The 72089-nt window shown below is 39.6% G+C and overlaps 1 pseudogene across 1 annotated transcript; it reads right to left on the reverse strand.

Annotated features, from left to right (window-relative positions):
* Positions 1 to 47577: 47577 nt before the first annotated feature.
* LOC112615009 lies at positions 47578 to 48304 on the reverse strand (annotated as a pseudogene). Its single transcript, XR_003117247.1, has one exon. The product of XR_003117247.1 is annotated as a 40S ribosomal protein S5 pseudogene (transcript).
* Between the last annotated feature and the right edge of the window lie 23785 nt (positions 48305 to 72089).

Raw genomic sequence — 72089 nt, forward strand, 5'->3', positions numbered from 1 at the left:
CAGTTTCAGCCACAATTTTATTTGAAGACTCATGATCCATGCAGCTTCCTCATTTCACATTATGTAGAAAAGCCACACGGCTCATCTGAGGTTACTGAATTGGCGAAGAGGCACTAACTAAAATCCAGGTGTCGCAGTTTGCTGCACAACCATCCCCTTTACACTTGTGTGCAGGATTACCCTGCTATATGAGGGTAAAACGAACACACTCTTCCTCCAGGTAAATAACTTTAGGGTGCATTATCCTTAGCAGAGAATGTTCTTCTCATAATACAAATGTGACACTCATTGTTTCTCTTTAATATAAATAATTAGACAAGAAGTCTTGAAATAAGAAAAGGTAAAAACACATGGGAAAAATACATATTCTTTAATGATGTTGTTTTGTAGATGTTTCATGTCTTACTTCAAGTGTGCCTAACAAAGCCTTTTCTATTAAATAAGGATAAAACCAGGATGACCCTTTAAGAAGGTAACCAATATTAAAAGCATCTTACCTCATTGTTCTGGATTGAGCACATTCGACTATTATTGGAAACAACTGCCCCATAACCACCAAAATCACCGTTATCCTGTTGCACAGACATTTCAGGCTATGTTTCCAAAGTACTTTTAAATCATTTTTATTAGTTATTACCCTGTGCTCTAGTTTTTTAATTGGCAGACATTGCGTCTCAGTGCCATGTTCCTAATTAAATCCCCAGACTAAACTGTGAAAACTGCCCCCATATTTTTACACGACGTGGACGCCATTTGAAAAGGGAATACATGAATTTTAATTATGTTGTTCATCTTTATGCAATGGAGCCAATCACTAGATTTTAGAAAAATATATTCCACCCAAGTTTGTCTAAAATGTTCCTACATTGGGGTTATTGTATTCTACAATTCTATGCCTTGTGAAACAAGCTTTTTTTTTTTTTTTTTTTTAAATTCCCTTTATTAACCTTGAGAACATCAAGCTATGTGAAATAAACTTATCACAAGAGAAGAAATATGTGATCCCATTGATAGGAGGCTTCTAAAGTCATCAGCTTTGTGGAATCCAGTTCATTCAGAAAATAGAATGGTGTTTCCCAGGGGTTGGGGCAGGGGGAATGGGGAGTTGTTGTTTAATAGGTACAGAGTCCCCATTTTGCAAGATGAAAAGAATTCTGCAAGATCATGTTCTTTGCAGTGATAGGGATGGAGCTGGAGGCTATTATCCTAAGCAAACTAACGCAGAAACAGAAAACTAAGTACCATATGTTTGCACTTATCAATGGGAGCTAAACAATGAGGAGACATGGACACATAGAGGATAACACCACACAATGGAACATTCTTGAGGGTGGGAGGTGGGAAGAGGAAAGGGATCAGAAAAAACACCGAGCTGGTGCTATGCTTATTACCTGGCTGAGAAAACAATCTGTACACCACACCCCCGTGACCCACAGTTTACCTATTGAATTAGTCTATTTCCATGCCGCTGTAAAGAACACCCTGAGACTGGGTAATTTATAAAGGAAAGAGATTTAATTGATTCACAGTTCTGCATGGGTGGGGAGGCCTCGGGAAACTTACAATCAAGATGGAAGGTGAAGGGGAAGCAAGCACCTTCTTTACAAGGTGGCAGGAAGGAGAGGGAGAGCAGGGGAAACTGTCACTTATAAACTATCAGATCTCGTGAGAACCCCCTCACTATCACGAGAACAGCAAGGGGGAAACAAACCCCATGATCCAATCACCTCCCACTGGGTCTCTCCCTGAACACCTGGGGATTACAACTGGAGATGGGTGGGGACAGAGACCCAAACCATATCACCTAAATAACAGACCTACACATGTATGCCTGAGCCTAAAATTAAAGTTAAAAGTAAAGAAGAGAGTTCTGGAGATTTGCTTCCGCAACAATGTGAGTGTTCTTAATTACTACTGAACTGAACACTTTAGAATGGTTAAAATGGCACATTTTAGGCTGTGTGTATTTTACCATAATTAAAAAACTTTAAAAAGTTCCTTTAAACTGATAAGTGTATCCTCACTGTACAAAAATAATGTGGGGAAGCAACAGAGAAAGTGTTATTACTTGGAGTATTGATTTCCAGGAGTTTGTGGTCCTGCAAGTTTGAATGAACCCCAGTAGAAAACATGACTATTGCCAAGGCGGATTCCATGGAATAGTTGTCATGGTAGTATTCCAGCAGCCACACGCTGGGTCATATGAATCTAGTAGTTTCTGAGTTGAATTTTTTTTTCCCCTTTGAGACAGGGTCTCGTCCTATAACCCAGAGTGGAGTGGAGTGGCATGATCATGGTTCACTGTAGCCTCAACCTTGTGGGCTCAGTTCATCCTCCCACCTCAGCCACCCGAGTAGCTGGAACTACAGGTGCACGCCACCATCCCCAGCTAATTTTTACATTTTTTGTAGAGATGAGGTTTTGCCATGTTGCCCAGACTGGTCTGGAACTCCTGGGCTCAAGCAATCCTCTCAAAGTGCTGGGATTACAGGCATGAACCACTGCACCCTGTGGCAGTTACATTCTTAAAGCAAGGATTGGGAAAGAGAATATCGTTGAAGGGTTTCTATCTGACTGAAATCTTAGAACTCTTCCTATTCGATTTTTTCCAGTTCAGTTTCAAACTCCTGCATGTGGAGTGAAGGGGGAAAGCGAGGTTAATAACCACAGGATGATCCTTTACCAGTGAGGCCGTGAGGGAACTGGGCTTCCTGACCTGAGGGTTCAGACTTGCTCCACTTCATTGCAAAGAAACTAGTCATGCATCTTCTGCCATAGGGCTTAATGATTTATCATCTTCTGGTACTTTGTCGAGATGACAACAGGCATCACATCGTTTATTTTTCTCTATGGAATCCATATGAGGTGGAGCCGATGGAGCACTCTGCAACCTACCTATGCAACCTACTGCATTGAACGATATCTATTGCTTCAGACATAAGAACGATTTTGCAAGATGAATTCGGGCTTGTTTGTATTTGAGCTGGCAAAGAATAGAGAAGTGTCCCTGATGGAAATTGCATTTGTGCAGGGAGAGGTAACACATGCGACTGAGTCAGGGATCATAAGAGCAAATAGGTGAAATTTCACAGTCCCTACTGGAAACCTGGCTACACATCTTTTATCCTCTAAAATCCTTCTGAGGATTAAGTGGTATTATGCACTGCCTATTGTTTTTCTCTAAATCCTGTCTTGCAGAAGGCAATGTCAATAAAATAGCACGCAGAACTGCTGGGCCATCCTTCATTGCCAGCTGATCCCACAAAGCATTTTATGAACATCTCAGACAAAAGATGGTTCTATCCTCATGGAATTAAATCAAATTAGTCCCCTCCTTAAAGCTCCCAATGGGGATAGCACTTACAATGATGGTTGAAATGAAGGAACTCACCTAAATCAAATAAGGTAATGCATGTGAAATGATTCCGTAAGCTTCAACAGGTAAATTTCAGTTATTTGGCTAATTTTAATAGTATTATTACTACTAAAATTACTATTCATAAGGCAACTTAGACCATCCTTGATACTTTCAGACAGAGGTTCGTAAACTATGACTCACGGGTTAAATCTGACCAACTGCCATGTTTGTGTGTTTCGTACAGCTTTTTTAATGACTGGTGTGTTAAGAATGGTTCACATGTTCATTGCATCACTGCTCACAGTAGCAATGACATGGAATCAACCTAAATGCCCATCAATGACAGACTGCGTGAAGAAAATGTGGTACGTATACACCACGAAATACTATACAGACATAAAAAAGAATGAGATCATGTGTTTTTGCAGGGACATGAATGGAGCTGGAGGCTACTATCCTTAGCAAACTAACACAAGAACAGAAAACCAAATGCCGCATGTTCTCACTTATAAGTGGAAGCTAAATGATGAGAACCGTGGATACATAGAGAAGAACAACACACCTTGGGGCCTATCAGAGGCTGGAGGGTGGGAGGAGGGAGAGGATTGCGAAAAATAACTAATGAGAATACCTGGATGATGAAATAGTTTGCACAGCAAACCCCCATGACACACATTTACCTATGAAACAAACCTGCACATGTATTCCCAAATTTAAAAGTTGAAAAAAACTTAATTGGTTGTATATGTACTTACATAATCTTCTCAGCATTGCTTCTTGGGTATACAGAGTGAAAAGTATAAAATATTATCTGGCTCTTGGGGAACAACAACAAAAAAAGGGTTGCAGAACTCTGTCTTACAACCAGGGCTTTATAAATGTATATTTAAATTCAAAAAGAGCTTCAAAGGATCTTCTGAAGAACCCTGGTGATATTGCAGCCTCTGTGTCAAAGATTATTTTAAAATGAGTCTGAACTTTTGTTCAGTAAAGACAATGCCACTGGAAGCTGGGCTTCCGGATCTGAGGGTTCAGACTTGCCCCACTTCATTGCAAAGAAACTAGTCATGCATCTTCTGCTATAGTGTTTAATGATTTATCATCTACTGGTACTTTGTTGAGATGACAGCAGGCATCGTGTCATTTATTTTTCTCTATGGAATCCGTATGAGGCTGAGTGGACGGAGCACTCTGCAAAAGAGACCTCCAAGTTTGTGAATGGTCTCTTTTCTAGAATACGTTAAAAGCATTTTGTAACTTAAAGAATTTCACCTCTGTTCTGCTCGTTGATAATTTCCCTCTTAAATAATTACTAGCAAAACGTTTCAGTGACACAGAAGTTAGTGTTCTCAAGGAAACAAGTTAAGTCATTCTTTAATGCTATTTACAGAGTCCTTATTAAGGTATCAGCCTAATGCCTTTCTAAAGAGGGTGATGGGTAGTGGGCCGATCTCTCAGGAACACTTTAGTTCTGTGCTTCAAAGTGTAGCTTTGCATTACTCAAGGGATTGTGGAGTAATCTGCTTTACAGTTCAGAGAATGCAATTTTCAAAGATTCACGTCTGTCTTTACACATCTTCTGTCACTCTAAACTTCCCAGGAAGAGCATGCATGCACAATGGCACAATGACTTAAACAATACATACATTTCTAGGAAAAGAACACATTTGGAAACTCGCATTTATAGGTGCCAGATTAATGCATTTGGCCAGTTTCACACAAGACCTGTATGAAAATGGTATAAATGAACATCGATAATCCACTAAATTACGTTTTTTCATATATGTGTATTACATATACACACATATACATGTCTACATGCATATAAGTATATGTAGATATACATACACACACAGATACAATGTACTAAATTGTTGCAAACGTAATTACTTTTAATGACAAAAACAATTTGCAATTGCAAAAATGCAATTACTTTTGCACCAACTTATATGTGCAGAGAGAGAGGAAAGACAGAGAGGGAGAAAGGTTTATTTGATGGTGCCAGAGGCTGGCAACAAGTTGCAAAGTAGTCTGGCTTGCTGAAGACCAGGAAAACAGTGGATGATGCAGTCCTGAGTCTAACTGCTGGAAACCCAGGCTGAATTTCTATGTTGGAGTCTGGAAGCTGATCTCCTTCTTTGGGAAACATTGGTCTTTGTGCTTGAGGCCTTTGACTGACTGAATGGGGTCCACCGATGTTACGGAGGTCAATGTGCTTTACTAAAACTCAACTGATAGTAAATGTTCACCACAACCCAAAGGAAAAATCCCTTCCCTTGGCTGGGCTTGATGACTCATGCCTGTAATCCCAGCACTTTGGGAGGCTGAGTCAGGAGGATGACTTGAAGTCAGGGCAACATAGTGAGACCCACCTGAGCAACATAGCAAGACTCATAATTGTAAAACTTTTAATAATTTAGGCAGGCACTGGGGCTTGTGCCTGTAGTCCTAGCTACTCAGGAAACTGAGGCAGGAGGATCGCTTAGGCCCAGAAGGTTGAGGCTGGAGTGAGTTGTGTGATGCACTCCGGCCTAGGTGACAGAGCAAGACCCTGTCTCTAAAACGAACAAACAAAAAAGTTCCTTCCCAACAAATATCTAGACTAAGTGTTTAGACAAACAACTGGTCACCAGTTTCTAGCCAGGCAGACACATAAAACTAACCATCACACCAACTATAGTTGCAGTAAGTTTTAAAACTATATATTTTTTATTTCAATAGCTTTTGGGGTACAGGTAATTTTTGCCTACATGGATGAATTGTTTAGTGGTGAGGTCTAAGGTTTTAGTGCACCTGTCACTTAAGTAGTGTACATTGTACCCAATATCTAATTATTTATCCCTCACCTCCTTCCCACCCTCCCAGCTTCTGAGTCTCCAGTTTATATTTTACCATTCTGTATGCCTTTGTGTGCCCATCATTTAGCTCCCACTTATAAGTGAGAACCTATGATATTTGATTTTCCCTTCTTGACTTACTTCACTTAAAATAATGGCTTCCAGCCCCATCACAGAGATATTATGTCATTCATTTTTATGGCTGAGTAGTATTCTATGCTGTATATATACCATATGCTCTTTATTTACTCATTGGTTGGTGGGCACTTAGGTTGATTCCATATCTTGCATTTGTGATTTCTGCTGCAATAAACATATACATGCAGGTGTCCTTTTCATATAATGGCTTCTTTTCCTTTGGGTAAATGCCCAGTAGTGGGATTGCTGGATCAAATGGTAGGTCTACTTTTAGTTCTTGGAGAAATCTCCATACTGTTTTCCACAGATGTTGTACTAATTTACATTCCCACCAGCAGTGTACAAGCATTCCCTTTTTGCCCATATCCACACCAACATTCATTGTTTTTTGACTTTTTAATAATAGGCATTCTTGCAAGGTAAGTTGATATCCCATTGTGGCTTAATTTGCATTTCTCTGATGATTGGTGATGTTGATCATTTTTTGTTTGTTGGTATGTTGAGCATGTTTCTTGGCCATTTCTATATCTTCTTTTGAGAAATGTCTATTCATGGCATTTGCCCAGTTTTTGATGGAGTTATTTGAATTTTCTTTGCTCATTTGTTTGTGTAACTTTAAGAATCCAGGTAACTCCATTGTAGTGTCTCTTTAATCTGTCAGCCACAGTCACATATTTACTGAAGCAGACGCCTCTTGCTCCCATGAAGGGGGTTGTGCCTGTACCCTTCCCAATCAATCAGCTAAGAAAAACCTCTCAGAAGGGTACAGTAGGCTGTCTTACAGCCCACGTTGTAGAGACAGGCCAACCCTGTAGAATCACATTGGTTTATGAAAGGCACAAATGAAAAGATACATTGAGAAGCTTTGGAACACAAGATACATTTTATACTCCCTTTGCAGGGTCATATTCAGCCAGAGTCAGCCACATTACAGACAGAAGATTTTGAGGGTCTTCGTGGAATTCTTGCTGGAAGTAACTGATGCATTGATTTTGAAGCTTCCTTTGATCTTGAATTGGGTCTATCAGGTAAACACACTGACCTGTCTTCTTAGCAGCCAGTTGCTGGCGACCTTTCCACAGCCTGTGTCCATCCAGTTCAGCGAAAGCCTGGCCTTTCCTCCTGCTCTGAGCCCAGCTCTCTACCAGCCTCTTTGAACCCTTGCCTGGATGGTACCTACTTCTCTGCAAAGGCAAATCAACACAGAGGTGTCATCAATCTGTACTAGTCTATTAGTTTTAGTTTTCTAGGACCGCTGTAACAAATTATTACAAAATGGGTGGTTTAACAAAAGATTATATCCTTTCCCAGTCCTGGGGAACAGGAGTCTGAGAACAAGGTATGGGCAGGGTGGCATGCCCTCTGAAGGCTCTAGGGGAGGATCCTTCCTGCCTCTCCCAGGTCCTGGGGGTTTCAGGTGTCCCTAGGCTTGTGGCTGTATCACTTGTCTCTGCCTCTGTCTCCACGTGGCACATGGCATTTTCCTCTGTGTCCGTGTCTCCTCTTCTGTCTCTTAGAAGGACACTGGTCATTCAATTAAGGCCACCCTAAGTCAGAATAATCTCATCTCCAGATCTGACTTTATTTACAAATCTACAAAGACTATTTTTCTAAATAAGGTCATATTCCATGTTCTGGGCTTTATGATATGGATTTATGTTTCTGGAGGCAACTGTTCAATCCGCTACAATTGTATCTAGTTCTTTCCAGAGATGCTAGGGCAGGACCCTTCTTGCCTCTCCCAGCTCCTGGGGGCTCTAGGCATCCCTGGGCTTGTGGGCCACATCACTGCACTCTCTACCTCCATTTCCACATGGCCTTCTCCTCTGTGTCTGTGTGTTTTCTTTTCTGCCTCTTAGAAGGAATTTAAGATTACAACTACTGCTAGATTTCCCCTTATTGCTCTGGATAAGGAGTCCTTAGAATCTCCTGTAGTACAAAAGTTTTCGTTTTACATTGCAGCCCCTTACAAAGAGGGCTTAGGCCAATGTTTGTGCTAACTTCCCTTCTACATCTCTGGATTCTGTCTCACCGGCTCCCTGTCATTTCCCCAAAGATGTCCTGTGCTTCCTTACCTCCACCCACCTCATCCCACTCTTCATCCCTGCAACATCTGTCCTTATTTTTATTTTTATTTTTTTTGAGACAAGGTCTTGCTCTGTAGCCCAAGCTGGAGTGCAGTGGTGCGATCATAGCTCACTGCAGCCTTGATCTGGGTCCAAGCGACACTCTCACCTCAGCCTCCAGAGCAGCTGGGACTATAGGCACACAACACCATGCCTGGCAATGTTCTGTTATTTTTTTGTCGAGATGGGAGTGTCCTTATGTTGCCCGGGCTGGTCTCGAACTCGTGGGCTCCAGTGATTCTCCCACCTAGGCCTCACAAAGTGCTGGGATTACAGGCGTGAGCCACTGCACCCAGCCAACCATTTAAAGAAATGTTTTGACAACTTAACTAATACCCACAGATTGGATCTAATCATTTAAAAAACACAAACTTGGTTGTAGACTTTCTGTCCTTCTGAGGCCCCATGACTATGCAGTCTCAAACTATTCTCACCAATCACAAAGGAGCATTCTGTTTAGGGCTACTTTTAGCTTTGCTTAGACCATCCCTTTATTCAATTAATGTTCGAAACATCCTACAGTGGTGGGGAACAGCCACGCTATGGAGTGCGCAATGTTTGTTAAAAATTAAACAACCACTCACCCCTCCCTCTCCCAGTGACCTTTTCTTATCTAATCTTTTTCTTGGCACTGGTAAAGAGAACAGGCTTTCTTCACATAATCACTCCATGGTTTCTCAAAAGAACATAAACCAACCGCTTAGCTGAGGGGGCCTAGGGTGACCAGGTCTTCCTATCTTTTGTGCAGAGCTCCTGTTATGCAAAGGAGTTTGGGAAGATACCCCCCACCTCCCCGCAAAAGTTTTCCTATGGCTTTAAAATAAGAGGTACTGCAGGAACATTAACTGTTCACTTTCCATTTAAGATACGGTCTCCTGGAGATGTTGATGTGCCAGCTGGTCTTGTTGAGAGGCAGTTACTGATCTAGCAGGTGTTTATAGATTTTCCACCTGTCTTGTTCTTTTTTTAAAAAAAGACAACCTGCAACTAACTAACTTTATCTCGTATGCTAATGAGACAGCAGTGAAAGAACACAAAATCAAAACGCTGCCCAGGATTCACAGCTCTATTGTTCCTTGGCTTTATGGTTTGGAAGGAAAGCTGATTTATATAGGCAGAGAGTCTCTAGATAGGTCGTCAGCTGCCCTGTCCTGTTGTTTTGGAATGCGAGCAGCACACACTCAGATCTACTGTATGAAAAGGACACCCCGCGCTCTGAAATTCCGTCAGCTTCACAGCTCTCTCATGGATTCTCTCAGAGTGATGACTCCCCTTCCCTTTCTCCAGTGTCTGAACACTACGTGGTAAGGGACTTTCCACACACAATATTAGTCTCAGCAGACAAAAGGTGCTTTCCTGGAGAAGATCGCGGCAGTATCTTCCAGAGGCAATTGGAGTTTTCAATCGTTGGTGGAGTTATGGGTTTGAAGGCTCCAACTTTACTGGGTAGAGTCTCACGCCTCACAGTGCCCTTGCCCTGGGACCCACTGGTTGTGTGTGGGTGCTTGTCCTCAAAACTGTAGCTGCCCAGTGCCCCTGGAGACCCACTTTACCCAGCATCACAATTAGGTGCTCTGCCAGCTCTGGAGCATGGAGGGGAATTGTCTGGTAAGAATGGAATGTTTTCCACTCTCTCCATCAAGAACTCGAAAGGCTGACTGACAGGTGCAAATGCGAATTGGGTCATCTAGGCTGAATTACAAGGTGCCTGGTGGAAGTTATGAGACTTCAGGAGGAAGTAGGAGGGATGGAATACCTGGAATTCCTTGGGGGCCAGGAGAGCTGAGCCATCCTCAGAGATGTGTGCATACTGTACATCTCATTTAAGGCAGGGCACTGGTATTGTGGGAAGCGCAGTTAGGGATTAGAGGTATTCCAGAAGTAAGATCAACAAAGCAGTCTGACACCCTTTGGGGTGCCAGATATTATCACTTAGCTTGAGGACAGGGGAAAGAGGGTATAGTGAACTCTATTGCTTTCTATAAAATCTAACAGACATCAATGAGTCCCAGAGGATGAGGAGCTACAGTGTCATCTCAGATCATTTCCGAAGGGAAGGATAGATGATCGCATAACTCATTATCTCCAAGAGAGAATGAGATTCCACATGCAAGATAGAAATCCAAACCCTTTTCACCACCTTCATTGACTCAGATATGTAAATGGCCTTACTCATAGCCTCTAAGCCCAGAGCAGACAGTGCACCCTGGTTGCTGATTGCGTACCTCCTGATGGGTTGTAACTGTGTGCTTTATGGGGGGCTAGTGTAAACATTCTCATTGCAAAGCGTCTTGTACGGATGAGCGGACACAGAGTGGCATTTGCCAGAGCTGAGCACCCCTGACTTCAGAGATCACGTTTGGCAAAGTGGTTTGTTGCACTACTTGGCATTTGAAACGTCCCAAATAGGTTTGTTTTATGGGGTTGGGGGGTGAGGTGAAGAGAGTGGAGCTTTCTGTGTTTCCCCACTAAGCAGGAGAGTCCTCGTTTGGGCTTTAGGCCCCTTACCTTGTTTTCTGGGCAGAGGAATGGGGCCCTCCTAGTTTTAGAGCTCCCTTATTTTCATCTCTCCACTTCAACGAGCTCATTCACAAAGGCTTTCCCATAGCCCAGGATATGATTTGGGCGGGCCTGCTTGGGTTTTGTGTGCGTCTGTGCCAGGAAGAGAACAGGCACAGGGCTCTGCTTGGCTGTTGCCGGCATTCCTGGGCTAGTGCGTCACGGGGTCTCATGGTGATGGCATTCCACTAGAACCGAATTTTGAAAGGAATCCTCTCTAAAAACCTTTCAGGATGGAGAAAACAGTGATTTCAGAGAGTTAACGTTGCTCCTCAAAACAGTGTTCGTCAAGGAAATTAGTAGCGACTTGTATGACACCCTATTTCTCCTGTGACTTGACTTTCCTAGATCTTGACTGCTCCAGGGTGTGGGGCTTCTTTTCCTCTATACCCAAGGCCACCTAGTAGAAGGGTTAAGTGCATGGATTTTGTTCCGGGCGATCTCTGTGTTCATAAAGAGAAGTGGGGAAAGGGCTTTAGCATTTCAAATGTAAAGTAACCTTTGTGAGGAAAATGGCTTATTCATTCTTTCATTCGTTTATACAAAGGTAAGGTCTGGCTATGCTTAGCTACCCAGGGGAAATCAGAGGCAACTGGATCCTCTAGGGATTTTTAGCAATATCTGGACACATTTTTTATTTGTCCTCACTGGGATGTTTTTACTGGCATCTAGCAGGCAGAGGCCCAGCGATACTACAGGGCACATGACAGCTTCCCATCATAAGAAATATATCCTCCCAAATGTCAGTAGTGGTGTTACCAGCAAGGGGTCCCTATCCAGACCCCAAGAGAGGGTTCTTGGATCTCGCACAAAAAAGAATTTGACGTGAGTCCATAGAGTAAAGTGAAAGCAAGTTGATTAAGAAACTAAAATAATAAAGAATGGTTACCCCATAGGTAGAGCAGTGGCTTGAGCTGCTAGACCAAGGATACTTATTGTTACTCCTTCATCATATGCTAAACAAGAGGTGGATTATTCATGAGTTTTCCAGGAAAGGGGTGGACTATTCTCAGAGCTGAGGGTTCCTCCCTTCTTCAGACCTTATAGTGTAAGTTCCGGATGTTGCCATGGCATTTATAAACTGTCATGGCGCTGGTGGGAGTGTCTTTTAGCATGCTAATATGTTATAATTAGCATATAATTAGCAGTGAGGATGGCCAGAGGTCACTTTTGTTGCCATCTTGGTTTTGGCGAGTTTTGACTAGCTTCTTTACTGCAAGCAGTTTTATCAGCAAAGTCTTTATGACTTGTATCTTCTGCGGTCCTCCTATCTCATCCTGTGACTAAGAATGCCTGACCTCCTGGGAATGCAGTCCAGCAGGCCTCAGCCTTATTTTCCCCAGCCCCTATTCAAGATGGTAGAGTTGCTCTGGTTCAAACGCCTCTGACAGTGGGAGGTTGAGAAACTCGGGGGTAGACCAAGGGCGAGGCAGCAATCTCAGCCTGTGGAAAACATTTTAGCACATGCCACTGTAATGTCTAAAGTCATTCAATTATAATGTCAAACTCACTGCAAAACATGCATTATCCGAATATCTCTTATAGTTAGCTTTCTTTCTCTCTCTCTCTATTGTTCTCTCTCTAATTCTGTATTTTAAAATCATGTATGTACTGACCAATACGGTGTTTGGCTGATCATTGGAAAGGCAATTGGAGAAACTTAGCAGCCCTGTTGAAGTCCTCGACATATGCCATCTCCATGCAAATTCACTACAAGGCACAATAGTAAAGTGTGGCTATGATATTATCATATTTGAGGGGCCTCATTTTCCCTCCTAAATCCCTAGTCTCAAAGCCTGACTCCACTTTCTTCTGCCAGCCAAGAAGCTTGTCAAAGCCTGAGGGCATTATTGCTCTTCCCCCACTTGTAGCAGATGGCCTCGTTGTGAGACATTTAATCCACCGACTGAATCAGTTACAGTAATACCAGTGGCTTCTGCACATCAGCCTCAAATAACAGTAGCTCAATGAACATAAATGGCATCAGAAAAATACAAGTAACTGAAGAAATTACAGGGATTTATGTCTGCTCTTTCTTCATTCAGAGACTGTTATTCTGTGGGCATTACTGAAAAGGGAACTTTTGTTAATGACTGATCTTAGAAACCAGATTTCTTCTACATTGTGGCTCTGCCAACTCCAACGTGAGACACCGAAGGACAAGTCGGGGATTTTTTTCCATTGCAACCAGCAAGGAACAGAAAAGAGCATGAAGGTTTGCATGTCATAAGTAGCACCCAGCACAGAGCAGCCCCACCCAGCCCCACTGATGAGAACTGGGCTCCACAAAGACCTCTGGCACATGGGAGGCTTGGAAGTGCATGTAGTCTTGTGTGCCTGGGATGAAGAAGACATGGGTTTGCTGAGCCAGCGTCTGATCTGCAAAGTGCTTCATCGTTTCTTCACCATGTGACCTCTGCAAGTGACTTAGCCTGCCTGAACCTCAGAATGCTCTTCCACATAATGAGACCTGCATGAGAGCAACTGTCAGGTCACATCTGGCTCCGGATCCTATAATTCTTTGTCTTCACTTTCATCCAGGCCCTTTACAGTCAACCAAGGACCATGGAGAGCTCTTTTGGCTGATTTTTGTTTCTCATAATCTGACTGTCTTCAATAACTGTATGAGGATTCTTCAGAGAAATACAATCAACAGGATAAACCTATCCTATTGACAGATATGTCTATTTATCTATAAATTAAATATAAATAATATAGATATAAATAGATGTATACATATATAGGTGAATACAGAAATAGATATAGATACAGAGAGAGGAGATTTATTATGGGAATTGGCTCATGCTATGGCAAGATATGGAGAACTAGCAAAGCTCATTGTGTAATTTAATCCAAGACTGAAGTCCAGAAAGCAACAAGAGCTGATGGTGTAAGTCCTAGAGCCCCAAAACCTGGGAAACAGAGCCTTGATTTTGCAGGGCAGGAAAAGGTGAATGTCTCAGCTCAAGAAGAAAGAGAATGCACTCTTCCTCGCTCTGCCTTTTTGTTCTCATTAGGCCATCAAGGGATTTGACAGTGCCAGCCCACATTGTTGAGTGATCTTCTTTACTCAGTCCACTAATTCAAATGCTAATCTCTTCTGGAAACACTCTGGCACACACACTCAGAAATAATGTTTTATCAGCTGTCTGGGCATCCCTCAGGCCGGTCAAGTTGACACATACAATTAATCACCAGAGTAGAGTTTCTAGTAATGCTTTTGGTTCTTGTAACTATTTTTGAGGGCACAAAGAGGGAGCAAGGCCACTCTTTGGAAACTAGCCACAGCCAACCGTGCCAGCCAATTCTAAAGACATCATGTGGGGAGAGTGAGCCCTACAGTTCCCAGGTGTTGGGTCCCCATCCCACCACTGGAGGCCACCAATAAAGCAGGTGATGGAAGGTGGATTTAGGGGCATCTACTGGAGTGACATTTGACTGGGACCAAGTCAGTTGAGGATGCATCATGTAGATTTGTAGTAACTAAAACATGGCTACATATGTAAGGTGAGGGAAGCATCTTCTTTCTACCCAAATTCTCTCTTGTTCTTCTGCTAAAAGCAGAGCTACTTGAACCACATGAGGCCCAGTTTGTCACCTCATTCTCATATAATTTTTTCTAGCTTATTACTACAACATTTTAATGAAAAGAAGGCCTCTAAGACAAATGCCCCAAGAGGAACATGGAACATTCATCTTTATTATTCTTTTGGCTCCATTTGACCAAACTCCTTTTGTCTACTTAGCATATTCTTATGGTTTCTTGGATGCAAGTATTCTGTTTTTTTCTCTCTCTCTCCTTTGATTTTTGTCTGTTTTTTTTTCCCCGACGTATACAACTGCCATTGAATATAGTGATGCATTAAGCATAATAAACCTGTAGATAACTGATACTGTTTCCTCTTCCAAAATTACTCTTCCACCTTTTACGTCTATTTCCAAATTTCTTGTTTCTGTCTGCATAACAAAATATACCTCTACCTTTTCCAACATATTTCTAAATTAGTACTATGCAGCATGCCTTCTTTGAGGCAAATAGACAAATTTAAAATTATATATTAGAAAACGCTTCATGTTCTCTTCCTTTCTGTAAACCACCTGAGTTGAACCTGTTTCAATTCCTCTCTGCTTTGCATCACTTCCTTACTATTTGTCCATATCAATAATTAACCTGTTGACCTGTCACTCAAGACTGTAGGAAATCTTGCTAACACATTTGTGTCTGCTTTTATCACCTTTCACCTCTCAATGCACACACTCTGCTAAACTGAGATTGCATTCTGGTCTCACAGACAGACAATTTTCACAGAGCTCCATGTTAATATTGTGGGGTTTTTGTTTTTGTTTTTTTGAGACAGAATCTTGCTCTGTCTCTCAGGCTGCAGTGCAATGGTGTGATCTCGGCTCACTGAAACCTCTGCTTCCTGGTGCAAGCAATTCTCTTGCCTCAGCCTCCCGAGTAGTTGGGATTGCAGGTGAGTGCTACAACACCCAGCTAATTTTTTGTATTTTAGTAGAGACAGGGTTTCACCATGTTGGCCAGGTTGTTCTCAAACTCCTGGCCTCAAGTGATCTTCCTTCCTTGGGCCCCCAAAGTGCTGTGGTTACAGGTGTGAGCCACCGTGCCCAGCCCAACTCTATGTTAATATTTTCACCGACACAATGACCTCCCCATTTCATTCTGTCCCCTCAGGTGCTACACAACTCTCAGGTCCAAGTAACAACTTTAACAACTGAGCTTCATTCATTACTTTAGGGTGGGCTGTATATTTTTTCAATAAGTGTAAAGTTGGTTGGATTGTCTATTCTTAGCATCGTAACTATAGTTCAATACAAGAAATCTTATACCCCTAGTTGGAAATACCCTTCTAGAAAATCCATGTGCACACTGGTTTCAGGAAGCTCAATAACCATTGAAAGTCACATAGAAGTTCAGTAGTCTGTAATTCCAGAGAACTCCAGTAGAGATATACAAGACTTGCACTAGTCAAGGCGATAGTGAATTAACTGTGGTCTTATATGTCCTGTGTCCTGAATCAAAGACATCAAAACCAGCTAAGATAGTCACCAAGTTCCTTGTTACCGAGGGGCTCACTTAAGTAAAAAGGCTCAGATCACAAGTTCAACACACATTATTGCAAAAAAACACACAACTAGATTTGAAGAAAATGTACATATAACACCATCACTGTAGACTTCAAATGCCCAAAGTTGATTTTCTTTTTATTTTATTTTATTTTATTTTATTTTATTTTTTTGAGATGGAGTCTTGCTCTGTTGCCTAGGCTGGAGTGCAGTGGCGCAATCTCAGCTCCCTGCAATCTCTGCTTCCCAGGTTCAAGCGATTCTCCTGCCTCAGCCTCCCAAGTAACTCGGACTACAGGCATGCACCATCATGCCTGGATAATTTTTGTATTTTTAGTAGAAACGGGGTTTTGCCATGTTATCCAGACTGGTCTTGAACTCCCTGACCTCAGGTGATCTGCGAGCTTTGACCTCCCAAAGTGCTGGGATTATAGGCATGAGCCACCACGCCCAGCCCCGAAGTTGATTTTAAACTGTAATCCAGAACATAGTAAATTTGGAATAAGTAAGTTCTTGCCACAATACATCTACCCTGAGATGATATAAACTAATCACCATGGTTAGCTAAAGCTACACTTAGGAAAGTTCCTTTGAAAATTGATGGAATATAAGCGTTTAGAGGAACAGAACTGCATAAATAACTACACATGATACTTTAAAATGTATTTCTAGTTTTTATTTTTGTTTGTGACACGAAGGATAAATGCTTGAGGAGATGGAGACTCAATTTTCCATGATGTACTTATGATGCATTGCATGCCTGTATATAGGATACCTTCTACTGAGATTACATGCCCTTCAAAATATTCAAGCATATATTTGTTTATTAAATCAATTGAAGGTATTTTATATAATGAGCAAAGTAAGCGATTGATAAGCTTTCATTGACTAGAAAATTATCAGGCAGATATAATAAAGTGGATTATTTTAAGAAGTATGGCCAAGAATTTTTCTCAACAATTCTCAGTAATCAGACAAATTCCAGTAATTGGATTTACCTAAAAGTACTAACTTTGATATTATTATTACTTGATTTATTTAGTATTAAGAACAGGATCTCGGGAAAATCATACATTTTTTTTCTACAGATAATTATTGAAACATAGTAAATGAATTGTTACCAATCCCCTCAAATGCAGTAGGGTTAATTAAAAAGTTAACATCCAGTTTTCTAACACTAATAAAAGAATGAATGAATCAAAATTAAAAGGATGAGACTTGTTCAATAATAGAGAATATTGTATTCTAAAAGTAAAGAAGAAAAATAACTGGAAATAATTATGTTTGGGGGCTACATTTTTCTCGTATCTTCACATTTTGAAGAGGAAATAAATTGACATTATCATTGTATAATATTAGTCAATTAATTAACAACTCAGAATCCAAATAACAACAATTTAGAAAGATTGATTAATACTACTACTGTCTATTTATAATTACTCTGTAACACTTTAAAAAAATCTAAAGCAGCTAAGCTTCTTGTAATTCCCTTGGGTAATCTAAAGACAGATTAATTTTTCAATTACAAATATAAACCATCTGTGCCAGAAAAAAAAAAAGCCACTGTAGTTTATGCTTACTTCTTTATTTAGGGGTTTTAGTATTTCAATAATTCTAGCATGTTTTTACCATGTCCAATTCAATTAAACCTTAAATGTTCTGAGATTATCTGTCAACCGAAATAAGACATGATGTCTTTAAATTATAAGATCAAAGATTCCCCATAGTTTGTCAAATTGAGTATGGAAAAGAACATGCTATGCACCATTAACAACACTGAGCTAAACCTCAAAAGAGGTTAAATATGGTGAGATGGAAATCGAAAGGCTTACTCTGGCTTTAGCATCTAATGGAGAGACAGCACAGCAAACACTCTCCAATACCAGCACCAATATAAAACGGTTATTAATCGTAGCAATAAACAATGAATGTACACGGAAGTACCGATTAAGGAGTTCACGCCTCTATGGTAGCCATGCAATAACCACTCAACTAAAACTTGGGGAAACCTGCGTCTATTCTGTGGTTCTAACCCCACGTGCCATCTTGCAACTCTGAAGTTTCGCAGACCTATTTCTTTACACAACGAAGAAGGGAGGTGCTGTGGAAGTGGGGACCCCACCATGAACCTCTTGCTGGGAGTCATGGCAATCACTCGTTTCTTCCTAAAGGAGTTTGTGCACAGGAGCAGTGAGGGATTTGCAAGAAGGGAAGCTACATATGGAAACAACAAAAGGATCCTCATTATCTTCTGTTCTCCTCCTTCCATACTCCTGTGTAACTGAGCTCAGTAAGAATCTGCATATCCTCAGAAGAGTAGCCTTCATATTTGTGAAGTGGAACTCAAGTGCTCGGTGAAGCTAAAATCCAAATGAAAATTGACAGCTTTCTTACACATATGTATGGCTGCACCTCTTGGAAACATGAGCTGCAATTTGTCTTGGATCCTTTTTTCTGCCCTTGGCTCTTGGGTCACCCTTTTCTCTTCATTTCGCCCTCCTTCTCTGGAAAGTCTCAGTTAGTTTCTTTTTCTTTTCTTTTCTTTTTTTTTTTTTTTTTTGATGGAGCCTTGCTCTGTTGTGCAGGCTGGAGTGCAGTGGTGTGATGTTGACTCACTGTAAACTCTGCCTTCGGGTTCAAGCAATCCTCCTACCTCAGCCTCCCGAGTAGCTGGGATTACGAGCATGGACCACCATGCCCGGCTAATTTTTGTATTTTTAGTAGAGACGGGGTTTCACCATGTTGCCCAGGCTGGTCTTAAACTCCTGACTTCAAGTGATCCACCCGCCTCGGCCTTCCTGAGTGCTGGGATTCCAGGAGTGACTCATCCTGCCCAGCCGTCTTGCTTAGTTTCTTCATCCTCTGCTGTATCCTAAAATGTTGGTCCTCTTCCTTGTTCTGTAGCAGGCTCCTTTCACACTCTGCATACCTCCCCCACCCAAAGGAATTTCAAGTTCCACTGGTTCCAAAATGTCCCCATTTCCATTCCAAATCTTATTTCTGAATTCTATGTCCACATATTCAATCACCTGGAGATCTTCACTGTCCCTTTTGTAATCTGTTCCCTAATCCAATTTCTCATTCACAACCAGCCTCAGAATCCTAAATTGCAGCTTATAAAAATCCGGGTTCCTGGAACCTGGTCCTGTCCTAAGGAGAGAGAAAGGCTGAGGCAGAACTAGACCAGTGGCTTTATTAAAAGATACTACAGTATCTTTGATGCCTAAAACTTACATTGTCTCAGGAACTAACTGGCTTCTCTTTTTAAATTTCTGCCTTCCACATTCTTTACTTCACCACAATGAACTGTTCATCTATATAAATTCATAAGGATGGAAATGGTCTTCATTTTCTCCCCCGAAAACATCTCTCCAATCCTTTTAATTTTCTATACCAGTGACACTTTGTAGTCAAAGGTGGCAACATGTCTTTCCAATATAACTACAAAACTTTCTAATTAATTAATTGTGTACAGACTTGCTCCCTTCCAATTCTGTACACTGTTGGCAAGGATCTTACTAAATACATCTCATATTCCCCTACTGAAGTGTCTACTATGGTATGTCATTAGTAGGACAATCTCTAAACTGCTTCCACATCGACTCATGAGTTTACACAAAGTTGATATAATCACTCTCCTTGCAATCTCTGCTCCAACCCAATTTCTAATTAACAGCCAGCCTTAGAATCCTAAATCGCTGTTTGTAAATTCCAGCTGCCTGGAGCCCCATCCTGCCCTAAGGAAAGACAATGGTTGGGGCAGAAGTAGAACACAGGCTTTATAACAAGCTCACTGGAAAATTAATATGCATCTTGAAATTTGAGAGCTACTGCTCGGCATAACAAATGCCTTCACTGCACCCCATTGCACTGGGCTTTAATGTTTTTGGTGTTCCTAGTTCTGGCTCCCACAACATATGTATTGACCAACTTCTATACATCCATTACTTTTTGGGGGTGGTCTTCCCTGACTCTAATTTAATGGAGTCTCTAAAGTGGCCACCTATACACTCAGGTTGCATTCTTGTAGTGTTTATTATGTTTCAGTGTTTTGTTTATCTCTGTGTGGCTTGACGGTGGACTCCTTGTGGATATTAGCTCATTTTCTTGGCCAGCGCTGTGCTGTATCCCACATACAGACAACAGGGCCTGGAAGACCCTTAGTTTTTGGTGAAAGGCTTAAATGACAAGTTCAGGCTGTTAAAAGATGAGGTGATTCAACAATATGGGGCTGAATGAGGAGAAATCTGCATATGAGCAAGACAGGAAGAATCTCCCTGCATTGCCAGAAAATTGCATGTCTACAAATGCCTCCCAACCAGATAGCACAGAATTTCAGACACAGGTAAGGCATACAGTTCCACCAGGCTGGATGCTAATATAGAAAAATACCAGAAATGGAATAAGAGAGTGTCCAGAATGTATAAATGTGATACACTCCACTTGTGCTGATTCTAGTTGACAGAATTAGAGACTGAAAAAGCAGATCTGAACCATTTCAAATACACTACACTCATGAAAGCCGTTAATAAGCCAGTTCTTTGTACATCGGTGTTTCCTACCTCCACAGCAACCAAGAAGAATTTGAGCTTGCTACTTGTATATCCATCTCCATTAGAATAGTGTAAGCCATTCTTTAAATATTTAAACAAGGCACCCACGTCCTTCTTGCTCATAAATGTTCTGTCTTAGCCCATGCCCAAAGCATGCCAATTTCATCGATATTCACTTTAGACTGAGCCAGATGAGGTCTATTCTTGCAGTTTCCCTGAGGGAATTTTTGTGGAGTCCTTCTCAACATCTGTGGCATCAGAATGGTGCTTTGGAATTCTCCTTTTGTTACTCTGAGAGGTTTTGAACAGTCCTCAACTCTTGAAAATCTGTGGCATCAACAGAACGTAGACCAAACTGAGCCCTGATGAACTGGAGCCTGCTCTTCAACAGGCCTGGAGCTGACAGCCATCTGACATGAACATAGATCTGGTGTTATACTGGAAAAGAATTTTAAAAATCTTCAACGATTTTCCTTCACTCTTTCTGATTTGTCGATTGCACAAGCTCAGCACTTTCTGCTTGCTATACGATTCTCTCTTAGTCCCTAAGGGTTATTCCGTCTTTCGATTTATTGTATAAGCCATGATACATTCATCATTTTCTCAGCCCTTGGATTTCGTTGCCTACTTTTACTTCCATTGCAACCAGAACCTTCTTCAACTCTCATTTTCAACACTCTTGACATTTTTTTCTGCTTCCCAGACATAAGCAAGTTAGTTTTGTTCTATATCATCTCAAAGGAACTCTGAGACAGGGGTCTCAAACTCAAGTGTCTCCAGGGTCCCAGAAAGGAAAATTGATGTGAAAAGCAAGATGGGTGAGAAAAACCTACAACAGAACAAGCACAGAGATGAATACCCCACACTTGGGCGGCAAGGAGAGAACAGGAAAGTTGAGTTAGTGGAAGTTGCTTACTGATTTCTTTTTTTTTTTTTTTTTTGAGACGGAGTCTTGCTCTGTTGCCCAGGCTGGAGTGCAGTGGCGCGATCTCGGCTCACTGCAAGCTCCGCCTCCCAGGTTCACACCATTCTCCTGCCTCAGCCTCCCGAGTAGCTGGGACTACAGGCACCTGCCACCACGCCCGGCTAATTTTTTGTATTTTTAGTAGAGACGGCATTTCACAGTGTTAGCCAGGATGGTCTCAATCTCCTGACCTCGTGATCCACCTGCCTTGGCCTCCCAAAGTGCTGGGATTACAGGTGTGAGCCACCACACCCGGCCTGCTTACTGGTTTCTAAGGAGATATGTCTTTTGGCACGCTGTAATATTTTTAACAAAAATGTAGACATGGAGCATGAAAATGAACTAAGAGTGTAAAAGGAAGCTAGATGAAACCCTTATCAAAGACCCAGAAATGCAGGTACCAAACTAACTGTGAAATACAACCAAACCAAAACAAATCAAAACTGTTTGAATTATAAAATTTGAGAGTCATGAAACAAGATGAAGAAATTGACTTTGCCGTGCCAAATATATACTTTGTTTTCTGTGGTGTTTAGGTAATCTTCACTAAGACATATTTATTAAATTTCACTGGTCTCTCTGATGAACTTTTGGACATTAGTACTTTTTGAGTTAAATTTTTAAATTTCTAAATTTCTTTATAAATATGTAGGGGCACCACAGTTTTGACGATTTGTATACTGGTGGTATAGATCTTTTTTTAAGGATTATAACAGCAATTTTATCCGTTCACTTAGTTAGGATTAAATTCTGGGCAATTCGTTCTTAGCAACAAGTGTCAAAAGTGTGATTATACGAGAGGCAGCCAGGTGTGGTGGGGCTCACCTGTGGGCCCAGTGCTTTGGGAGGCTAACATGGAAGGATCACTCAAGCCCAGGGATTTGAGTCCAGCCTGAGCAACACAATGAGACCTCAACTCTTAAAAAAAGCAAAAGTATAAATTAAATATACAAAGACATGAATAGGAGATTGGCTATCAGAAGACATCATTTGGGAGCCACCTATACCACTCCTTCATGGGTAACCTTGATAAAGACCACGTGAAACACTTACTGAGTGGTTATTATACAAGGCTGCCCGCTAAACAGCCTCCCTTAATCACCTCATTTAATTATCTTATCCATCGGGGGTGGCAAAACTGTATTTTCTATCTTCTCTCACTTAACGGATGAAGAAACGAAGACTCAGATGGGTTAGCTGATTCACCTAGACAGAGTACTTGGTGCTGCTGGAATTAACTGTGAAGTCATGCTCTCAAATGCACCCATAAGCTACCTAACATTTTTTAGCTTATTCCTTCATCTTCTCTGTTAACCAAAAATCCACTTTCTTCCACAACATTTTTGGGATCAATTAATACTTATTAAAATGTGCTAAACCTGAAACCACTCTGACAGTAGGAAGCATTGTATTTGTTATTTTAAATTTACTGGCGAAGTTTCCACCTGCACTGGGAAACACAGTCTCACCAAAGAGCCAGGACAAGATTTCTTTTCAGGGCCCTCTTCCTCATTGATAATCCCACCTAGCAAAACCAAATGCAATGCTGACAAAACTTGACATCTGAACCAAGAGAATATGGGGTATGTGCATAGTCCCATTAATTAGAGCTGCTTGGTGTAGAGTGATGTTTCAAAGAGCATTCTATTGGAACAATAGTTTCTCAAAATCATTTGAATTCAAAGGATCTATGCCACAAAAAAAAAAAAAAAAAAAAAAAAAAGCTTAGAAGACAGCACAGAATAATTGTTTCAGCCGCGTGTGGTGGCTCACACCTGTAATCCCAGCACTTTGGGAGCCCGAGGCAGGCAGAATATTTGAGATCAGGAGTTCGAATCCAGACTGGCCAACATGCTGAAACCCTGTCTCTACTAATAATACAAAAATTAGCTGGACATGGTGGTGTGCGCCTGTAATCCCAGCTACTCAGGAGGCTGAAGCAAGAGAATTGCTTGAACCTGGGAGGCAGAGGTTGCAGTGAGCTGAGATCACACCACTGCACTCCAGCCTGGGTGACAGAGCAAGACTCTGTCTCAAAAAAAAAAAAAAAAAAGTCCTTGTAGATTTATAACACACATAACACACAAAGAACACATAAGATTATGCAAAGTGCTAAGGTTGTTGAAAACATAGGTGTTTATATATTTTTTTGGTTTATACAACAGACATTTGTTTCTCTCATTTCTCACAGTTCTAGAGGCTGGAATTTCAAGATCAAGTTGTTAGTAGGGTTAGTTTCTCCTGAGGCCTCTCTCCTTGGCTTGTAGACGCCATCTCCTCCCTGTGTCTTCATGTGGCTGACCCTCTGTGTGTGTCTGTGTTGTAATCTCCTCTTCCTATAAAAACACCAGTCATGTTGGATTAGAGTCCACCCCTATGACATCATTTTACCATAATTACCTCATTAAAGGCCCTGTCTTCAAATGCATTCTGAGGTACTGGGAGTTTTGACTTCAACATACGAATTTGTCAGAGGCCCAATTGAGCCCATAACACATCCTCATTAACGTTCTATAGGAATAATACTCCTAGGACAATGGCTTTGAGATGCTGATCTTGAGGACTATCAAGACATCCCACAGTTACTGTAAAGGTGATCTGCAGAGATTTGAATGACCCATAACTCCCTTGACCTCAGTTTCTCCTAGAGGTAATCGCCAAAAATAATTAATAGGCTTCTATAACCCTCCGTCATCAAGTTTGTGGTATTCTTCTTTAAAAAAGTTATATCTGAAAAAATAAGCCCTTCAAGATGATCCTAAATGTTATTTAAGAATAGAATCTACCACCCAAATATTCACAACAATGCTAGTATTTTGTTTGGTATTCTATGATTGTAAAAGTCTTCAGCATATACTTGGTTCATTCAGTCAAATCTTGGGATTATAACTCAAAGGGTCTCCAAGTCCTGGGTTCCCTGGAACTATCAGAGACAGAGACAGCACGAGAGACAGATACAGAGAGACAGAGAGAGGGAGGGAAGGTGCCCTGAGTTATGCTCTGTGATTAAAACAATTATTGGATTAACTATAAATCCAGCTGGATAAACTCTGAAAGAGGAAAATCCTTTTAACTTCCCTTTGCCTATAATGAATCTGCATATCTTTTATTATTTTTTCCTTGAACTCATATTTATCTGACAAGAATAATGCTGAGAACTGGCCATGCTTGCAATCGTTAAATGGAAACACTCCCTTCTGAAAATCCATAAGACTGATTCTCCACAAAAGCCTTCTGTGTGAAATAACAGCCAATCAGAAATTATTGGTGAAAATAAAAGTTGGTCATATGACTTGACCAGGCTACTTACTGGTGGGCTAGTGTCCTGTGTGAATTAGTAGGTGGTGGCATAGTTGGGAAACACAGCAGTTTCCCTTACCAGAAATTGTAAGAAGTTTTTTGAGAAGAAGAACCTTTTCTATTCACAAGTGTGATGAAAGCAAGTTGAAAAATGTCAACTTGTATCTGCATTCATGAGATTCATAAGAATCAATACAGAAGAGTCAGTGGATGGACAATAAGAGCTTTCACTGGTTCACCTTAATTAACCATGAGCATAGCTAAGCATTGTCTGCCTCACTTGAGTGGGCTATTAAGAACCCAGCAAAAGGCCGGGCGCGGTGGCTCAAGCCTGTAATCCCAGCACTTTGGGAGGCCGAGACGGGCGGATCACGAGGTCAGGAGATCGAGACCATCCTGGCTAACCCGGTGAAACCCCGTCTCTACTAAAAAAATACAAAAAACTAGCCGGGCGAGGTGGCGGGCACCTGTAGTCCCAGCTACTCGGGAGGCTGAGGCAGGAGAATGGCGTGAACCCGGGAGGCGGAGCTTGCAGTGAGCTGAGATTGGGCCACTGCACTCCAGCCTGGGCGACAGAGCGAGACTCCGTCTCAAAAAAAAAAAAAAGAACCCAGCAAAATAGCAAAGCGATCCAAAGAGATCAAAGGACCCAGCATTATACCTTAATCACCTACCTTCTTAATTGCCCTAAAAGAGTACTTTTGGCTGGGCATGGAGGCTCACATCTGTAATCCCAGCACTTTGGGAGGCCGAGGTGGGCAGATCACGACATCAAGACATCAAGACCATCCTGGCCCACATGGTGAAACCTCGTCTCTACTAAAAATGCAAAAATTAGCTGGGTGTGGTGGCACGCACCTGTAGTCCCAGCTCCTCAGGAGACTGAGGCAGGAGAATCGCTTGAACCCTGGAGGCAGATGTTGCAGTGAGCTGAGATCGTATCACTGCACTGCAGCTTGGCAACAGAGCAAGACCCCGTCTCAAAAAAAAAAAAAAAAAAAAAAAAAAAAAAGGAAAAGTAAAAAAAAAGAGAAAGAGTACTCTTTCCACAAGAACCTAAATTTTTACAACAGTTTCCTCTTGGTTTCCCAAAGAACAAGCTTAGTGGTTTAGTGAAAAATCCAGACTATTTTTATTTTAAAATGTTGCTTACTAGCACTATTCACAATAGCAAAGACATAGAACCAACTCAAATGCCCATCAGTGATAGACTGGATAAATAAAATGTGGTACATATATAACATGGAATACTATGCAGCCATTAAAAGGAAGGAGATCATGTCCTTTGCAGAGACATGGATGAAGCTGGAAGCCATCATCTTCAGCAACTAACACAGAAACAGAAAAGCAAACGCTGCATGTTCTCACTCATAAGTGGGAGCTGAACAATGAGAACACATGGACACAAGGAGGGAAACAACACACACTGGGGCCTGTAGGGAGGGTTGGGGAGAGAGAGCATTAGGGTAAATAGCTAATGCATGCCGGGCTTAATGCCTAGGTGACAGGTTGATAGGTGCTGCAAACCACCATGGCACACGTTTACCTATGAAGCAAATCTGCACGTACTGCACTTGTATCTTGGAACTTAAAATAATTTTTTTAAATGTTGCTTACTGACACATTGATACAAGGAGCTGTATTTATGAATCCTGATTTCTCTATAAGTTGAAACCATAAAACAAGCCTCACAGCCTTCCAACATCAGGAAAGCCAATTTATTTGTATGCAATATAATCACCTACCATGTGAAATGCCTGGAATTTAGCATTATACTTTTCTGGAGGACATAATGATGATTGTATAATACTACTGAAATTGTTGAATGTAGAACACTCAAATCACTCAATAAGTCTCTACTATTTAAGCATTCATTTGAATCCATTGAATATGTATATCTTTTCTTTAGCACATTTGAGTTTATATGTAGGATTCGTGTGGAAAGATAGTTAAGCAAATAGTTTCTTGTTAATACCTGAAATAAGAACTTCTTGCATGTCAATGGTGTGAAGTGGTGCAGAATATAGGAAAAAATGCACACTAACTTCAATGTTATAAACTGGAGACAGACAAACTGCATCAGGTGTGCATTGTTTGAATCAAAGAGGGCAATGGTTGTAATAAGTAGAGTGCAATGTTGTGTATTGGAGATAGGGAAGACATTATCAGAATCTGTAGCCTCAGAAATGTCTTCTCAATCTCCTGTTGTCCAATTTATTCCTCTTGTCTATGCCATGAACTGAAGAGTCATGATAATTTATCCTCCTTCTTCTATAATTAGTAACTCTTCCTTTCAGCTTCAAAGTGCTCCATCTTTCTCGTTGTTTCATACACACCCTTTATTATTTTCTATTATCATTCATTCATTCAGATACCCATCCACTCATCCATCTGTCTTGATTCCAATTATCCATCTGTTTACCTAAAATTTATTAAGCACCTTCTTTGAGCTAAGCATTTTATTAAGGACTGCATAGATAAAGAGAAAGTCATCCATTCAACAGCAGTGCCAATGTTGTAAGCAGTGGGAATTGTGCAGCAAAGCACAACAATAAAAGCAAAATGAAAAACCAAATTCCTACACTTACGAGATTTACATTTGAGTGGGATGACTAGGGTGATGTTTTCACCCTCTCTGAGTTCAAAATCAACTTGGAACTGAGTTTAGAGAGTCTAAATGTTCATTTCTCTATCCTTCCCTTCCTTACTTTTTCATAATGAGTCTCACAGTTTTTAATTTTTGAGCATCTACATTTTATCAGCCATAGCTCAGTGTACACACCCCAGCTGTGCATATTAAGCAAAACCCCATGTTGTCATAATATATTCTCAAAATTTTGTATATATATAGAAGAACCGTTATAAGGAGTTCCTTTTATCAGGAATGCCCTAGAGATACCAACATATCGTTTCTACTAATATATGATATAAATTACTATTTCAGGTTCTACTTGACAGTATACTTTTCACATGGTAGAAAAAAGATTGAGAGCCCAAATAAATATGTTGGTGCCTTTTTAATCCAGCAGGTATTGCAGTAAATTTTTGTCTTCATGAAGAGCAACACTATTACAGGCATATATTTTAAAATATCTCATAACTTGGGGTAAATGTTGCATATTCTGGTATTTTGTTACTTGATCATTTACAATTTGCATGAGCAAACCCTATTGCTTCTCCTCTATTAAAAACTTCTTAAGAATTTTTGTTAAAAAATTAAAATTTTACCAAAAGTTCACTAAGTACTATGCCTTCATTCATAGATCTCAACTCATAAATTCTTTGGTTAGCCCTTTTAAAAGTCACTCAAGCACTTAAGATTTAACTTTGTAGGGTCATTCTAATTCCATTGGAAGAAAGCTGATGCACTCATTTTATAGCTCAAAAAGGGAACAATGGATACTTGAATCTATAAGGCCAGCTTCCTTGGAATGGATTTATGTAAGATGCATTTTTTCCTATTGCAATCCTGCTGATCATGGCATGGTTCCTACAATTAATGACACATGCTTTAGTAACTTACAAACTACATAAGTGTACTTGGATTTTCAAAAATCTTTTAAATTCAATAAAGTTTGTTCCTTCTCCTTCTTCCCCTTCCCCTTCCCCTTCTTCCTCTTCCTCTTCCTCCTCCCCCTCCCCCTCCCCCTCCCCTCCCCTCCCCCTCCCCTCCTCCTCCTCCTCCTCNTCTTCTTCCAGTGTTCTCTTTATATTGCCCAGGCTGGTCACCAACTCCTGGCCTCAAGTAATCATCTTGCTTCAGTTTCCCAAAATGCTGGAATTGTAGGCATGACCCATCATTCCCAGCTCTGTTTGGCCCTTATTTTATCTTTACTGTCCTCTCCTTGCCTTTCCTCTCCTCTTTTCTTCTTTGTTCTCATCCTCCTCCTCCTCTTCCTCCCCCTCACCTCTTTTTTTTATTTCTCCTCCTCTTTCACATCTTTCTTCTTCTCCTTTTTCTCCTCCTCCTTGTTTGTCTTTTTCTTCTTTCTCCTTCTCTTTCTTTCTCTTTCCCTGTCTCCTCTCTTACCCACTTTTTTTTCAATTTCTGCATGATATGAAGTATTCAACCATGTTCCATGTTATGCCATAATACTCCTTTGCTTTGCAAAGTCCATCTCTTCTCACCTGGAATGTCTTCCTATTTCTAGCAAACATAAGCTCCCTTTTCCTGGAACCCTTGCTTAACTATCTCAGGCACACTTAGGTCTACCACACTGAGCAAAAACAAATCCCCTGCCCTGAGAAATGACATTTGTATGGGATTTCCCTGGTACTATAGCTCATTTAAGTGCCTCAGTAATAAAACTCAATTAAGCTGCACTGAATTTTTTTAAATGACTGCTGTCCTTATTATGATGGAAGACTCTTGAGGACATGAACAAAACTTTTGTGTTGATTCACCTGCGTATTTTGAACACAGCAGTTGTTGAATACATATCTGTTAGATAAATGAACAGATGGGTTGCTGAGATGATCTTCCAAAGCAGGTTTTCAATGGGAACAGGGATCAGAATATCTGGACCATTGGTTGAATTCAGATTGTTGTCTTGGCATCATTTGGCTGGAGAATAAAAGATGGCTTTTAGGTGCTTTTAGAAGACCAGTGAATCAGGTTGATGGTCCAATAGGGGCAGTATCCAAATCATAGAGAGACCTTCCAACAAAGCTTCTGCAACCAAAAGATAAGACACTTTCTGAGTGACAAAGACCATCTGATTCTGCAAGTACTCTGCACTGGGTAAAACACGCACCAGGAAGTAGAAAAAAATAGGAGCAAGGGCAAGTGCAACCCAGCTAGAAGGCAATAGCTCTTCTGGAGGGTAAAACAGTCATGAATGAGTCATTAGACTAAGTAAGACCCCAGCTCAATCATCTACTAACTCAGTAAACTTAAATCAGGCATGTCACCTTTCTGATTCTTAGTTTTCTCATCTATAAAATGAGAATAACTCTGCCTAGGATTGTTTAGAAGACAAAATTAAAAAGCAAGTAAAGCGCTTTGAAAGCTCTGATGACTCTATACCTAAAATCTTAGTTTGGGGACATTCAGTCAAAGTTGTAGGTTTGACTTATGTATGAGCCCCTTCTCACACTGCTATGAAGAAATGCCTGAGACTGGGTAATTTATAAGGGAAAACGGTTTAATTGACTCACAGTTCCACATGATTGGGAAGGCCTCAGGAAACTTACAGTCATGGCAGAAGGTGGAGCAAACATGTCCTTTTTCACATGGTGGCAGGAGAAATAAATGAGTGCCCAGCGAAGCTGGAAGCCCCTTATACAACCATCAGATCTTGTGAGAACTAACTCACTATCATGAGACCAGCATGGGGGAGACACCCCATAATCTAATCACCTTCCACAAGTTCCCTCCCACAACATGAGGGGATTATGGGAGCTACAATTCAAGATGATATTTAGGTGGGGGCACAGCCAAATCATATCAACTTAGTACCTTGACAGAGATGAATATCTGCCAATGTACACCACAATTACTTTGTTTTAGTATATGAAAGATATATTACATTTTGGTTATCTCAATGCTATGAGTATTGACTGTGAGTTTTCACACAGTCATCATTTCAGAATGTCTTCAAGCAGTTTCGGGAACAGCAGACATTTAAAATCACTTACCCTTTTCCCAGTTGCTCAATGTTTGACATCCACATTTATCATAATAGAACACAACATGGTTGTTATGGAGATTGATATGTTTTTCATGTTTCCATGCAGTTAATTTCCATGCATGTCCAAGAATGCACAAAATGCTACCCATGGAGTAAAGCAGATGTATTTTGGTCTTTTCTCCCACAATTCCAAATGCACCCTTTACGATCCTTTTCATAGGAGAGTTGCATGGGTTGGTTGTACACTAGTGCCAAGTCTTACTCTTTATTCTTACCTTCTATTTCACTAGGCACAAAATAAAATCAATGAGGTACCAGTGGTAACCTCAAGTTAGACCACAGCTTGATGGCTGATTGCTTCTATTTAAACAATTTTAACTAGAGACTTACTCTGACACATTAAAATGTAATAATTCTAAATTGGAGACACTCGAAGGTCACTATCAGAAATGAGGATTTGTGTTATATTTCTAGTAACAGAACTAGATTTGGATCTAGAAGAATTAGGTCTCACCTCTAACTTTCTGCTGGTCACTTAATCTCTCTCAGTTTACATTTCTCATGTTTAACATAGGAGGATTGGACTAAATCTATCTACAAGCTGTTCCTACTGTGAGATTTCCATTAAGCCTATATTTTGGACGCTTTTAATTCAGAAAGCATTTGCTAAATAAATTTGAAGTGATAAAATTCCATTTGCTTCATAGTGCAAATTGCACTGAGTGCGTGGTCTAATATTGTTTGTTTGATAATTGGCTTTAAAATGCCTTCTTATAAACTGCACCGTGTATGTGTGTATGAACATTAACTTTATTTGCAGTCTAGTCTAGAGCCTTAGCATTTTAAGAACCTTAATCAGAAATCCAAACATATCCAAAAATTTATATTCCAAATATCCTTTTTGGAATCAACAACAGAGTTTCCTTATTTATCATAAGGTGCATTGGAAATAAGGTTTTCTTGGTGGGTGACATGGACAGTGATTATATATATGGTAATATAGTGTGGCATGCAGAATAATGCCTCTACCAAAGATGTTCACATACGAATTCCCTGAAACTGTGAATATGTCACTTGCATGACAAAAGGCTATTCTGGTCCCAGATGGAATTAAAATAGGGATATTTATAAAATAGGGAGATCATCTTGGATTATCCAGGTGGACCCAATGGAATCACAGAATCTTTAAAAGCGGAAGAGAAAAACAAATAGTAAGAGTGATATGGCATGAAACCTGCTGTTGCTGGCTTTGAAAATGAAAATTGGGGCCATGCATCAAGAAATATAGGTGGTCTCTAGATGCTAGAAAGAACAAGGAGACATTTTCTCCCTTAGAACTTCCAGAAGGAATGAAGCCCTGACAACACCTTGATACTAATGCATTGAGAGCCATGCTGGATTTCTTCAGAACATATGACAATAACTTTGTGCTGTCTCAAACCACTAAGTGTGTGATGCTCTGTTACACTGGCCATAAAGAACTAATACACATAACTTGTATGCGTCTGAGAATGTGGGCAGCCCAGCACCAAGTAGCTTCAGGCTTGGTGTTCTATAATCCAGTGAGTCCCATGTAGCCCACCCTTCACCACCCTCTACACTTCTGGGGGAGACTTTTGCCCAAAGCAACCTTAAACATGTATAAATCTGACTTTGGAATATCATTCTTTCTATGTCAATGGGTATCTTTTGTGAAAATCTCTTGTGTACAAAGACTATTCTTGAGGTTATCACAATGTGTCTGTAGGCTAATAAATATTTGTTCTGTTGGTAGGGTTGATCTCCATGGTAAAGTATCCCCTGGAAAGCCAAGTTTTGGGGCTGGTCTTATATTGGGAGCCTCCTGATATGGTCCAAGGAACCTGGGAACTGACGAACAGCTAAATTGGCTTAGGTCAGGTGAGAAAGTTAAAAACAAAAGAAAGAAAAGTCTATAGATTTGACTATAATTAATTCAACAATTATAAATGAGCATGTTTGTTCATTATAGTCAGCACTATGGACAAATATTTTAGGCATTTAATTTTTCAATGAGCATTGTAGAAATTCATGCTTTTCACTAATTTAGACTGACCTTTTCCATCAGTTACCCTTAAGTGATTAATATTATATTGTCATTAATTTGCTACAATACAATCAGCCTAGAGTCAATTCTGAACATCATAGAATTAGCATGGACATTTAAGTCATTATTGAAAATCAAACTCTCTTTTTTGCTGAGTGATAAGTAGCCACAATGTGCACATTAATTGGGATAAGCTGCCCTGAGATGAAAGGAAGGGGGTTAAATTTATCATTTAATTAGAAAGCAATCTTCTGTTTTATCTTCTAGATTTAAACTCCTTGACTGCTTGCTGGGGCTAGATGTACTTGCTTGGGTCTCTCCCAAAATGCCTGTCACAGGGCTTTGATCAGCCATGAATATACTTAAATTTCACTCATCAAAAGCACACGTAGTCATCTCTGAGAGAATTAGGGTGAAAAAATTGATAAAATGATTAGGCTGGCTATTTTTTGTGGGAGATAGCAGATGAATGGGGAGTTTTCTATGCTAAAGAATCAAAATGAATAAGAAAGTTGTGTTCTGGGTTAGCACTGGTTCCATTCAAAGTAGGAATGAAGAAAAATTTGGAAGATTTGCCCATTGCAGAGCTTACAGTTTAGTGACACAGGTGTCCCTGAGATGTTTTTGTCCAGAGTGAAAATGTGGGAATTAGAAGAAGTCCTTATACACTCAGTGTTCTGGTGAATCATCCTTGCTGCTCCTGGATTTGACTTTTGTCTAACGTTAAACTCCCTTTCTATGTTTGGGCAGCCAAGATAATTTAATTTTAATGTTTTCAAAAGAAATGACTTTGATTCTGAGAGTTACAGAGAAATATGTAAGCAAAAGAATTTTTAAAAATATATGAAGCATTGAAATCTCAATTAGATTCAATTCTATGTAATGAGAGTATTAGATATTGTACATTTAATTATGTGAAATGAACATAGAAGAAACAAACTTAAAATCAAACAAGCCAAGAAATGTTTAACATTCACTTCCAAAAATTATTGAATCCTGGGTGAACTGCACTTTCTGCTTTTTTATCTTTTCAGTATCTTTTTATAGAGAGCTTACATTGTCAAAGAAAAAATAATAGTTTTAAAATGATTTTAAATTGGTAAACATATAATTTCAATTATCCATTTCATTATATAAAGAACTAATAAAACCTATGTTATTTGCTGAGATTTCACACATTTTCCACAACTTTTCGTAACACATACAAAACTTTGATATTGATCTAAATATCAGTCTTTAATTTGAGAAATATATACTTCCTCTCAAATACCTGTGGTTTACGATTTTACTAATCAGCAGGGTAATATGGTATTTTGGGAAATTGTATAGGACTTGCTTTTATGTTCACACACAAAAAGATGAAATTCAGATAATCACAGGTATTACAAATAAATAATTTGCAAGTGCTTGGATGAGCTGAATTCAATTTAAAAAGAAAACTAGCACTTTGCCTAAACACATATAATTGTATGTATTCAAATCACTATATACTAATTTGGATTAAAAGAAGGCGTCATAACTTCAAATTCAATGTGAAGATCATGGCATATTATAACAATTCACTGTCTCTGTGGGTCTTTTTGCTCTTGGTTTTCTCTCCCGAAGAAACTCGGGCAATGAGCTGGGAATCTTACCTTGCAAACACACATCACACACATTAAAAGAACTGGTCTTAAAGGAAAAAAGGAAGCTTGCATGTATTACACGTTTTCCCAAAATGTTTTGTAAAATAAATAGATGGAGCAATCTTTTCAATGATAAACATGATCATTATTCAGATATTTAAGATCCAGACATTTCTCTTTATAGAGTGACTTGCTCTGAAATGTATCCTGAGTCCTTCTATCATTCTCCAGAGACAGTGTCCAATGCAGAGAATAGATAATTGGCTCTCTCACTTCCTAACTGTGTGACATTTCATCTCTTGAGCTCTATAATTATGTTTCCCTATAAACAAAATGGAGGAGGAGATGATTCATAAAGATGAATTTATTTACTGATCAAACACATATGCTTTTATTAGGTTGGTCCAAAAGTCATTGTGATTTTTGCCACTGAAAGCAAAGGCAAGAACTGCAATGGCTTTTGCACTAGGTGCTGTATCATGCTCGGGGATTATAGATGAATATTGGCTCCTTTTGTTGTGCTCAGGCCTCACTGTTCATTATCAAACCTACATATGTAAATCAACTCTGTACTGAATGTGAGAGGTAGAGGTTTTGTGCAACAAGACTTGACCACGTCCTGGTTTTGGGTAGATCTCACTACAATATAAGTGGCTTCAGGGGAAGGATTTCTCTCCGTTTTGTGCTCATTCGTATCCACAACGATGGAAGTGCTTGGAATACAGTTCAAGAAATGTTTGCTGAATCAGCAAATGGCCAATGCTTTCCAACGGGGTTTTCTACATTCATAGAAATTAGTGTTGCCCAAAATGGTAGCAGCTAGCCACATATGGCTATTGAGCAATTTTATTACGGCAGGTGTAAACAAGTGTATTAGTTCATTCTTACACTACTATGAAGAAATACCCAAGACAGGGTAATTTGTAAATGAAAGAGGTTTAATTGACTCAGTTCTGCAAGGCTGGGGAGGCCTCAGGAAACTTTCAGTTATGGTGGAAGGGGAAGCAAATACATCGTTCTTCACATGGCAGCAGCAAGGAGAAGAATGAGAGCCCAGTGAAGGGGAAGCCCCTTATAAAACCATCAATTCTCGTGAAAACTTACCCACTATCACGAGAATAGCATGGAGGAAACTGCCCCCATGATTCAATTACCTCCCACTAGGCCCCTCCCACAGCATGTGGGGATTATGGGAACTACAATTCAAGATGAGATTTGGGTGGGAACATAGCCAAACCATATCAACAAGTAACCAGTTTTTAAATTTAATTGAAGAAAACAAATTTAAATGGCCACAGGAAGCTGTTGGTTACCTTAATAGACAGCACAGGGCTCATGTTTTCATTTGGTGTTTTCTAAAAAGATGAAATACTAGTTTTATTTTTGGTGGTTAGCCTAGATGCACTTAATTTTCTCTTACAAACTCATAAAATAACAAAAGTAGGAAAGGGATGACTCCAAGTTTGCTTTAATATTCTCCATTTATGGTGTATTTTTTATACGGAAATTTTGATTAGTGGTTTCCTTTGTGATTTATTTATACTTTCATTGTTAGAAAGACCTTCCCACTTCAAGATTATAGATTCTTCCATCCTTCCTTCTAGTATATTTAATACAAGCATAGCTTCATTGTTTATATTTAAATCATTGATCTATTTAGAATTTATCTGTGAATACATTGTGGGACATGGATCTAGATTTTTGTTTTTCTTTTTCATCTTTTTTTAGAGACAGGGTCTTGTTCTGCTGCCCATGATGGAGTGGAGTGGTGTGATCATAGCTCACTGTAGCCTCAAACTCCTGGGGTCAAGTGATCCTCTTGCCTGAGCCTTCCAAACAGCTGGGACCACAGGTATATGCCTATCATGACCTAATAATTATTTTTATTTTTTGTAGAAGTGAGATCTTGCTTTGTTGCCCAGGCTGGTAATGAACTTCTGGCATCAAAGGATCCTCCCTCCTAAGTTCCCCCCTTCCCAGATTTAAATTTTTCCATAAGGCTAACCAAGTGTCCCAATCTGTTTCTTGAAATTTATCTTTTCCCAAAGATTGACATGACAGCTATTCATGTCCGGAATTCCTATATACATTTTACCTATTCTGGACTCTTTGATGTGTTCCATTGGTTTGTCTCTATGTCTACTTGCCAATGCCATGTTGCTTTAATCATTGAGGATTTATAATATGCTACAAGACTATTTAAATGACTTTTAATCATCCTCTTCATTGTTCTTATTTTCCAAAGGATTTCTAGTTATTCTTCTTTGTTCATTTTTCCAATGTGGTCTTCCAATTAGTGGTTGTTTATTATATATGCAACCATCATTTGTTTTTATATGTTATTTTATATCCCCTACTGAATTCCCAAATGGCAAACCAGGGGAAACATTGCAATTCATATAACAAGCAAAGGATTGAACTCCTTCCTCTAGAAGCAGCTCCTAAGAGGTGATTTTTAAAAGATCAACAAGCGATAGATAGCAAATGGGCAAAGGATATGCATGGACAGTTCCTAGGAAAAAAAAAGAATTCGGCCAGGCATAGTGGCTCAAGTCTGTAATTCCAGTATTTGGGGAGGCAGAAGTGGGTAGATTGTTTGAGCCCAGGCATTCAAGACCAGCCTGGGCAACACTGCAAAACCCCATCGCTACAAAAAATACAAAAATTAGCTGGGCATGATGGTTCATGTCTGTAGTCCCATGTACTCAGAAGGCTGAGGTGAGAGGATCGCTTGAGACCAGGAGATGGAAGCTGCAGTGAGCTATGACAGCGCCACTGCATTCCAACCTAAGCATCAGAATGAGACCCTTTCTCAGAAAAAAAAAAAAAGAAAAAAAGGAATTTAAATGGCTTTTGAAAAAGGGAAGATATGCATGTTCAAATAATACAATTATTGTGGAAGCAAATTACAAGTTCACTGAAATATTTTAAAATCTATTACATGAGGAGGAGAAAGAGGTAGGCAAGAAAAAGGAAGAGGAGGAAGAAGGGGAGTAGAATGAGCAAATATTGGTTACAGCTAAATTATAACCCAGAGTACACTAGTTCCTTCTTGTGTCCATTCCCTGGGAGGGCTGTCTTCATGTCTTTACTTGTATCCAGCTTCCCAGTGCAAAATAAACGCCTGTGATTAGGTTCAGGAAGCATAACTCTGTGTGTGTTTGCAAGAGACTGAGTGCTGGCTTCTCAGCTGCAAACACTGCAGTCCCTCTAGGAAGTAATTGCTGACAAGGTGAAGTCACTTTGAGACCCCTTTTGCTGGCTGACTTCCCATATTCCGAATCACTTGTTGGTGCTCAGGGGATAGAGTTAGGGATGGGTTAATGAGGGCCCAAAGAGATGCAAGCCATGTCCTGCATCATGTGAGGCACATGTCACCTGCCTAGGCAAAGTCCACAGGAACTTAACTAAAACCTTACAAGAAAAAAAAAAACTTACAAAAATCACTTGCTGGTTTTTTTTTTCCCTTTCCATACAAAACAGTCCCCTTTCTCCTTGATATTGTGTCTGAGACATGCTTTCATCCACTACAGCATTGTCCCATCTTAGAGTATTCTTTAAGAATAGAGAAGACTGAATAAGTCTTCTCTATTCAGAAGACTTAATCCCAACACGAACTCTCCCCTCCCCCCAAAAAATATTCCTTAGAAAGACTTCTGGCCATGGAGAGAACTATAGGACCATAGAAGTGAGGAAACAATGCCAGCTTTTTCCCTTTATTATGGTTGGTCCCAGTTCAACAAGGTTTTCTTTCCCAAAATAAAATTATGCCTGAAACACAGAAACCAGTTATTTAATACTTTGGTAGACTTGTCATGGAACCATGACAATAAGACTTAAGTGCATATATATATATATACTTTTACTAGATCATATATATATGATCTAGTAAACTTAGAAGTGGTTCAAAACAATGGTTTTTAACATTTCCACTTATCTGCCCTTCCATTTAAAGTTCTACCTCACCAGACCAGATCTTGCATAAATGCATATGTTTTAAACAGTACTTACGAAGAAATTTATTTTGCATACTCACCAACGAGAGTGTTTTAATCAGTTGAAATGTAGGTCATAACTTAAACTTCCCATCTAGAAAATGCCTGTCTGAGGTAGAAAGTTATTTTGAGATGTTGGTTGCTAAACACCAGTCTTTAAAATATAATTAACTTGGCCAGGTGCAGTGGCTCACACCTGTAATCCTAGCACTTTGGGAGGTCAAGGTAGGTGGATTGCCTGAGTTCAGGAGTTTGAGATCAGCTTAGGCAACATGGTAAAACCCAGTCTCTGCTTAAAATATAAAGATTAGCTGGCAGGTATCTGTAATCCAAGCTACTGGGGAGGCTGAGACACAAGAATTGCTTGAACCTAAGAGGTGGAGGTTGCAGTGAGCTGAGATCGTGCCACTTCTCTCCAGCATTGGCAATAAAGCACGACTTTGTCTCCAAAAAACAAACAAACAAACATGATTAACTTAAACAAATGATAGATCCCTGAGAAAGAGGCCACTTTCAAACGGTATCAGAGTGTAGATTCTAAAACTTTGTAAATCTTACTTGAGATTATTAACCAAAGTTTGTCCCCTCCTTGCTAAGGAAAAGTGATGAGGACATAGTATGTCTTACCTTAGGATTCCCTCTGGGGTAGGCTGAATAATGGCCCCCAAAGGTCTCCATGTCCTAATCCCCAGAACCTGTAAATATGTGACCTTGCTTGGCAAAATGGACTTTGCAGATGTGGTTAGGTTAAGGATATTGAGACGGAGAGATTTTCCTGGCTTATGCAAATGGGTTATTGTAAAAGGGATGCAGTGGGGTCAGAGGCAGAGAAAAGGATGAGACAGCAACAACAATGACAACAGATGCTAGAGTGACACAGGGCCATGAGCTAGGGGATGTGAACACCTTCTAGAAGCTAGAGAAAGCAAAGAGCTGACTGCTTCCTAGAGCCTCCATAAGAAATCAGCCTGATGGTGGGAATGCAAATTAGTTCAGCCAGCAGTTCAGAGACTTCTTCAGGAACTTACATCAGAACTACCATTAGACCCAGCAAACCAATTACCAGGTATCTACCCAAAGGAAAATAAATCATTCAACTGAAAAGACACATGCACTTGCATGTTCAGCACAGCAGTATTCACAATAGCAAAGACACAGAATCAACCTACATGCCCATCAATGGCGGACTGCATAAAGAAAAAGTGGTACATACACACCATGAGGTACTATGCAGCCATATAAAAAGAACAAAATTATGTCCTTTGCAGCAACATGGATGCAGCTGAAGGCCATTATGCTAAGTGAACTAATTCAGAAACAGAAAAACAAATACCATGTTGATATGGTTTGGCTGTGTCTCCAACCAAATCTCATCCTGAATTATAGCTCTGATAATCCCCACATATCATGGGAAGGACCCTGTGGGAGGTAACTGAATTATGGGGCTGGGTGTTTTCTCATGCTGTTCTCATGACAGTGAGTAAGTCTCATGAGATCTGATGGTTTTATAAAGGGCAGTTACCCTGCACACTCTCTCTTGCTTGCCACCATGTAAGATGTGCCTTTCCTCCTCCTTTACATTCTGCCATGATTGTGAGGCCTCCCAGCCATGTGGAACTGTGAGTCCATTAAACCTATTTTTCTTTATAAATTAACCAGTCTCAGGTATTTCTTTATATCAGTATGCAAATGGACCAATACATATGTTCTCATTTATAAGTGGGAGCTAAACAACAGATACACATGGGCATAAAGATTGGGACAATAGACAGTGAGGTTTTGAATGGTGGGAGGAAGAGGAGGCAAGTGTTGAAAACCTTCCTGTTGGGTACAATATTCACTACCTGAGCAATGGGATTATTAGGAGCCCAAACCTCAGCATCCCACAATATACCCTAGTAACAAACCTGCACACGTGTGTTCCCTAAATCCAAAACAAAAGTAGAAATTAAAAAAAAAAAATCAACCATGCCAACAGTTTGAGTTTAGGACTTCTGACCTCCAGTTCTATAAGAGAATAAATTTGTCTTATTTTAAGTCACTATGTTTGTAATAATTTTTATATCAGCAAAAGAAAACTAAAATACCGTCCCACATCCATTGTTAACTCTTCATTTTCCCTCATCTGATAGACTCTCACCTTTTCTTATTTTCCCCTTCTGTAAGGATGGTTGGCTGAAGCGAGCTTGTACTGGTTCATGAAAGTCAACTGAGGTCATCTCCTCTCATCTCCAAATTCAATAACGATGTTTTGCAACTTGGAATCAGACATGATAGGAATATTTACATCATGGAAATTGGAAAATGCTATAAATTAGCACCTCAAGACTTCATGAGACTTCAATTTTCTTTAAAATTCACCAATCATTCCCACTTTCTCAGATAATGGGTTTGGAAAAAATCAGGAAATTTTGCCTTGGAGTCCTTGTCCTAGGTTCAATGATTTTTATTATAATGTAGATATATCTGGTTGAATATTGACTTGGTATAACACCTAAAATGTACTTAATAGTAACAGGTGTATGTAAAATATTTTAAAGCATTGACATAAACTAGAATTAGAGTAATCTTAGGAAGTATTTACAGGTAGAATAGCTGGGAAGAACAGAATATGAAGTAGACCTTAAGAAATAAGGCAGACTTGGTTATGGAACAATCGACAGTCTAAATGTGCAGAAAGATAGAAGCAAATACAAGGAAGATAACCGTTTAAAGCGGTTTGGAAAGAAGAATTAGTACTAAATGATAACAGATATTTCCACATCAGTATAAGCCTTCTATATGTATTAAATATAGAAATAACACATACAAACCACATACTCCCTTGTTAGTAAGATTCAAAATAAATGATTTTGCATGCATGAAAAAGAAATGTCACTACTTATACAAATCTATGCCATGATGTTGACATTCGAGACTGCAGGAAAACTGGAATCATTGAAGGATAGCTTTGCACCAAATCTGATCAGGGTAGGTACATTTTTTGCCTTGAAGTCTTCCCTTGGGTGTGTCTTGAATACCTCTTCTCTCTCTTCTGTAGTGATTGATGTACCCTCTTTGGGACTTAGTGTATCTTTACACTTTTCCATCTTTCCAATTTTACACATTGGCAGTGAGGATTTCTGTTGTTTGCGTCTTCAGCAGAATCTCAGTCCTTTTGTACTTCCACACAAGGCTATTTTTACTTTCAGTCTTATTCTTAATCACTCTTGTTGTGTCAGAAACATAGGCAATATAGGGCTAGTAAATCCTCAGTGACTGCCTCTCCAGAGGAGTTGGGGTGGAGGTTTGATTTGCAATGTTTGTTGATTTCTACGGTGTAAATACTCCCACTGAGACTGATTTCAAGTGATCAGTGTGATGTCATTGAATGTGGAGTTGGGAGGAGATGAACTCAGTTGACCAGTTCCCCCCAAAATTTGGTGTTGAATATAAAGCAACTCTGGGCACCATTGACTGAAGTCAAACCACATAGACAAAGCCTGTTCATAAAGTCAACTAAAACAATTCAACAACAACAAATAAACAAATTGCTCCATGAAAAATTGGGCAAAAAGGCATGAGTAGACATTTTTTAAAAGAAGACATACAAAAGCCAATGAGTCTATCAGAAATCTTCATCATCTCAAATCATCAGAGACCACAATCATCACCATTGTGGTCCAAGTCAACACCACAATGAGGTATCATCTTTTGCCAGCCAGAGTGGCTATAATTAAAAACTCAGAAAACAGCAGATGTTAGCGAGGATGTGAAGAAAAGGGAATGCTTATACACTGTTGGTGGGAATGTAAATTAGTAGAATCTCAATGGAAAACTGTGGAGATTTCTCAAAGAACTAAAAATAGAACTACCATTGATTTAACAATGCCACTACTGGGTATCTACCCAAAGGAAAAGAAATTGTTGTATAAAAAAGATATCTGCACTTGTACATTTATTGCAGCACAAATCATAATAGGAAAGATATAAGATCAACCCAGGTTCCCATCAATGGTGGACTGGATAAAGAAAATGTGGTATAATACAGTATGCAATATTACGCAGCCATAAAAAGAAGAAAATCACGTCTTTTGCAGCAACATGGATGGAACTGGAGGCCATTATCTAAAGTAAAGTAACTCAGAAAAGAAAATTAAATGCTGCATATTCTCAATCACAAGTGGAACCTAAATAACGTACACATGGACAAAGAGTGGAATAATAGAAATTAGAGGCTTATGAAGGGATTGAGGGATGAGAAATTTCTTAATGGGTATAAAGTACACTATGCAGTTGATGACTACACTAAAAGCCAGGCTTCTTTACTGTGCAAGATATCTATGTAATAGAATTGCACATGTAACCCCTAACTACATACTTTAAAAAAAAGAATAACTATCTTTATAAAAAGGGAAATCTAAGAAGCTTCCACAATCCATATTGTAACTCCAGTAAAGTTATAACTGTGAGGTCCTGCATTGTGTGTCCCAATACAAAATCTGTAAGAAAAAAATTAAGTAAAATGAAGTTGTCAGAGCACAGAATTCTGCATGTGGGAAAGCTACTAGGTTTCAAATCTGGGAGTGTACACCCACCAGCATTGATTCTCATGAGATTTACAGCTTTCCTCATGCCAAGAAGTCATTGGCGCTTGCAATCATACAAATGAGGAGAATGAAAGGATTGTGGAAATACTGACAGCCTTATAGCAGTCCACTAAATATAGAGCTCTGCAGAGGCAAAAGAGAGATAACTCATGTGTTAGAGTAAATCCAACTAAACTTTCTTTGAACAGATCACAGCATCCATGGGAAACAACAAGGTTGAAAAACATGCAGCTTTTCTGCTGTAGGGAAAAATTTGGCCTCAGATGAGCATTTATGTTGTAAAAAGCGGGGAAAAGTTATACATATATTGAAGAATAGATAGTTTTGTAATACCACACTCCAGCTAGAATAGTGCTGTTCAGTGAAAGTTCGTATTTCCCATAACACAGCTGTGAAGCCGGAAAAGCCAATATCTCAGTGAGATGCTTCTAAAAAAAAAAAAAAAAAAAATTTTTGAAAAGGCTAAAGAAACTATCCTAAGATGGTATGTTTTTATGCAATATTTTATTTTTGAAGGATTAGCTAACCTACCTCTTTTTCTTACCGATTTTTCAGATAGAAACATTGGCTTTAGGGGAACAGCCATGTAACAGATTCAAGGGAGCACCTATCTTGTTGGCTTTAATTTCTAGAAGATCAAACCCATCCATGACAATATGCTGTGTATTTCTGAGGAAGGAATTTCCTCATGGAACTAAAAGTGTACAGCAGGAAATGGATAGAAAGTCAGAGAACATTCAATGTTGCAAAAGGACTTGGTCCTGCTCTCTGATTCTGGGGAAAAAACCAAAACAAACAAATGAAAAAACAACCTAGGGAGATGACATGGCCCTAGAGAGGTTTGGCTGCATGGTGTGCCCAGGTGAAGAGGGCCATTGGTGGCCTCTCATTTCCTGACATTCAACACAAATCAGAACTGGAAACCACAGCAGGACAAAGCATATCTCATCTTACGTGGACCAAAGTCAAAGTCCAGATTCATTGCCACAGAAGCTGAAGACCAGAAAGTACCACTGCCTCTCTGTGGAACACTTCGCATTTTACAAGCACCCCAGGGGAAACTGTGTGCTGTGGTTGGTTTGCTAAATGAACTGGGATGATATTTTCTCTGTTTCACTTTAACTAGAAAATTAGAGTTTAAAAAGTATGGTTGTATTTCTTAGATGCCAGTGTTTAAAGACTGAGCTTCACACTAATGACATTCGGAGATGGCTATGAAATAAGTGACCTAAGAAACCCTGGATGGAAGCTCATGCATAATTGTGTTTTACACTAATTTGCATGGAAATTTTGATTAATGCAACCAAAAAGGTGAGTCCACAATCTAGATTCAATATTAAGGTGATCACATCCAAAGGAGAGAGACAGTATTAAAGGGAAACAGATGGAATAAAAACTAAATTAACAAACAAGGAAGTTGATGGAAAGTTACTTTACTTGCCAGAGAAGACGGGGTCTATACTCTATACAAAAGGTCAACCTGAAGCAAAGCTGTGCTCCAAGGGAATTGTGTCTTAGGTAGTACACCCATTATTCTCTACTTGGTACTTTTTTCTCTTTTACTGGTAAAAAACGATTTCTCATTTAAGAGCATCCAAAAACCCACTTTCATCTATGAGCCATGCAGGATTCCAGCTCCAGAGCATCCAGGCTTGGCTGGTTTCCAGTCTGGGGCCTGCTTTTAATCTTTCGACACGTGTTCTTAGCATTCTAAACTCTTCTATGTCAACACCTATATAAACAGATTCAAGACAGCATCTTTCTTGTTGGTTTTAATTTCTAGACCAAACTCATTAAAGACAATAAGTTTGGTGTTTCTGAGGAGGGGATTTCCTCAGGGGACTAAAAGTGTGTGATAGAAACTCAATACAGGGGCAGAGGACATCCATGAAGACACTGTCAATTAATTTCTGTACCTCTTCTTAGGGTTCCAAACCTTTCTCAGCCTTGTGCCCCAAATACCCAAGAATAACTGGTTTAAAGCATGGATTCAATCTTTCCTGTAACACAGTTAATGGGTGATAACCATGACTGTGATTAATGTAAAGAAAATATTGATGACTTGCAAACAGACACCTCAAATGGTTTAAACTATGATTTCTTAACTCCAGTGACATTGGGTGTAGATGATTCTTGCGAAGAGAAGGCACAGTCCTATTTATCATAGAATATTTATCAGCTTCTCTAGCCTCTACCCACTAGATTCCAGTAGAATTCACCACCTTCCCAGGCTCAACCACCAAAAATGGTCTCTAACTCTGCTAAATGCCATCTTGAGAGCAAAATTGCTCCCATAGATAGCCATGGATTTATTTAATTTCAAAACTACTGACAGTAGGCAGGGTTGAAATCAGGGTTATGCTGAATAAATCCATGAGAAAAGATGGTCACTACAAAAAGAACACCAAGCAAAAACGAAAGTTACCAGCATAGATACACCTAAGGCCATTTTTTTCTATGAATTTTGGCAAGGTATGTTAACACTGCATTTTTGGGACCAGTAGCCAAGGGAACTTCTTAAGAAATGCAGATCTCAAATGAACCCTGCCAGTAACACATCTGATATGTTTGGGCTCTGTGTCCCCACCCAAATCTCACCTTGAATTGTCATAATCCCCACGTGTCAAAGGTGGGGCAAGGTGGACATAATTGAATTATGAGGGCAGTTCCCCCATGCTGTTTTCCTGATAGTGAGTGAGTTCTCAGGAGCTATGATGGTTTTACAAGCATCTGGCATTTCCCCTGCTGGTACATTCTCTCTTGCCTGCTGTGATGTAAGAGGAAACTTCTGCCTTCCGCCCTGACTGTGAGGCCTCCCCAGCCATGTGGAACTGCAAGTCCATTAAACCTCTTTCTTTTGTAAATTGCCCAGTCTCGGGTATGTCTTTATCAGCAATGTGAAAACAGACTAATACAACATCAATGGAGATGGACGTTACAATGATCTCCACTGCATTGAATAGACCTTCTATGAGGCTTAGGTATGTTTTCAAGTGAGTTAAAAACCCCTTATGAAAAATGTCACCATAATAAATGATGCCTTCATTTTGTTTAAAAGGTTAGTGAAAAATTTATTTATTTATCAAAGTTAGTTGCTTGGATAAATACATTTCTATTTGAAGACATTAAAAGAAACAACAACAAAACCTAGTTAGCATAGTTAACTTAGTAAGAGCTGGGGAAATCATATCTTTAAAAAGTTAATATTTGGGCCAGGCATGGTGGCTTATGCCTGTAATCCCAGCATTTTGGTAGGCCAAGGCGGACAGATCACTTGAGGTCAGGACTTCGAGACCAGCCTGGCCAACATGGCGAAACTCCATCTCTACTAAAAATACAAAAATTAGCCAGTTGCAGTGGCACACACCTGTAATCTCAGCCATTGGGGAGACTGAGGCAAGAGAATCGCTTGAACCTAGGAGGCAGAGGTTGTAGTGAGCCGAGATCATGCCACTGCACTCCAGCCTGAGCAATAGAGTGAGACTCTGTCTCAAAATTTTTAAAAAGTTAATATTTGGAGTTGGGAACAATGGATTCTGAAGGTAGATGGCATTGTGTCTTGAATGCAGTAGGTAGACATGTTTTTTTTAACTGTGGAGATGTTTTTTTTCCTTCCCACACTTTTAACATTCTTTGTATTCTGTACTGAAGATCAAGAACTAAACTTTCCACTTTTATGTTTCTCCCGTGGGGTACTTTTAAATTAAGTTGGTCTCTGGCTATTATATTTATTTCAATCTTTTGAGTTTGTTTTTCCCAACAATAAAGCCTGCAGTTTACTAATGTACTGTCAGATGATGTTGAATACGCAGGAGACAGAGCCATTATCTGTCTCAGTAAACAAATTTTTCTCAAACCAAAAGCTAGAGATTAGGTCAATAAGCTTTTATGGCAATTTGTTAGATTTTTCTTAGGAAATCATAAAGATTTTTTTTTCTAGCTCATTTTCAAATTATATGAAATGATGAGAATTAAAAATAAATAATTTTAGAACTAATATTTTATAAAATTAGGATCATAAAACCAAGATCCAAATAGATTTTTTAAAATGTATATACCCAGTGTCTTAGGTCAAGTTTTCTAGAAGAGCCTGGAGAAAGGTTCTTGTGCATTAGATTTTTTTTAGTAATAATAATAATATTTATAAAGCCTTTTTATGTGCTAGACATAATGCTAAACACCTCATGTGAATTATTTCATTTAATTTTCAAAATAATCATATGAAGCAGGTTTTATTATATTTTTTTCAGATTTAGGGGCTACATCTGCTTGTTTGTTATATGAGTATATTGCATACTGGTGGGGATTCAGCTTCTAGCACACCCATTACCCAAATAGTGAACACTGTACCCAATAGGTAATTCTGCAAACCTCACGCCCCTCCCTCTTCCATTTTGGAGTCTCCAGTGTTTATTATCTCCATTTTTATGTCCATATGTGACCACTGTTTAGCTCTCACTTATAAGCGAGAACATACAGTATTTGGTTTTCTGTTTCTGAGTTAATGGACTTAGGACGATAGCTTCCAGCTTCGTCTATATTGCAATTAAAGACTTTATTTTATTTTATTTTTTTATGGCTGTGTAGTTCTTTCTTTCTTTCTCTTTCTTTCTTCTTTCTCTCTCTTTCTTTCTTTCTCTTTCTTTCTTCTTTCTCTCTTTCTTTCCTTCCTTCCTTCCTTCCTTCCTTCCTCTTTTCCTCCCTTCCTCCCTTCCTCCCTTCCTCCCTTCCTCCCTTCCTCTCTTTCTTTCTTTCTTTCTTTCTTTCTTTCTTTCTTTCTTTCTTTCTTTCTTTCTTTTTCTTTCTTTCTTCTTTTCTGGTTGCCCCAAAGGGCAGACAGGTTTATTGGGCAGCAGCCGGGAAAATGGGTGCTTACACTTGGCCACACGCTGCAGCTCTTCCTTCTTCTTGATGGCATAGGAGTTGGAGGAGCCCTAGGCGGCATTGATGAGCTCATCTGCCAGGCACTCAGCGATGGTCTTGATGTTCCAGAAGGGAGCCTCATGAGCTCCTTTGCACAGCAGCCAGATGGCCTGATTCACATGGTGCAGTGGGGACTCGTCCACAACCTGTTGTCTCACAGTCCCGGCTCGTCCAATGCGTGTGGAGCCCTCCCAGAGACCACTGTTGGTGATGGCATTCACCAGGACTTACAGAGGGTTCTCGCCTGTGAGCAGGTATATGATCTCAAAGGCATACTTGACGATGCACACAGTCATGAGCTTCTTGCAGTTGTTGCGGCCATGCATCATCATGGAGTTAGTGAGGGGCTCCACAATGGGGCACTGAGTTTTGCGGAAGCGTTTGGCAGCATACTACCCTGCACTGTGAGGCAGGTACTTGGCATACTTCTCCGTCACTGCAATGTAATCCTGCAGGGAAATGTCATTGATCTGCATATCATCGGTGCTCCACTTCCCAAAGAGCTTGATGTCAAGGGTCTCTGCCACCGCTGGTGCTGCTGTCTCCCACTCGGTCATCCTGAGAGCACAACCTGAGAGTCTCTGTCGCTTGGCGTGGACCACGTGCCGCCCTGGCACAGAAAGGCAGAGCGGCTGTGTAGTTTTCTATTACGTATATGCACGACATTTTCTTTACCCAGTAAATCATCAATGAACATGATTTTCTGAAGGAGACCTCTCAGGAGAAGGGCAGGACAGCAGGCTAGGAAAAGGAGAGCAGAGAGCTAGACTGGATATGGTCCCACCTGGAACTGTATTTCAACTTGCACTTCAAATTTAGTCCCATCTTGAGGCAAAATAGCTGATCTATGTTCTCCAGGGGATGCAAAATTGCTGCATCAAGATGATGTCCATGAAGGATTTTAATGGTGATGAAAAGTGGTTATGATGTGTGTTAAGTGAATCAGAGACTAGACAGGAATATACCACCCACACAGTCTTAACCATGCACTAAAGTCTACTGAACCAAGACTAAAGAGAGTTATACAAAAGTATTATTCGTGGTTATCTCTGGAAGATGCAAGATCTCTGGAAGATGAAAGGTGGTCACTTTCTTTAATTTTTAAAATAAATTTCCAAAGTTTTTACAGTGAACATAGTGTAGTGAACAAGAACACGTTCACTACACTGGAACAAGAACACCTAATATGTGTTCAAAATCTTGTTTAGCAACCCACTTAAGGTATGACTGAACAATTTACTTTCCATCCTTTAAAAGGGGATTGATAAATTATGATCCATGACCAAATGCAGCTGACCATCTGTTTTATAAATAAAGTTTTATTGGAACTCTTCATCTATGACTGCTTTTGTACAATAGCAGAACAGAATTGTTTCCACTCTGATAGGTTTAAAACAGAGCATGTGGGAGAAGAAATCACTCAGCCCTTACAATACTATTGTCACTTCCACAACTCACTTTATTTTCCATCAGAAGCACAACTAGTCCTTGCAGGTTCTTATTACAAAGAAAGAAAATGAGAGTCAGTAATTAAAGTGAATTGCCTAAGTCCCCATAACTATCTCAAAGCATGTGGAACCAGGCATATGTGTGATTCTCAATACACAACCTTTACAATCAATTCGTTGCTTCCAAGAAATCAGTAATTATCTATTTTCAGGTATATCCCAGGTTTCCAGAGTGGAACCAGGGAGTAGAAAAGGTTGCATATAAAGGTTCATTAGGTTTTAGTAGTAGTATATTTTTCATACAGGGCTAGTTTGCTCAAGTACTTTTGATCATTTGTGAACAATGCAGTTAAGATAAATCCTACCAGGGGATTATGTAAATTTAATGTTTGAATGCATTTCTTTTGCATATTGGAAGCTCATATAACTTTTTGTGTACCATATTCGTGCAGGAATTCTTTTACTAGAAGCAAGAATGTAAAGCTTACCAGAATTCATTATTTTCATTCTTCAAGATGAGAAATATTGTGCTTTTAGATTCTATTACATATTTCTGTGCTTTGGAGCAAAGACAATCTGTAACAGACATTTTATTCCACCTGTTTTTACTATATTTACTGTAGTCTTATAGATGTAGGCTAGAGAAAAAAGTTAAAGTAGTTGAATAAAATATATTTTCTATGTATTTTTTTGAGGGGAATCCTTAAGAATGAAATGTAAGTAGTTTTGTAAGTATATGAAAGGCAACCTCTCAGTGCTGTTTCTCTGTGTTCTTTCAAACAGGTATTATCTTCTCAAATACCTGAGCATGAATGATGGAACTCAGGAATGGTAAGTATGATGGCTTAGGCTGCACCAGAAGAAGGACAGAGCAGAGTTGTGATCCGTTCTGAAATGCATGGCAGGTGATATTTAGAAACAGGCTGTCTGGGGCCAGGTACAGTGACTCACACCTGTAATTATAGCATTTGGGAGGCAACAGGCTGGGTGCCCAGGCTAGTCTTGAACTCCAGGGCTCAAGCAATCTTTTGTAACAAGACCTCGTGTCTACAAAAAAAAAAAAAATTAGAAAAAAACCCAGCCAGACATGGTGGTCTACACCTTCAGTCCTAGCTACTCAGGAAGTTGGGGCAGGAGGATCCCTTGAGCCAGGGAGTTTGAGGCTGCAGTGAGCTGTCATTAGACCACTGCACTCCAGCTTGGGTGACAGAGAGAGACCCTGTCTTTAGAAAAAAAACTGTTTTAAAATTAAGAAATAGAAATAAGCTATTTGCAAATAGTTAATGAGTTTCTTCCATATGTAAAGTGTGCTGCTAAGAAATGTGTAAATAAGACACAGTCTCCGTATTATGAGCTGAATATTTTTTGTAGAATAAATACATGTTTTAAGCAAATACTTATAGTACAGGGAACAGACAATATAGTCAATGCATTCAGCAATAAATCATTAATTATTTCCTATTTACCAGATGTTTTACTGGCCCCATGGCTGCCTCTAGGGTAGGGTGCCTGTGACTCCTAAAGCCCCAGAGGAAGTGTTACAGTGGCCTTTTAGCTTTGTCATCTGCAGACGGCTTAAGTGTTAACAGTTCAGTGGAGGGTCAGTGTGATGGCCTTTTGTACTGACATTCATGGCACTCAAGTTCTTGTCCAGCATCCAGGAGGAGTGAGGTTGCCCTAACGAACTGAAGATGGGGATTTTATTGCCGGTGAAAGTGGCTCTCAGTAGGAAGGGGAGCCGAAAAGGGGATGGAGTGCGAAGGTAAGCTTCCCCTGGAGTCAAGCTCTCCCTCTGAAGTCAAGCTGCTTCTCTCCAATGTCCAACCGTAGTCTCCAACATCCAGCCGCTTCTCCTCTCTGCTGTCTGAGCCTGGGATTTTTATAGGCACAGGATGGGGAGGTGGGGTGGGCCAGGATAGGGAGGTGGGGTGGGTCATGGGTGGTTTTGGAGAAGGCAAAATTCGAGGGGGAAAAGAAGGAGGTAAGTTCTTGCTTTGGGCCATGGTTCCAGGCTTTTTGGTTTGAGGGTGGGGCCCTCACTGGGGACCTGCCCTTTTCTGCCCAGAATTTTCCTGCCTTCTATTTCTATCAACAGTATAGGAAGGAGCCATACTACTTGGACTGTGGTTCTCCAACAAGTTCTGCAGCAGGGATTAGGGTTAAGATAGACGAAAATGTTCAAGGTGAGAGAAAGGCTGTCTAGCCTGGGCTGAGCTAAATTATGCAGATTTAGTAGAGCTTTAATCTCCCAGGCTCCAGGCTTCATTCTTAAGGCTCTGAACCTGAGATGGAAGAAAGACTCTTCCCTCAACATGAGGTCATCATTCCCAAAAGAAGGCCTAGGACATTGTGATTGACTGAACCTAACACTCTAAGAAATAATGGCTATCAGTTTGCTCATTCTTGTAGTCTCGTTACCCTAAGTTGAAACAAAAGTGTCTCAACAAGGAAAATAAGAGGAACTTATTTTAGGAACGTAATGGTTCAACAGGACCATAAGGACAACACAACATGCATTTCATAGAAGCTTGGAGAAAAGTATTCTGTACTCTGACTACAGAAAATTAGTAAAGTCTGTTGGGATGAGAAGACTTCCGATCAGGTCTCCAAGATGAGGCATGAGCTCGGTAACTGATTGTGGGAAACAAGGTTTCCAGGAGAAGGTCACATTGAAGGTCACAGATCCAGGGCATTTTATATAGTTTATTCTCTAAGTCGTAAGATGTGTTGTTCATCTGAAACAGAATATATGATAGAAAGTCATGGAATCTAAGTCTAGTAGGATAACTGGATGACAGCTCTGCTAATGAGTGCGGAGGAAGCCTTGCTGGTCTTTATTTTTGGGAATCCTTAAGAATGAAATGCAGTTCTGTAAGAACATGAAAGGCGGTCTCTTAGTGCTGTTCCTTTGTGTTCTTTCAAACAGCTGTTATCCCCTTCAATGAGGTTAAAGAAAACAACACAAAAAAAGGGAAAATGTAACATAGTTCTTGAAAATGGCCTGTAGGCTGGGCATGGTGGCTCATGTCTGTAATCCCAGCATTTAGGGAGGCTGAGATTGGTGGATTGCTTGAGCCCAGGAATTTGAGACCAGCCTGGGCAACATAGTGCAACCCTGTCTCTTCAAAAAAAATTAGATGATTATGGGGGTGCAGGCCTGTAGTCCCAGGTACTTGAGAGGCTGAGGTGGGAGTATCATCTGATCCTGGGAGGTCAAAGCTGCAGTGAGCCATGATGGTGACACTGCACTTCACTCTGGGCAACACAGAGACACTCTCTCTTAAAAAAAAAAAAAAAAAAAAAAGGCCTGTAAATAAAATTCGCATTATAAAATTGAGTATTTTGGAGCTCACCCATAACTGGATTTAGTAAGGAAAATGAATATCAGTAGTGGTTTTACAATTTTTGGTGCCACGGACCCTGTTAATGTATTTCATGGCTAGTTTAATGCTCCTTCAAGAGAAAACCCCACATACACACAGGAGACACATCATAGGGACTCTAATTACATTACGGACCCAGGTTAAAAATCTAATTTTATTTTTTAAGATAAGAAAACTAATTTCTGCTGGAGTGGTTCCTTCTGGGACATGCCCCATTTGCCATAGAGAAATGGGAAAGAGTTGAAGAGGAAGCAAAAATGTAATATGTCTTTCTTAATGGTGGGTCTCAGCAGAGTAGGCTACCCAGAAATGATTGTATTCTATGCAGAGTGAGGCCAGCGTATGCCAGTGTCCTCTGTGGAACTCATATGTGAAATCCTGTGCTGCAAGTTTTCATGTGTGTCATCTCCTTTCAATCCCAGCACACTATCTAATATAGTTTCCACCACACTCACTCTAAGGATGAAGATACCACACTTGAGTAACTTCCCTGAAGATCACAGAGCTAGTTGATGGTGGAGATAGGATTCAAACTTTACTATCTACAAGCAGGACTTTTTTAACTGGACTGCTTTAACTCATCTTCTCCTCTTCTGATACTGTAAGAAAGGAGTGACAAAACTGTAGATATAAGCCCACTTAAAGGAGCCCCAAAATTAGTGTTGCTCAGACAAACAGACAGGGTAAACTCAAGTTCTGATGGCTGCAAGTACCAAGTGTTCCTTATAAATAAAGGAAATATGTCTTGTTTAACTAGCTTGGGAGACTTTTTCAATGTAGCCATGAAATACAAAGCAAAAGGTTGAATTTACAGGTATATTTACAGATATGTAAATTTACAGATATTACAGATATCTGAGTTGCCTAACACAGAATATAAGAGAATGATGTACATCAGATGATTATCCAACAAGAAAAGTGTCTTCCTATGCTTGCATTAGGAATTGTGCACTAAAATAATGCATAGAATAGTCATCAGTTTCTGATGGCTGTGTGAGATGAATCTCCAATGAGGTTTCTCTGTCCATCAAACTCTTGATTTCTGTTTAGCTGTGATCCCTTCTTCATCCAATAAATGCAGCATACATTTGCAGAATGCTGGTGGTTTCTACCAGTCCACACTTTAGAAAATAATACTGCCAGTAAAACCGTGAGTCATCTTATCCCTTTGAGTCTCTGACCATGGTGAGCATTTCAACCAAAATTAATTCAGTAAATAATTATTGCACAGCTACAATGTGCTGAGCTGTGTTCTGGAGACTGTGGAATATACGAAGATGGTCAGACACAGATAGATCCTTAAGATGGTTATAGAAGGGGGAAACCAGGTTTAAGAAATGCACCCAAACGATTATCCTAAAAGCAAGGTGATGTATCAGTTAGGAGCCAACCAGGAACAGAGGGAATTGTACCACTGATTGTAACACAGAGGGAATTGTACCACTGATTGTAACACAGAGGGAATTGGATGGAAGGGATTTATAACACAAGTGCTGTCAATGTGAACAGAGTGAGGGAATTCGGAGCCTAGTAACACTGGAAAGCTGACACCAACTCTATACTGGATAGTCAAATGGAGAAGGCGATGTTAATAAACTCATTGGAGGCTGCAACAGTGAAAAGAGCAGGACTTTGAGCCACGCATGGAGAAGGTACATTATAAGAGGGGTGAGAAATATTCTGGATTTCCCCTTTCCCCATCAGCGAATCTCCTGCTGGTACATTCTAGCAGGAAGCCTGGTGACATGAATATTCGAAAATAGTGTCTGCATGGCTTAGGCTCCCTATGATGCAAAACAGAGCTAGACAATGGGGAGGAGGGGATCTGGGGTGAGGCACTCCAAGGCGTGCAAAGACACTAAGTGATAAACTAATCCAACATTATGGAGACTCAAAGGGTCTAGTAGTTTGGACAAAATTGAGAGAAAGGATTCCAGGATCCTAGATTGTGGAGAGCTTTATGTACCTGAGAAGGTCAATTTAGAAATGTTTCATGTGTTTTAATGAAATTAAAAGCATCTAGAAATATGCTTCATTTTTGTCCTTTACTCCCCGCTCAGGAAATAGGAGAGCAAACATCTTGCGCATGTATCTTTAGGATAATTTTCAATCAGAGATACATTTACCATCTGAAATGTTTATGTGCTACTTGCTATCCCTGTTTTTGTCTTTAGCCTTAGGTCATTGTCATGTGTTGTTCTTCTTGATACAGGGAAACAACGATAACAAAGATAAAGCAGACAATGAGCTTCCTGACTGGTTTTATCTGACTTTTACTCCAGGCTTCTCTCCCAAGATGTCCGGTTACTTAGGCTGTAGGCTGAATCTGCATCGTGGCATTTTGGTCTCTATAATTTTTCCAGCTGGGAGAGATCTATTTTAAGTAACAATCATAATAATCTGACTTGGTTTTATGGTCAATTTTCCCTGGCTGAGCAACTCAGAAGGTTTCGGATGATTTCCATCAAGTGAAAAACTTCTTGAGAAGAAAAATGTGTATGAACTCTGGATCAGGGATTGTCAACTCTTTTCTGGAAAGGGCTGCATAGTAAGTGTTTTGGGCTTTGTGGGACATACAGTTTCTGCCACAACTACTCCACTATGCTGCTGTAGTGTGAATGTGCCATAGATGATCCATAAACAAATGGACCTGGCTATGTTCCAATAAAACTTTATTTATAGAAAAGCAGGTAGAGGGTTGACCACAACTGCTCTAGATTCTAGACATTATTAAGTAAGTGCACATACACAGATATATCTGTCTGCAAATATCCATTGCCAAATTTTATTCTAATAAAAAGGTTTTTGTGTTCTTCTTTTTTTTTTTTTTTAATGAAGCATAGTCTGTGTTGGCTTTTGATAAAATCAATAGTGTGAAAAGCAGATCTTTTCCCTGGCAACCCTTTAAGGTTAAAATTCAAATGGGGGCATTCTTTAGTTGATTTTGCTTGACTATAATGTTAATTCTTTATTCTTTATTTTATTTTTCTTTATTCATTTACTTATTGAGATGGAGTCTTACTCTGTCGCCCAGGTTGGAGTGTAGTGGTGCCATCTCTGCTCACTGCAACCTCTGCCTCCCTGGTTCAAGTGATTCTCCTGCCTCAGCTCCCCAAGTGGCTGGGATTACAGGCATGTGCCACTACACCCGGCTAATTGTTTGTATTTTTAGTAGAGAGGGGGTTTCGCCATGTTGGCCAGGTTGGTCTCGAACTCCTGACCTCAGGTGATCTGTCCATCTCAGCCTCCCAAAATGCTGGGATTACGGGCGTGAGCTACTGCACCCAGCCTCTTCATTCTTTATTTTAAGCACATACATTTTATTATGACACTAGTATGTAATAATAATGGATATTGCTATGCCTACTTTACAAATTGAAAAGCTAAGGCTCAGAGGAAATAAGTGATTAACTTAAAGACCTATTGTTATTAAGGGAGGGAATTGAAAGTTAGACTCAGATTCATGGACCAAATGTTTCCACATCTACTATGAAAATAGTATGAAGGATTGGGCACAGTGGCTCTTGCCTCTTATACCAGCAGTTTGGGAGGCAGAGGTGACAAGATCAATTGAGCCCAGTAGTTTGAGACCAGCGTAGGCAACATAGCGAGACCATGTCTTTACAAAAAAATCAAAAATTAGCTGTGTATGGTGGTGTGTACCTGCAGTCCCAGCTACTTGAGAGGCTGAGGCAGGAGGATCACTTGACCCCAGGAGGTTGAGGCTGTAGTGAGGTATAATCATGCCACTGCACTCCAGCTTGGACAACAGAGCAGGCCGCTGTCTAAAAAAGAAAAGAAAAAGAAAAAGAAAAATACTAATAAGGCTACATTTGTTTGTGAAACATATTATGCATTCGATGCATTTGGTGAGAAAAGCAATTCATTTATTTACTTATCAGTATTATTATTATTATTATTATTATTATTATTATTTTGAGACACAGTCTTACTCTGTTGCCCAGGTTGGAGTGCAGTGGTGCCACCTCAGCTCACTGCAACCTCTGCCTCCTAGGTTCAAGTGATCCTCCTGCCTCAGTCTCCCAAGCAGCTGGGACTACAGGCATGCATCACCATACCCGGCTAATTTTTGTATTTTTAGTAGAGACGGGGTTTCACCATGTGGGCCGGGCTGGTCTCAAACTCCTGACCTCAAGTAATCTGTGTGCCTCAGCTTCCCAAAGTGCTGGGATTACAGATGTCAGCCACCACACCTGGCCAAGGAAAGCAATGTAAGATCCCCTCACCTAATTTAAAAGAATAATGAAAGAGTATAGGGAAGCAGACGTCATTCTGTTTACAAGGGTAATATCTAATAAGACTCTTTCCATTTGTCCCTTCTCCTCAATCAGGTTTCCTATCATGGGAGCTGTCTTTAACATAAACAGCAGGGCCCCAAAAGCCAGGAAGGATACCTAGGAAAGTGACCATTCATGCAGTTTCCACTTTGGGAAAAATTTAGTAGACACTTGAACTCTGGCAGCGCCGCTTTGATACCCCATCGACACCAACTCAATTACCTGCCATTTCTGTAGAAAAATTATTTGTTCACAAATGCTGGTGGAGTGGGCTGTGCTTCCAGATCCAATACTCAATTCAATGAGCTGAAATTAACTGCCTCTCTCCAGCTGGAGAAAAAACAAGCCTCCCCGGCCATTTCCATAATGGTAAAGTGAATTAATTCATTTGCACACACTCTGGAGAACCTGACAGTTTCTCTACCAGCCCAGGAATTCCTTGGCACAAAAATGAGATTCCTTCCCCTCTCTTGACTAGTTTTTACTTAAAAGAAAAACGTAGCCTAAGGGCAAATGGTGGGTGGGTACAGGGTTTATCTAGGGAAGAGACTGAAACAGGAATCATCTCAAGCATTGTAAGAATCACTGAGTAACTGGAGGTCCGGTTATAGAAGAAGAGAGATGATATATTTTTGGCTTGAAATGATTTAAGACTTCTTTTAAAGAAAATTATCAAAAGATATTGTAAATGCCCTAATCTGTTCTTCCATAAGAACCGGAGTCTCACAATTGATAAAGGAGATGGCAGATTGGCATTTTATTTTGTGCAATTTGAAAATTGATGAGGCGTGATTTACTGGGTTGATGTTTAATCAATTCTTAAAATCAACTGATGCAACGACATATAATTATTGAGCTCCTTCTAGCTATATAGCATTGTACAAAACACAAAGGTGGGTGCAATTTATACCCTTAAGGAGGTGGAACAAGAATAATGTTTTGTCTACAATAGCTTCCTTACAAATAGTATTTGATGCATATCTATAACTTGTTAGAGTAACCCACTTTTTTACTTTTGTGTGAAAGCATTCCCTATTAATGCCATGGGAATAACAAAAACGATGTGGTAAAGTCTAAATCTTAGAATCCACAAGTGAAAAATTTTTATTTCAGATAGTGGAGTAGACTACTTGATGAAAAAGGCTTAGCAAGACACATATGGAGCCTGAAATTTAAAGAAAATCAGTATGAATCTATTGAAACACTTCAAAAGTGTAAACTAACTAATTTTGGAATTAAAAGGCTTACAGAAAGAAAAAGAATTTACTTTTGCAAGAGCAAAACATGGACTTTTTCCTTAGGACATGCTTCTATCTTGGGATGATAACTCCATCCTACCATCCTCCATCAGCACCCTGTTATAGTTAATATAAGATGAAGACTTGCAGCTTAGAGATCAAACATTAATTCTGATCTTGCAACTTTAAAAAAAATGGTGTTCTTCATGAAAATATAAAGGTACTGAAAACTGCTTTGGCTATTCAATTCTTAAATGAAGGTGACTTCCAACAAGGAGTGAAAAATACCAGTACCACAGTTACACTGGAAAATCAATAACATAGAAAAACGAATTGAAGACATGATAGCCTGAAGAATAGGTAAGATTTAATAAGGACGGTTGAGCCTGTGGTGGTCAACCTTTCTACATTTTTATTGGGAGGAAATCATAAAGGAAAAAAAAAAGACTTGAAACGTGACATGCTGCAGGCTGTGGCACTAGAAAAGAGCTTTAGAAATAATGTATTTTCTTTTAAAATAATTCAGCCAATGCTGTCTTATGTCTAGAGGATATTTTAATGTGGGACTTAAATGAATGCTCAGTGACTTCTCTGAGTCAAGAATTGGTAGTGAAAATAAACACACTGATGAGTATTTAGAAGGAACAAATCACATCACACACATTTTTATTAGTTTAAAGTTGCAGGAATTTTGGCATTTTAATATGCATTTAGGGGCATGTCTAGACAACATGCAATGTGAAACACTTCTGTTTTTCCCTCAAAAATGGAAACACCGAGCTATAGAAATTATCTTTGTAATTATTTAAATTTAACATAGCTGCTTTAGTAACAAAGCCGCAATATTGATTGTTGACAAAAAAGATTGTCTGTAGCTGCTACATAGGTTTTCTGAGGGTGTCTTTCTTTACTATTTGAGCATTGTGAATGAACCACAGGATTCTGCACGTCCAATATTTGAGTTTTTGATGAATGTGTGGAAATGTTACCCAATGTATTAATATATCATTATACACACGAGGACAGCAAGCTCTGGATTTTCCATATTTGACTGATGAAAACCAACATGTCCCTTTTCTGTTTTTCCCCTGCCCTCTTTTCAACATAACATGCAAACTCTCCAGGAATACTATAGATTGTAAATTGTCTTAGGATAGATGCTGAAGAATTTGAAAAGGGAGGGGCATGTATTGAACCTATCTTTCCAGCCATGTCCTGAACTGGCCATTGGTTTGTTATGAAATCCTTACAGCAATCTTCAAAAAAAAGGTGCCTGGATTTCAGGTTGATCTAAAAGGACAGTTCAGTTCTGCCTTGTATTTTGAGTTTTTGAAACTTCTTACAGATGTGTCCAAGTGACATTTAAGTCTTAAAGGAAATTGTAACAATTTGGTACAGTAAGAGTCACCTGGAGACGTTGAGATTTCTAATACTGAGCTACAAGTTGAGTGTATCTTTAGATTACCACAACTATGTCCAGGCTTTTTTCTCTCTTTGTAGATTTTGACTAGAAAATATTGAAACCTGTTTCAGAGTCAGTCAATTGGTAACCAAGACTGGGTCAGTATGTTATTTAATAAAATTTTTCTGGTATTTCTTTTCTTTTGTTTTTTTATGGATGACATAAGGATTTTAAAAAGTAATTTTATCAGAATCTAATTTCCCCAGCATCTCTTTCCAGTGTTAGCCACATACATACACAGATATGCATACACACATATACACACATATACACATGTGTATTTGCAAATTTGTATACACACATGTATAAACCCAAATATATATACACACGTTACACACACGTATAAACACAAATACATGTACACACATGAATAAACACATGTGTGGATATATGTATACACATATATGCACATATGTACACATATAAACACATGTGTGCACATATGTACACATGTGAATACACGTATATATTATAATATATCTTAAAGAATCCTTTAGAACAAATGCAGAAACTAACATTATCTGACTCTGGATATAATTTGCTCTAGATCATCTAAGTCATGTTCTTACCAAAGAGCTTCACCTGAGTGTCATTATGAGGAAGCAATAAGACAAATACTAGATTAAATACAAATTCAGTATTTGATGGAATAACTAGCATGGACTCTTAAAAATGTCAATTCTATGAAACAATGAGCCCAAAATGTGGAGAAGCAATTCTAGATTTGCAAAAGCCTATTGCAAATAAATGCAAAGCATATTCATTAACGAATGCCTGAATTTAAATATGGAGAAAAGAGATTTTTGTAACAAGGGGCACTTTTTAATATGGGATGGTACAATAGATAATATTATTGTATGAATCTTAAATATCTGCAATGTGATAATTATATTATGGTTACATAGAAGTATGTCTCTGATCTTAGATGATACATGCTAAAGTATTCAGTAAAATGTCATTACTTTCAAGTAATTCAGGTTGTGACTATATATATATGCATTATATTTACATATTCTATATTTATATATATGTATGATATATGTATTTGTGGATACATATATAATATCGACTAGAGAGTGCATAAGCAAAAATAGTAGAGAGAGAAAGCAAATGTGAGAAAATGGTAAAATAATAATTAGTGAATCTTAATGAAGGCTGTAGAAGTATTTATTGTATTATTATTTCAACTTTTCTCCGGAGTTGACATTTTTCAAAATAAAAACATGGGAAGGGGATCAAATGCAAATCCGTTTCTCACAGAGAGTTATGGAGTAGTGGAAAGTTATGAAGTACTTCCTATAGCACAGTTTCCCTGCCCAGCTATACCTAGGATTTGGTTGCACCATATTGTCTACATATTATAATACAATTCCAGGTGTTTTCAGACATAGAAACTGATTTTTTTTTAAATCCTCAATAATGAGTTTTTTCTAGTCTCCGACAGTGGCTTTCATTCTGCGAAATAACCAAATGCATTCAAAGCCAACCCCTGTGAATACGGTGAGTTATCAAAATGGCAGCATGGCACAGTAGGGAGCAAATAGAAAGACAGTTGGAAAATTTGACAAAGGCTGTGAGCTCAGATATAGCTCAGAGACTCATGATCATGGGACAGGGAGCAAGTAACCGAATCTCCCTGCCTCAGTTTTCTTATATGCCTGTTCATGAGCTAACACAACACATGTAAAAGTGCTGTGCATTAGTGAAGGTCAACATAAATGATGGGACTTATAAATGTGATACAGGAACCGGATATAACAAATACCAGCAAACAGGGAAGGACTGTCACTGTTAAAATTCAGATATTCTTGAAATAAGAAGATGGATGGTTTTTGGTATGTCGTATGTTATCTTTTTTTAATTTGATTTTTCTAATTGGCAAATTCATAGGGTCCATAGTGATATTTCCATACAAAGAATATATAGTGATCAGATCAAGGTCATTAGCTTCCCAAACCTCTCCAGCTTCCCAAACATTTATCATTTCTTTGTGTTGGAAATGCTCAATATTCTCGTTCCAGCTATTTGAAATGATATTATATATTATCGTTAACTACAGTCATCCTACAATGCTATAGAACACTAGAAGTTATTCCTCCTAAAGAACTTCAAAAATAGTAGTAACACAACATACACAAATAACACTTGGATGCATAGTTTGGGTCCATTTGTTTAAAAGTGGTGCATTAAGTAATACATCATACATCTATGAAGAATTACATTTTTATGTACATAAGCACTTACATATACAGAAATTAAAGCATCAGGTGATTTCTTAGAAGTTACTAAAAAGTGAGAAGTTTATGAAGTGAAATGAAATGAAATAAGAACAAATACTAATTCATTATAGGTAGAATAAGTGTACAATTTTCAGTGGATGGGTTTGGACAGATGATGGTACTTTCAATAGAAAACAAATACAAGGAAAATATTTGGGGAATTGGCAGACTAAATAACTAAGAACTCTGCAGAAAAGGTCATTCTTTAGGAAATAATACAATTTTGTGTATTCTTTATGAGTTGCTTCTCTAAGGATTATTTTTTACCATAATCATCATTAACATAAACATCATGCCATTGTGTATTGAGTGTGAGCTAGACTGGCTTCTACTGAATAGAAGTGTGGGATAGGACAACTGTTCTGAGGTTAGATTATAAAATAGCAAATGCCATGGATTCCATCTCACCACTGCATCCTTTCTTGCCCTCTCACTTAGTCATTCTGGCTAAGCCAGCCACCATGTAGCACTACACAAACTGGCAAGGAATATGGGTGATCTCCAGTTAACACCAGTGAGCATTTGAGGCCCTCAGTCCTTCGGCCTGCAAAAAAATGAATCCTCCCAAACACCCCGTAAGTGAATCTGAAAGATTTACAGTGGAGATTTGAGATGACTATAGAGCTGGCTGATACTTCTAAGATATTCTGAACCAGAAGACCCAGCTAAGCTGTGCCTGGATTCCTGAACTACAGAAACCGTGAGATAATTAATGCTGTTGTTTTAAGATGCCGAATTTAGGAATAATTAGGTTATGTAGCAACAGGTGACTGGGTGCGGTGGCTCACGCTTGTAATCCCAGCAGTTTTGGAGGCTGAGGCAAGAGGATTGTTGAGGAGTTCAAGATCAGTCTAGGCAACGTAGTGAGACTGCATCTCTGAAAAATAAAAAATAAAAAAAGCTAGTCATGGTGGTACACACCTGTAGTCCTAGCTACTCAGGAGGCTGAGGTAGGAGGATTGCTTCAGCTCAGGAGCTTGAGACTGCAGTGAGCCATGATTGTGCCACCACACTCCACCCTGCGTGAAAGAGTAAAACCCTGGTTCTGAAAGCGGTAGATTGCTAGTACATGGTGTTTTTGCCAAAATAAATAAATTAGAGGCAGAGATCTAGGAGGCTATGTGTCAGATGGCACACGTTATCTGGAAAAAAAAATTGAATTAACTCATCACTCTCAGGTAAAGGTACTTAAAGTCAAATTGAAATGTGAAAACATAAGTACCTTTAAACAATTAAAAAGTGCCATAAACATTTCGAATCTCATTTAATTTACAATGGAGAATCTGAGGCTCTCTTACTTAGCCCTTAAGTACAGAAATATAAACACTGGAAATAATGAACTAAAATTTAAGCAAGTCTTGTTTATAAATTTTAAAGCAATTATGGTATTTGGTAAATATGTCTTAGGAAGGAAAAAGTTTGTATCTTGAGAAGTAGCGTCTTGTACTGAGGAATTCTCTTTGGAGTGAGGTGGGTAAAGGAGCTTAAAGAATATAGTATGTTCTCTTGGCCAAGCATGATGGCTCACACCTGTAATCCCAGCACTTTGGGAGGCCAAGGTGCGTGGATCACTTGAGCCCAGGAGTTGGAGACCAGGCTGAGCAACATAGTAACATCTCATCTCTGCAAAAAATACAAAAATTAGCCTGGCATGGTCGCATGCAGCTGTAGTCCCAGCTACTCGGGAGGCTGAGGTGGGAGGATTGATTGAGCTCAGGAGGTTGAGGCTGCAGTGAGCCCTGATTGTGCCAGCCTAGATGACAGAGTAAGATCCTGTCTCAAAAAAAAAAAAAAAAAAAAAAAAAATTCTCTCCGGCACCACAAGAACACAATGAACAGGGAAGAAGTCCTTTAGAGAAGCCAGTGAGGTGGGGGCTGAGTTTCTTTTTAAAGTTTAAACTGTACAAGATATGCTTATTTTTTGGTATCCATTTTCTTTCTTCTATGGAAAGAAAGAATGAAAAAAGAAAGAGAGGAAGGAAGGAAGGAAGGAAGGAAGGAAGGAAGGAAGGAAGGAAGGAAGGAAGGAAGGAAGGAAGGAGGAAAGAAGGAAGGAAAGAAGAAAGAAAAAGAAAGAAAGAAAGGAAAGAAAGAAGGAGAAAGACAGAAAGAAAGACAGAAAGACAGAGAGAAAGAAAGAAAGAAAGAAAGAAAGAAAGAAAGAAAGAAAGAAAGAAAGAAAGAAAGAAAGAAAAAGAAAGAAAGAAAACTCTGCATGATCTGTAACTGTTAACTGCAATTTTAAAACTTTAATTTGTAAGGAAGGTAGCCTGTAGCCATGAAGTATATAATAACAGAAAATCTTGTAAAACACACAATGTTTTGTTTTGTTTTGTTTTGTTGCTACAGGTAATTGGACTTTTCTTCATTTTAGCTGCAGAATTTTGCTACAGGAAATTAGATGTTCTCACTTGGAATGGACCCACCAATCACGCTTAATTTTACCACCATGGATTACGTAACCCCTAAGTCTCTCTCCACACACACAGACACAGACACACACAGGCGCGCACGCACACACACACACACACACACACACACACACTTATGTACCATACTGAAGCAGGAGATTTTCCCTGACCCCTTCACAGGTGAGAACTGGAGTGTACGGGTGCCACCAGGGGGAACTCCACTCACTAGAACCTGCTGCACTCAGCCCCTCAAGGGAGGGAGCACACAGGTGAGTGGGTGCAGAAGCTGGGGTGCTTTGGGGCATGTTTTTGGGGGCCAGTAGGAGCAAACTCAGGCTGGTCCTGAAGCACCATCTAGGGGGTTGCCCATGACCCCTGAAGCCCCAGAAGGAGTGTTACAGTCAGTGCTGCTTTAGTTTTGCCATCCATGGATGGCTTAAATGTTAACAGCACAGTGGAGGGTCAGTATGACAGCCTTTTGCAACCACACTTATGGCACCCGAGTTCTTGTCCAACATCCAGGAGGAATGAGGTCACGCGAACACATTGGAGATGGTAAGTGTGGAGGATGGGAAATGGGGAATTTTATTGCCCATTGAGGTGACTCTCAGTGGGAGACAGAGCAGGAAGGTAATTTTTGTAAGCTACACCATCAAGCCATCCCTCTAAATTCAAGCTGCTGCTCTTCAATGTCCAACAGTAGCCTCTGATGTCCAACTGCTTCTCCTCTTCTCTCCCTGTTGGTGGAGCCTGGGGTTTTTATGGGCACAGGTTGGGGGATGGGGCAGGCCATGGGTGGTTTTGGAAAAGGCAACATTCAAGCAGGAAAACAAGAATGTAGGTTCTCACTTTGGGCCTCAGTTCTAGGCTCGTTTTAATCTCACATCCATTAATCCAGAGGTCTTCCTTTAATTTAATTTCTAAGGTAATACAGTAGCCTCCTCAATGATCTTGCTCTCAATTCTGCCCCATACTCTACCTCTTACATTTTAGGACTATACCAAGTAATTATTTTAAACTATGGGTTTGACTAATCACTTGTTAGTTGAAAGACATTCCTCAGTTTCCTGTTTGTCATCCTCCAGGGACCTTTCTAATCCTGCTTCTACTATATTTTTAGCCCTAGCATCCCCACTGTCTGGCTTACAATGTCTTAAAGTATCTGGAGCTTTTCATCAGTCTCATGCTATTGTCCCTGTGAGCAATATTGTTTCCATTTCTGTTTGGGAGTAAAAATCCCACCTAAGCAAATGTTCAACATAAAGTAATATAACATAAATTTAACATAGCATAAAATTTTCACATAACATATACTTTAACCTAATTTTTTTTGAGACAGGGTCTTGCTCTGTTTCCCAGGCTACAGTGCAGTGGCATAGTCACAGTTCACTGCAGGCTTTACCTTTGGAGCTCTAGCAACCCTCTATTCTCAACTTCCTGAGTAGTTGGGAGTACAGGCACCTACCAGAAGCCTGGCTAGTTTTCATTTTTTAAATTTTTTGTAAAAAGAAAGTCTCCCTACATTGCCCAGGTTACTCTTCAACTCCTAGGTTTAAGTGATTGTCCCGCCTCGGCCTTGCAAAGTGCTGAGTTTACGGGCTTGAGTCACTATGCCCGGGTAACCTAACATTTTTTCACCTAACAAAGTTAACCTGACAAATTTGTATGTGTGCAATACAATGTTGTTGACTCTAGGTGCAATGTGGTATAGCAGATCTCTACAACTTATCCATATTGCTTAACTAAAACTTCATGCCCATTCATTATTTGGTTGTCTTTTAAATTGACCTTCTGTAAAGGTAAATTTATATCCCATTGTATGGGAAAGCCCCATGGTCATGACCTTGATGGTTTACTTATATGATTTGCATCCTCTTTCTTGGCGCACAGGGGATACACTCCATCCATACCTGTTAATATGATATTGCTAAACATAGAATGCTGTCTCAGAGCTGAGTAAGTGGTAAGGCTGACATCATTTTGGTGGAGTTGCAATGGAACAGTGTAGGCACACGTCTAGTAGAGTGTTCAGTAAGGTTTAATTCTTATGACGTTCCTCATGGTACAAAAATAGGTCAGACATCAAAACATTGGATTTGCATGGTGTTTTCCCCCAGTGTTCAGCTACTATTTGAAACCACTTTTATCTTATGTTGCCAGGGACTTCTGGAAGATGGGATTTTCTTTTTCTATGTCAACGTAACAAATCAATATGAATTTAGCACCAGAAAACAACACCCGTTTATGAGCTCACACTTTCTGTGGATTGGACCTCCTAGCATAGTATGGCTCAGCTGGTTCTCTCCTTTGAGTCACAAGAAGAAAATAAAATTGGAGGCAGGGTTGTCTTCCTCTCTGGGAGCTGGAGCAGAGAATTGTTTCCAAAATCATCCAGGTGGTTTGGGAGAAGGCAGTTGTAGAATGGAGCTCTCTGTTTATTGACAAGCTGTTCTCAGCTTCTAGGGGTCCTCACTATTTCCTTGTTTATGGCTCCCTTTGAAGCCAGCAATGCTGGTCAAGTCCTGCTCATGCTCGGAATCTCTCTGCCTCATTCTTACTCTGCCTCCCTCTTCCACATGTCTCTCTAGGGCCTCATGGACTTTTAAGGGCTCATGTGATGACACTGGACTATCTGAATACTCCGGGATATTCTAGTTTAAGGTCTGCCGGTGAATAACCTTAACTCCATCTGCAAGGTCCCTTCACGGCAGATTTTGGAGTCGTGTTTGAGTGAATAACCAGGGGAAAGACTCTTGGGAGGACGTCTTTGAAGTGTACCACCAAGATGGATGGCAGTTAGCCCCATGTCCAGGGAAATCTCTAAAGCCAAAATCAAACCCACGATAGGATGATAGCAGAAGCCAGAGGCAAGATGGGGGGAAATCAATGCTAGGTGTTAAACCATGTGATCCTCAGATTCAGATTCTTCTTGTGGTTCAGATTCAGATTCAGAAGAAGAAATGCAGATCCCTCTCCTTTGAGGTAGAGAGTAAATGCAGCAAATGGGTTGAGATAGTAACTGTACCTACCCTGTGCTCTGCTCTACTCTTCTTTAGCAGTATTGAAACTCATGCCATGCTATGCATTTACCCCTATGAAAGATAATATAATCTCGAGACCCCAAACTCAGCATACCAAAGGGAAAAGTGAAGCTTGGAAGCTGATTCATGCAAAAACTGCCTTTCTTTTGTTCCCAAACTGATAGCTGCAATTTCACAGCCCTGTGTCATAGCCTCATCCATAAGCCAGGTTCCCGTAACGATAGAAGGCCATGTATCTCCCCAGATGGCCTCTCTCACAAATTGCTCACAAGGAAATTCCTTGTGAGTCCCTAAATCTTTCAGGATACATATCCCCAGTATAAAGTAGCCCTAAAGCCAAACTCTGCTAAATTTCTTCCTAATAATGTAAATTACTGGCTTATCCTCCCAGGTATGGGACAAGGACAAGTCTAGAAATCATTCCTGCACCTATCTCAAGACAAATGTGGGACTGACTTTTTCTTCTACTCCCTCTTTCCACATGTTTATCCTATATTAAATGTAGATTTACAGAGTGTGGGATGAATGCAGGATTGACTTTTCCTCTACTCCCTTTTCCACTATAACATGTAGATTCACTGGGCGCTAAGCAAAGCCTCACAGGAATGCAACCCACTTGCCTCATTGCTAGTCCATCTTTCTTTTTTTTGTCTTTCCCCTTCCCCCTCTATTTGCTCTTTCACCTTTAAATATTGATATTCTCAAAACCTCCTTTGGAATAAGCACAGGTCACAGATGTTCCTGTGATATATTTTTTCCAGGGTGCATCCTCAACCTAGACAAAGTAAACCTCTCATCAATTGAGATCTGCCTCAGTCCCTTTTTGGTCTCCACATCCTAGTATTTTCTTTCAATATTCTCTCCACTGGAGAATACTGCTTTTTCTCATGGAATGTTTTTGAAGATCTGCAATTCATTATCCAAGAGAAGGCATGTGTTCCCTTTTTCAGGAAACCTTTACTGGTCCTCCCTGGCCACATTTGCTACATCTACTTCAATGTTTCTCTGTAGAGGGCTGCACTCTTCTATTCCCTGGAGCACACATTGCACTTTTTGCCTGCCTATCTTTAACTCTAGATTGTAGCTCCTTCATCTTTATTTCTATGCAGCCTCTCAACGGTTCCTGAGATATGGTCGGCACTAAATCAATATTTGCAGAATGAAGTGTTATTATGATAAATTAAATAGCAGGTTAGTGATAAATCGCGTTGTTGAACGTTGCTAGTGAAAGGCTCACATAATTATTATGCTGCAGCTTTAGTGGTTACATAGTGAACTCAAAAGTTTAGAGCATTTCTTTAGGGCTAAATGATTTTTTTGTGAATAACAAAAGCACAAAAGTACAATTAAATTTAAATATTTATGGTATGTTAACTTGCTAAGCCAAGGCAGCCAGAAGAAAAATGCCTGAGAAAGCCGCAAGTCAACCCCAGGGGGAAATAAAAATCAACACTTGGTCTGCAGAGTTGCAGCTAATTTGCTGTAACTAATACTATGACTTCCATGGACAATGTCAAGAACAAAAGATTGCCACTGGAGCCTTGGTCCTTTGAGAACTGAGATTTATCACACACTCTACCATTAAGGTTGTGCGGGTAAATGAGGTTTTGAAAACTCTCTGTAGCCATCTTTGGTTGCTTTGAGTTGAGTCCTTATCAAAAGTAGTATTTTACCCAGAAGAGCAACTTGCAATTTGCACAAAACCCTTTAAAATACCTTTGCCTATGCTTTGCATATTGGCGTTTGGTCACCTTCCTATGTGCCTAAAGTATGAAAAGGAAGCATTAATGATTTTACCAGTAAAGGAAGACAATCTCAGTGTTCTCAGTAGTTTACCTACTAATTAGTTAAAGTGCTCCATAAATTAACTGGCATGGATGGTGCCAGGAATTATTATTATTGAATAACAATGATCTAGATGTGTGTTTATTTTCCATTGCAGTTGTAACCAGTGGCCACACACTTAGCAGCTTAAAGCAAATCTCAAGGACTATCCATCGGTTTTATAGATAAGAGGTCAGTCCGGGCAGCATCGTGAGAACTTGCCTCTACCAAAAAAAAAAAAAAAAAAAAAAAAAAAAAAAAAAAAAAAAAAAAAAAGGCCAGGCATGGTATGTGCCTGTGGTCTGAGCTATTTGGGAGGCTGAGGTGGGGGGATTGCTTGAGCCCAGGAGATCTAGGCTGCAGTGACCCATAATCACAATGTTGCACTCCAGCCTGGGAATGTCTCACTGTCTCTTAAAAAGAAGAAGGAAAAGGAGAAGGAGTCATCTAGGTGGCAGGTGGCTTGACAGGGTTCTCTGAACAAGGTCTCACTAAGGCCAAACTCGAAGTGGTCCCTAGATTGGAGTCTTATCTGGAGGTTCTGGGGAAAATCTGTTTCCAAGCTCAGTGAGGTTGTTGGCAAAATGCAGGTCTTTGTGATGTAGAATGGAGGTCCCCCTTTGCTAGCTTGCTGACAGCTGAGGGTTATTCTCAGATTCTAGAGGCCACCCACATTCCTTGGCTCACAGCCACCTTCCTCCTTCTTCAAAGCCAGCCACAGGTGACCTACTTTTTCTCATGCTTCAAATTGTTCCTGCCTCCTCTCTGCTGCATTTCTCTGAACACAGCCAGGAATGGTTCTCTTCCTTTAAAGCTTCATGTGATTAGATTGAGCTCACCCAGATAATTCAGGATAATCTTTCCATTTTAAAGGCCATGGTATAGATGTCTACAAAGAGTCTTTTGTCATTGTATGAATTTGCATGGGTTACCATAACTAAGTACCACAGACTGGGTGACCTAAACAACAGATTTTTATTCTCCCACAGTCCTGGAGGCTGGATGTCCAAGATCAAGCTGTGGTCAGGGCTGCTTCCTCTGGAGGTCTCTCTCCTTGGCTTGTAGACACCATCTTCTCCCTGTGTCTTCATATAATCTTTCCTCTGTGTGTGCCTGTGTCCTAAGCTCCTCTCCTTAATCCTATTGGATTAAGGCCCACTCTAGTAACCTCATTTAAAATTTTAAATTCTGATTTTGAACCTCATTTTAAATTCCTCTTTCAAGGACTTATCCATAAGTATTTGGTCATATTCTGAGTTCCTAGGGGTTAGGATTTCTGCAAGTGAATTTGGAGGGCACTTGATTTAGCTTATAAAAGCCACATAACATAGCATAATCAAAAGTTCGGGGGATTAAAACATGGATGCTGGGAGGAGAGGATGTTAGTTAGCCTACCACAAAGTTGAACTCTTGAAAAACAGCAAATAATTGGGTATATCATGAGAACTAATACCCCAAAATTCTTGACATTTTTCTGTATCAATGATAAATGTTTTTCATGATCAGCTACTCCATTATACTTGAAACAATCTGGCTTCCTGAACCCCCAGTAGAAGGGGGGATATTTATTTATTTATTTATTTATTTATTTATTTATTTATTTATTTTTGAGATAGAGTCTCTCTCTGTCACCCAGGCTAGAGTGCAGTGGTGTCATCTCAGCTCACTGCAACCTCCGCCTCCCAGGTTCAAGCGATTCTCCTGTTTCAGCCTCCCCTGGGACTACAGGCATGCGCCGCCACACCCAGCTAATTTTTGTATTTTTAGTGGAGACAGGATTTCACCATGTTGGCCAGGTTGATCTTGAACTCCTGACTTCAGACGATTTGCCCACCTCAGCCTCCCAAAGTACTGGGATTACAGGTGTGAGCCACCGCACCTGGGCCTATGATTCATAATCTAACCATCACTGACCTTGGATACCTTGAAATAAAAAAAAAAAAAAAGGCACCAAAGCCACCCAAACGTCATTATTTTTAGTGTTAAATAGTCTAAATCTTATCTTATTATTAAGTTTAATGTCACCTGGTGAAGAGCTTCTGTTCTGTCCAATTGAGTAGCCATCAGCCAATACAGCTATTTAAGTTAAAATTAGGACTTAAAAAGAAACTAAACAAAATTTAAAATTCATTTCTCAGATGTATCAGCCACCTTCTAAGATATCAATATCCATGTGTGACTGATGGTTTTGATCCTTCACCTCATAAATATGGAACATTTCCATCATCACAGGGAGCTCTATTGGAGAATACCAGTCTAGACAGTAATATTCTGATTTTTTAATGATGTGATTCCCTCAAGCTCATGTATCCTGATAAAGGACATTATAGTCTGGATAAAGATTTCTTATTACAGCAATATTTATGTTGATTAATTTATATAAAGGATAATTATCTATTAAATACAGAGCTAAAGAAATTAAGACCACCATTTATATTGAGGATGTCAACCAATGAGAAAACATAATTTACAGAGGATAAATCTGTCTGCTTCGTGTGCTTGGTTCAATGTTCTGACAGGTTTCCAGGCAAGTAATGCTGGTTTTCATCCGATAATGATGGATTACACCCAGTAGACTCCCAAATGCTTGGCTTTCAATTGATCATTCTTAGACTTGGTCTTTCTCTAAAGAAGTTCAAGTAAAAATTGCTGAACTGTGAAAATTACCTCCTGATGTAGACACAGTCATTGTTTTATATAAAGAGAAAAAAACCCTTTAATTCAGAGTGTATTAATGCAATCTCAGGCTTTTGTGTATTTGCTAGGTGTTAAAGAAGTGCAAAACCTCATAAAATCCTTTAGGTTTGTTTATTTATGGATATCGCCAAATGCTTAAATAACTTTTATTTTAATTCACATAATCCATTGATGTTTTAGGACAAATTTTAAAGTTGGACAGGTCTTTGAAACAAGTGATGATTTTGTATACCTCCTGGTGGTAATTGACAGTGCTAATGT

This window comes from Theropithecus gelada, chromosome X (genome assembly GCF_003255815.1).
Source record: "Theropithecus gelada isolate Dixy chromosome X, Tgel_1.0, whole genome shotgun sequence".
Classification (NCBI taxonomy): domain Eukaryota; kingdom Metazoa; phylum Chordata; class Mammalia; order Primates; family Cercopithecidae; genus Theropithecus; species Theropithecus gelada.